The 72,089-nt window shown below is 43.9% G+C and overlaps 1 long non-coding RNA gene across 7 annotated transcripts; it reads right to left on the minus strand.

The window, feature by feature from the left end:
* Nucleotides 1–4,009: 4,009 nt before the first annotated feature.
* On the minus strand, nt 4,010–30,211 carry LOC134430615 (uncharacterized). 7 transcript variants are annotated; one of them, XR_010030858.1, is made up of 10 exons: nt 29,898–30,211; nt 25,560–25,656; nt 24,543–24,658; nt 18,067–18,236; nt 17,515–17,740; nt 14,714–14,798; nt 12,533–12,702; nt 8,580–11,127; nt 6,231–6,440; nt 4,010–4,823 (listed from the first exon to the last, which is right to left on the minus strand). It is a non-coding gene; the product is annotated as an uncharacterized LOC134430615 (long non-coding RNA). The 7 variants fall into 7 exon arrangements; XR_010030860.1 differs by having other exon boundaries at nt 4,011–5,524; XR_010030863.1 differs by having other exon boundaries at nt 4,010–6,440; nt 17,631–17,740.
* Between the last annotated feature and the right edge of the window lie 41,878 nt (nt 30,212–72,089).

Consider the following 72,089-nt stretch of genomic DNA (forward strand, 5'->3'; position numbering starts at 1 on the left):
GGCCTGTGTGCTCTCAGGCTTCGGATTGCGGCAAGCCTGGCATGTGGGCTCGTGAGGCAGATGGTCAGGGAAAAGCACCTTGGCACAGCCTTGCCTGGCATCTCTCAGACAGACAAAGGGCTGCACCAGGAGCGGGATTTGATCTGATTTTGTCTTTCATCGCCCTCTTGCAAAGGCTGCATCCAGCAGGGTGCTAAGCTCCTGTCAGTCTCTGTCAGCCCTTCTCTCCCAATGTCTTTCTCCCCGCAGTCTGGCTGCTGGGGCAGTGAGGTGTCCTGGCAGCAGCCAAGGCTGGGTTTGTTCCTGAGCCGTGTTTCCATCTCTGCCTGCACCCCCAGCCCCATGCTGCAGCTTTTCTCTGCCTCCATCCCAAGAGCAACCCCTTAAAACTCAAATGGGCACAAGTGTTCAACCCTGGCTGACTCTGATCCCAAATTCAGGGTTCCCCAAAGGAGCATTTCTCAGTTGTTGTTGGGGTCAGCTCTGCAGGGAAGGGCAATGCCCTGCCCAGGAATTCCAGATGTTTTCCACTCCCTGAACCTCCCAGCAATGAGCTGCTGCTGTTCTTCCACACCTCCCATGGACACAGAGGAACCAGGGTGTGACAGCGTTCACAGGGGTCTGAGGGTGAGGGGAGAGACGAGGATCTGACTCCATGTTTCAGAAGGCTGATTTATTATTTTATGATATATATTACATTGAAACTGTACTAAAGGGATAGAAGAAAGGATTTCATCAGAAGGGTAGCTAAGAATTGAAAAAGAAAGAATGATAACAAAGGTTTGTGGCTCGGGCTCTCTGTCTGTGATTGGCCATTAATTAGAAACAACCACATGAGACCAATCCCAGATGCACCTGTTGCATTCCACAGCAGCAGATAACCATTGTTTACATTTTGTTCCTGAGGCCTCCCAGCTTCTCAGGAGGAAAAATCCTAGGGAAAGGATTTTCCATAAAAGATGTCTGTGACACCAGAGGAGGGTTTGTCTCCCAGCCTGGAGCAGGAGCACTGCTGAGGATTTGAGGATTGGCTTCCTCTGGGCAGCCTGGCTCAGCACATGAACATTTTGTCTCTGTCTGAACTCTGTGAGGGATGAGTTGAGAAAAAAACCCAGATTCCTATGGGTGCAAGTGATATTCCTCCCTGTCCTCCCTCATAGCTGCTCACATAAACTCCAATCCAAAACGACACCAGCAACCTTTTTATGCCTCTTTATGGCCAGCATGGCCGATTTAGCCCATTTTATAGGAGATCCAGCATGGATGGCACAAGCACAGGCTGGTAAAATTCTAGCATTTAAAAATATTAATTTAGCCCGGCACATTAGGTCCACAAATCTTTCTGCCAATTATTTTGGATAATTGTGACTATCACCACAAACAGTTTGAGATGCACGGGATCTGCAATTATCTGTGTTTCCCCCCCACTGTAAATGAAAGGGATAAGGAGTAGAACCATCAGGGAACAACTTAAAGCTCCTGTTTGCTGCTGGGAACATCTGAACTGTTTCTCTGACGCCTCCAAAAAATTGATTTAAAGGGGAGGAAAGGGGATGGACGAAGGGAGATTTGTTTGCGAACAGAATGGAAAGGGAGCCTGGAAAGTGGGAAAATAAAAGGATGGAGAATGAGAAAAAAAGGGAAATAAATGAAAATTAAGTGAAGAACATGAATTCTCACAGGCCAGTTTGGGTTTTGGTGCCGAAAGGTGCTGGAGGAGGGTGCAGACAGTGATGGGCACCCAGGCTGGTGCCAGTGTCCCCGCAGCAGGGACATTGCCCACCCAGGAGGAGCCGGGCTGAGCAGATCCAGCCGGGAATGCCACTAGAGGGCCCCTGGGCCGGCGGAATGAGCCTTTCCCAGGGCTGGGACCTTCCACCATCCTTGGGGACACACAGGTGACCTTGCACAGGGTCCCCTTCCAGCAGCGCCATCACCCCGAGCTGGTGGAGACTGAGAGGGGAAAACGCTCCAGCGCTGCTCTGGAGGGCTCCATCCATCCCCACATCCAGCCCCAGCCTGTTTGACACCCAATAAGTCAAGCCCCAGCCTGCAGAAGTCTGATTCCCCAGCCAGAGCAGCATCTTGCACCCGTTGGAAACGTCCGTTTGGAAATTCAGCGTGAATAACACAAACGCGAGGCAGATGCTGCCACTTACCCTAATGTCTTGGAGGAACAAATGGGGAGGCGAGTTTGAAAGCAAATGAAGCAACCAGATTGTAGCTCTTAAGTGGACTCTGTGCTGCAGCGAGGGGGAAACTTGGCAGGGAGGGACTCAGTGCTCACCACTTTGCTTGATCTACATAAACCATGGGTGCACGTGGAGCTGTTCGCTCTGAGGCTGAGGACTTAATCAAAAACAGGTGAAAAATCCATTTTTTTGGGGGGGCTGTGGGGGAAAGCTCAGCCTAAAAAGCCACGAGAAGGGCTGTGCTGGGTCAGCACGGGTCCAGTGGCAGCTGCTGCAGGATGTGCAGCAGGTGCATGGGGGGGGGGGGGGATTTTGCCCACAAAAATCTCATTTCACCCAGCACTGCTGCTCGGGGACGCTCCCTGAGATGCTGCGGGGGGTTTGGGAAGAAGATGGTGCGGAGACAGGGTGGAAATGGGGAAGAAAAAGGTGGGAATGGTGGTTCTGTGTGCTCTCCCCGAGCCACCCAGACGCTGAGCATTCAGTGGGAGAGCACATTCCGTGCAGCTGGCGTCGTGTCAGACCAGACTGGCTCCGTGCAGGAAATGCTGAGCGCTCGCAGCGCGCCTGGGAAGGCGTCCAAGATTGTGCCTCACATCTGCTCCTGCCAAGGCACCGCGAGCCCCGCTGGAGCGTGTGGGGTAAACAACAGCAGCCCCAGCAGAACACAAGCACAAGCAAACGTGGGGCTGCTCGGGGGGCTCACAGCCAGGACCTTTGGGAAGGGCTCAGGAGCTTTGTCCTGGCACAGCCAAGCTGAGTGACCACAAAATATTGCCCCAGCACAGGCAAGGAAAGGTGCAACATAAAGTTCAAAAATCAGCAATTTAAGTCCTGACATCAGTGAAATGCTGGAGTTTGATCCATGTCCAGTACCTTGCACCCCATCTTCCTAAAAATGATATTTCCATTCAGCAATCTGAATTTATTCCTAAGAAAACCAATGCGAAAACCAAAGCCAATGCGATCCCTGTTTGAGCATGTGGGGTAAACAACAGCAGCCCCAGCAGAGTGCAAATGTGGGGGTGCTCCATCCAGAACCTTCGGGAAGAGCTCAGGGGCTTTGTCCTGGCACAGCCAAGCTGAGTGACCACAAAATATTGCCCCAGCACAGGCAAGGAAAGGTGCAATTTAAAGTTCAAAATTCAGTAATTTAAGTCCTGACATCAGTGAAATGCTGGAGTTTAATCCATGTCCAGTACCTTGCACCCCATCTTCCTAAAAATATTTTCTTTTAGCAATCTGAATTTATTTCTAAGGAAACAAACTAATTTGAGCTCTGTTTGAGCATATGGGATAAACAACAGCAGCCCCAGCAGAACACAAGCACAAGCAAATGTGGGGCTGCTCGGGGGGCTCACAGCCAGGACCTTTGGGAAGAGCTGAGGAGCTTTGTCCTGGCACAGGCCACAAAATATTGCCCCAGCAGAGGCAAAATTAAAGTTCAAAAATCAGCAATTTAAGTCCTGACATCAGTGAAATGCTAGAGTTTAATCCGTGTCCTTGCACCTTCCTAATAATCATATTTTCTTTTAGCAATCTGAATTTATTCCTAAGAAAAGAAATCATTAAAAAAGCCACTGCAAGCCCTGATTGAGACCCGATTGAGTGTGGGGTAAACAACAGCAGCCCCAGCCAAACACAAATTTGGGGGTGCTCCATCCAGAACCTTTGGGAAGAGCTGAGGAGCTTTGTCCTGGCACGGGCCACAAAATATTGCCCCAGCAGAGGCAAAATTAAAGTTCAAATATCAGGAATTTAAGTCCTGACATCAGTGAAATGCTGGAGTTTGATCCATGTCCAGTACCTTGCACTCATCTTCCTAAAAATGATATTTTCTTTTAGCAATCTGAATTTATTCCTAAGAAAACAAACCAAAAAAAGCCAATGTGAGCTCTGAGTGCGTGGGGCAAACAACAGCAGCCCCAGCCAAACACAAACATGGGGGCTCCCATTCCAGAATTTTTGGAAAAAGCAGAGGAGCTTTGTCCTGGAACAGCCAAGCTGAGTAACCACAAAATATTGCCCCAGAACAGGCAAAATTAAAGTTGAAAAATCAGTAATTTAAGTCCTGACATCAGTGAAATGCTGGAGTTTAATCCATGCCCACTATCTTGCACCCATCTTCCTAAAAATCATCATTTCATTCAGCAATCTGAGTTTATTCCTAAGAAACCAAAAAAAGCCATGGATGCACAATCCCATCCACCTTTCTGCTGCTTTTCCTCCTCACCTCCACAGAGCCCAAGCCTGTTAAATGTTTCCTTTGCTGGTGTTGGCACCAATAAATCTAAATTTCCAAGCTTGGCAAAGCCAGCTAAACAACTGGCACGGAGATAAATGATTCCTCTAAGGTAACGTGCAACTCTCATTACCTCAGGACTTCTTTTTATTTTGTTAATCAATCTCCCCCAATACTGATTTGAAAATCTTGGAAAAAACACAGTTTTCTCCCCCAGCAATAAAGGTAGCAATTTTCCCTGTGGATTCTCAGTGTTTTTCCCCATTAGAAAATTCCCTGTGATAATGGCAGCTTTCCTCCAAACTGGGAGCTGGGAAAATGCAGAGCTGCAAAGAGAAGAGACTCCTCCAACCATCCAATAAATTGCATTCAGCTCCAACTCTCCAACACTGCAAGGGAACAGGAGAACAAAGGGATTTGAAGCGTGGATTAGATCATTCCAAATGGTCTCAACATTGCTGGTTTGGGGGTTTTCTTTATTTTTTTTTTTTTTCTCTCCCTCAAGCCGTGTGGCAAAGGCTGGATTTGAACCTTTGAGGCCAATGTTTTGACACAAATATTTAAGCTATTTAAAATAAGTAATAACCTTCAGTTACCTTCAAGAGTATTATATTAGAAACAGAGAATGGGATTAAAGCAGATTAGCTCCCAACGTTCCTTAATGTGGCAAACAGCATCAATCAGATCATGTCAACGTGAGCTGACAGCTCAGGGAAATCCAGAGGAGCAGATTCCCTTGGAAAAAATGAGATATTTGATCAATTCCTGTAAATTCTTTTTTTCTGAGCTGTTAGAAACCGCATTGACTTCATGAAAATGTAATGACAGCTCAGCCTTTGCTTAGCATAACATCCTGAAGGTGCCTGAGAACATTGAATTAGGGCAGGGCTGCGGTGATCCAGGAGTAAATGCTGCTGTCAGTTTGCTCCAAACGCTGCTGCCCAACAATTGCTGGAGTTCAGGACGTCCCTCTGTCTGTCCTGGAGTGCCCAGACCCTGCCAGGGGGCTCAGAGACCCTGGCACAGAGCCCAAGACCCCTGCGCCTTTGATTGCGACCCATGGAAAAAATTACCAACCTTGTACGAAGATCTGCAAGACATAAAATATAAGTATAACAAGAATTAGTTTGTCATGGGGTGAAAAATAGATTTTTTTTGGGTTTTTAGAATGGGGGTTCAGGGGGCAAGATGGAGGGATCTGGACATGTCCAGCCTTTCTCCTTCTTCTTCTTCTTGGCCTCCATCTTCTGCTGTGATGGTGGCACTTTGGGATTGGTTTAGAAGAGAAGCTCACTGTCTAACATGGGTGAAATCCTGGGTGTGGGAACCCAGAACATCCCTCTGTCCAAGACCCTGCCAGGGGGCTCAGAGACCCTGGCACGGAGCCCAGAACACCTGTGGGTTTGATTCTGAGCAAATTACCAACCTTAGATGAAGATCAGCAAGCCACAACAGTTTAGATAGAGTAATAATGAAGTTATCACGGGGTGAAAAAGAAGATGTTGGGGTTTTTAGAATGGGGGTTCAGGAGGCAAGATGGAGGAATCTGGGCGTGTCCAACCTTTCTCCTTCTTCTTCTTGGCCTCCATCTTCTGCTGTGATGGTGGCACTTTGGGATTGGTTTAGAGTAGAAGCTCACTGTCTAACATAGGTGATAGGTATTGGGAAGTTATGGTAAATATTGTAGACCTAGTTTTTAGTGTAAAAAGATAACACCAGAGTGCCTCTGTCTGTCCTGCTGAGCAGACCTCAGCAGGCCAAAGAAAGAATTTCATAGATAAGAAACAATAAACAACCTTGAGAATGAGAGCTGAAGAGGTCTGACTCCTTTCTTCGACTGCTGGGCTGGGAAAAGAGACTTTCCAACACATCTGGGGTCACTGTGAGCAGCCAAAGCCCCGAGAATTGATTTCCTGAGCTTCAGGAGAAGGTTCATTGACTGGAGATGTTGATCTTTGACATCCCTGAAGGTCCTTCCTGCTCCTGAAGCAGAGAGCTGCTGAATCCTGAAACAGAGAACGGCTAGAGAAAGTTCATAACAACAATTAGAAACCCATCATATGTAATACTGTATAATTATTGAGAAAATTCCTGGAATGCCACGACCACCTTTAATTCAACCACTTGGGCTGAGGCTGCCTCGTGGCTTTCCTCAACTTTGAGCTGGCAGAAAACTGCAACTCCTGGGAATGTCCCAGGCAGGATTGGAGCACCCTGGGATGGTGGAAGGTGTCCTTGCCCATGGAATTGGATGGACTTTTCCATCTTTTTCAATCCCAACCAGCCTGTGATCCTGCACTTAGCACCAGAATGGATGTGGAGAGAGCAGAACGTTGGAATACCCTGGGATGGTGGAAGCTGTCCCTTCCCATGGAATTAAATGGACTTTTCCATCCTTTCCAACCCCAACCAGCCTCTGATCCTGCATTTAGCACCAGAAGGAATCAGTGAGAGCAGGCCTGGAGCACCCTGGGATGATGGAAGGTGTCCCTGTCCATGGAATTGGATGGACTTTTCCATCTCTTCACCAGTCTCTGATCCTGCATTTAGCACCAGAAGGGATCTGGTGAGAGCAGCAGGTTGAAGCATCCTGAGACAGTGGAAGCTGTCCCTGCCCATGGAATTGGATGGACTTTTCCATCTCTTTCAACTCAGCCTCTGATCCTGCATTTAGCACCAGAAGGAATTGGCAAGAGCAGCAGGTTGGAGCATCATGGGATGATGGAAGATGTCCCTGCCCATGGAATTAAATGGACTTTTCCATCCTTTCCAACCCAAACCAGCCTCTGATTCTGCATTTAGCACTAGAAGGAACCTGGTTGGAGCACCCTGGGATGGTTGGAGATGTCCCTGCCCATGGAATTGGATGGACTTTTCCATCTCTTTCAACTCAGCCTCTGATCCTGCATTTAGCACCAAAAGGAATATGGTGAGAGCAGCAGGTTGGAGCATCGTGGGATGATGGAAGATGTCCCTGCCCATGGAATTGGATGGGCTTTTCCATCTCTTTCAACTCAGCCTCTGATCCTGCATTTAGCACCAGAGGGAATATGGTGAGAGCAGAAGGTTGGAATACCCTGGGATGGTGGAAGCTGTCCCTGCCCATGGAATTGGATGGACTTTTCCATCTTTTCCCACCCAAACCAGCCTGTGATCCTGCATTTAGCACCAGAAGGGATCTGGTGAGAGCAGCAGGTTGGAGCATCATGGAATGATGGAAGATGTCCCTGCCCATGGAAGTGGATGGACTTTTCCCACCCAAACCAGCCTCTGATCCTGCATTTGGCTCCAGAAGGAACCCGGCGAGCGCAGCCACCAGAGCAGGGTGGCAGTGCCACCGTCCCACGAGGGACCTGGGCTCCGTTTGTGCTGCAGGTCCAGCCAAGCTCCTGCTCTCCAGCACAATCAAATGGAGCGTGAAGGAAGCAGAGCCTGGTGCTTTGGACGGCATTATCCGAGCGCTCCGTGGGAACCGCCGCCCAAATCCCCGCGCATTAACTCGCCCTAATCTTGGAGAAATCTCTTCCCGGCTGTTTTGAAATAAATCCTGTTAAATTCTGCAGGGAATTGGCCTTATCTCTCCACACCTGTGTGGGCTTTTTTTCCCCTACCTTTTCCCTGGACAAAAGGGAGTGGGTCTGTGTGTGACAGCGTGTGTGTGTGTGTGTGTCTGAGAGGAGCTAAAGAGACAATTATCCTCCGCTGAAAATAAACATCATGAAACTATAGATGCCTAATTTTTGCACCTGGAAGATCCTCTTACAGCTATTCACTGCTAATCACTCTTAGCTAATAAATGAATAGAATAACTAATGTGATTAGAGTAATTTGCCTATTCATCAGGAATATTAAATGAATTGAATATTTTGTATTTGACTCGTCTCTCTCAGCGTTTCCCTGATCCTGTAATTAGCCCCTTGTCTGTTCCTGTGGCAAAAACACCACGTGGCCTTTGGAACAGGACACTTGGGCTAGTCCTGCATCCCTGGACAGATGGACACCTGCTTTTATAGCCATATTTTCATGCTAGAATTAAATATCCCACTGGAAAAGGCTCTGGACAACTGGGGAAAGGAAATCAGGGCAGAAAATAAGGATAAAACTCTTGGTTTGGGGCAAAAAAGAGATTTTACACTCCTGGTCACCTCAGAGGTCACCCTGATACCTTCAGGGAGGTGGTGGTGGCAGAGGAGCTGCTCCGTGGCTCCCAGCATTGCTTAGGAAGTTGTCCAGAAAATTCTTGGCCACGGTGGCTCCTTTCCTTATTTTGCAGTTGGGAACGTGACAGCTCTCTGAAGACATCCAGGTGAACTCCCAGACCTGTTAATACACGCTGGGCTGGTGGCTGTTGTATTTAAATCTTGCTGAGGAGTCAGGAGGAAGCTGAGCTATGCAAATGACGGTATAAAATAACCAGTGGGCAGATATTCAAATAAGGATTTCACATATATACATAAAGGGGGGGAAAAAAATTGCAGATCTGGGCTGGAGTTTTCCATATCTCTACAAGGTTTTTGAGAGGGAAGACAGCAAAGATTTAGAAAATTAATGCTGGTCCTTGTCTGCTTCTAGAAACTAATGGGGATATGCAGAACAACACAGAAAAGATGCATTAATAAAATTGCCAAAGATCATCTGTCACTTCCTCTTGGTAAGAAGCCAAAGCATTTTTTAAAATGCATTTGCACTTAGCCAGAATGATATCATAATCTTCCTTAGTCATATCTTTTCCTGCCTTCCTGCTACTCCACAAAGCAGACAGCGAGGCTTGCAGGAGACAAACCCCAAACGCTGCATTAAAATTAAAAAGGGAAGAGAGGCAGCACGGAAAAAGCTGCACAAACAGAATCACCTTGAGCTAAACCTTGAGCGAGAAACGCGCGGGGCACGTTCGGAGCAGGGGAGGAAATTAGGAGGAGAAAACAATGAATTATTGAAGGCTTCAGGGTTCTCCAGGCTCTAAAATCAAGATGTCACACTGCCTTTGCAGGGTTTTGTTGGGGTGAGGCAGATGTGAGGTGGTTTTAATGTTTGGAAGGGCAGAATTAGGGGTTCATTTGGGTTTCACCTCCCTTCTTTCATAGCTAACCTCAGAAGTCCCTTCTTTACATTTATTTGGGGGTTTTTTTGGTTTTGTGTTTTTGGGTTTTGGGTTTTGTTTTGTTTTGGTTTGGTTTTGGTTTTGGGGCTTTTTTTGTGATTTTTTGGGTTTTTTTGTTTGTTTGTTTGGTTTGGGTTTTGTTCTGGTTTTGGGCTTTTTTTTTTTTTTTAATATAACTGCAAATAAAGCCCAGACCCGCAGAACCGAAAATGTGAGTATCACTGGAATTCTGCACCAGCCTCCATCCTCATTAATTATGCCATAAATCTCCACCTGAACTCCCAGATGTCCCCGTGCTGAAGCCAGCTCTGGATTCCTGCTTCAGAGCTGATCTATTGTGTATCACACACAGCTACCTGGAGAACACCCTTCGAGGCATGAGACGAGGCAAAACCTCTTCTAAATTCCCTTTCATACCTTGTTACACAACAAAATCCCTTTCCCAGCTACCCACAGCTCCTCACCATTATTTTTTCTGCCTCCCTACTCCGACCTGGAGTTTTCACCATGAACCTGCACCCAGTTTCACAGATTTATTTAGGTATTTTTAACACTCTCCCCCCCACCCCCCGCCCTTAATTTCTCCTTTCAGATTGCTTTCAGACAGCAAGAGTGTAAACCACTTTGATTCCTGGCTTGGTGGGAGAAAAATGCTATATGAATGAATAAGTAATAATAATAATAATACATTACAGTGATAATGATGGATGTGTTTTAAACAAAGCCTCTGGCTGCCAGTGTGGAGGAGCTATGGAAAAAAAAAAAAAAAAAATCAAAGATAATCTTGCATGAGGAGAATTGTAATGAGAAAGACCTGGAATATTTTATCTCTGAGCTGCTCCTATCAGGCTTGTCCCAGTTTGGCTTGAAGAGTGTGGCAGGTCTGGAGCTAAATTTAGGCCCAGGTGCTGTTGTGGTGGCAGGGAGGGAGGGCTGGGCTCCATCCTGGGATCCATCCTGCGTTCAGTGCCAGCCCCGTGGGCTCTGAGCCTCAGGTTCAGCTCAATTCAGCTCATTTTTGTGGGAAAATGGGGATTTTTGGTCAAACTGCGCTGGCAGCCCTGTCCCGCTGCTGGAAGGGCAGGTTCAGCTCAATTCATCTCATTTCTAGGGAAAAATGGGGATTTGGGGTCAAACTGCCCTGTCCCACTGCTGGGAGGGCAGGTTCACCTCAATTCATCTCATTTCTAGGGAAAAACGGGGATTTGGGGTCAAACTTGGTGCCTGCAGAAGGCAACAGATTAAACCAACAGGAATGCTCTGCGCAAAAACTCCTGATTCCCATAATTAACAAGATTTTTAGAGGAAGGGCTTCACCATTTATCCTAGTGGGGATAAATCCCTTTCAGTTTTCTCAGAATCCATTCATTTTGATTATTTATCAAAATATCACCTCTGCCACGAGCAGAAATTGGGCTGGAATTGTGACAACCCCTAAATTTCTTCCAGCACGTGCACCTGTACAGCTGTTGAGGAGAGCTCCTCAATCTCAGGGGTTTTGGAAGTACAACACAGGCACCGAATCCAAGACAGAAATCTTTTCTACTTCAGTTTCAACCCCAAGAGCTGCCAGACCTCGGGATGCTGAAGAGCTGAGGAATAGAAAATATAAAGCGGAATAATGTAATGTGTTAAAATATTGTCCAAATTGCAGCAGCATCCCCAGATCTGGGTGGCTGCAAAGCCCCTTCATCCACACCAAATTTGAGACACAAAAGCAGCAGAGCCTTGCAAGCTCCCTAAAATGCTTTGGAGGTTCCAAAATCCTCAGCCATGTGCAAATCCCTGGTGTGCAAGGCTCGGCCTTGGGGTCTCTGGGGTTTGGGGGGATTTGCTCCTGGCCACTGATTTGAGCCAAAATCCAAATTTCCTGTGCTCCCCAATCTCCCCACCCTCAGGACAGCTCCTAGGACAGAGCCTGAGAAAGTAATCTCATGATTTATGAGGTTTTGTAACAATGGCAATAAGCAAGGCAGCGTTTTAAGCAGCTAACTGAATTGGGATGTTGGCTGGATTTTTTGGGTTTCTTTTTCTTTTTTCCACAGCACAATGTGGATCTGTTTAGCCCTTGCAGCTTGAATTTCAGCCTTTCTTTGCCCATGAGGAAGGCTGGTAAATGGGATTTGGGCTAGGAGCTATAGGGGAGAATATCTTTTAATTAACCAGGAGGGCGGCTCAGGGAAGATGCAGCACTGCCTCTGAGCTGAGTTTCCAGCACACAGGTACAAATTAAGGCAAGAACACATCAAATTTCCAATGGTTCTGATTTTCCTGGTGTTGTAGAGGACAGGGATGACTCCAGCGCTGCTCTCACATGGCCATTCCCACCTGAGCAGCTCAGGTGATGCCAATCCACATGGATTTTCCCCATTTCCCACATGGATTTTTCCCCCATTTCCCACATGGATATTCCCCATTTCACACATGGATCTTCCCCCATTTCCCACATGGGTTTTCCCCCATTTCCCACATGGATTTTCCACCATTTCCCACATGGATTTTCCCCCATTTCCCACATGGATTTTCCCCCATGGATTTTTCCCTTGTTTCCCACATGGATTTTCCCCATTTCCCCCATGGATTTTTCCCTCTGTTTCCCACATGGATTTCTCCCGATTTCCCACATGGATTTTTCCCCATTTCCCACATGGATTTGTCCCCATTTCCCACATGGATTTTCCCCCATTTCCCACATGGATTTTTCCCTCTGTTTCCCACATGGATTTTCCCCATTTCCCACATGGATTTTCCCCCATGGATTTTTCCCTCTGTTTCCCACATGGATTTTCCCCATTTCCAACATGGATTTTCCCCATTTCCCACATGGATTTTTCCCTCTGTTTCCCACGTGGATTTTTCCCCATTTCCCACATGGATTTTTCTGATTTTTCCCCATTTCCCACATGGATTTCCCCCCCCCATTTCCCACATGGATTTCCCCTGTTTCCCACATGGATTTTCCCCCCTATTTCTCTTTTCAAGGTGAGGCAATCAAACCTCTCATTACGCGGCTGGTTGGGAAATATTTTTCCATGAGAACACAGCGAGTTTCTCTGCCCATGAAGCACAAACTGGGCACAGATCCTGCCCTTCGTGCCCCAGCAGCGTGGCTTGGGGCTCCTGCAGGGCAGGGGGGTCACAATGAGCACTGCTCAATCCTGGGTCACCTGCAAGACAAAGAGAGGTCACAGCCTGACCTAAGGCAGCGCAGGATTTATAATATTCAGTAATAAAAAACCCACAAAATATTCAATAATAAAACAACAATAAAAACCAAAATGTTCAAACTCTGTGGAGCTTGGAACAGAAGCAAACCTTTGAGGAACAGGTGGAATGGCCCAAGTTCAGGAAAAACCAGAGATGGGGCAGCATGGTGGGAAATCTCACCTCGTTAAAGGCTGAGTGAAGCAAAAATGAAGCACTGCTCCAAGAAAAAACCAAATTTCCCCGGCACTAGCACCCAGGGAAGGGCTGCGCCTGCTCCCAGGATGGATCAAAGGATGGAGCCTGGCCCAAAGCTTGGTTCCTGGTACCCTCACCAAAGGCAGAGCAGGATTTGTACCCACAAAACTGGTCAGTTTGGGGAGGATGGAGCAGAAGCAAACCTTTTCTGAAATAACACAAGCTCAGGAAAGGGCAGAGGTGGGACAGCATGGTGGGAACTCTCACCTTGTTAAAGGCTGAGTGAAGCGAAAAGGAGACACAGCTGCAAGAAACCCCAAATTTCCTCAGCATCAGCACCCAGGGAAGGGCTGTGCCTGCTCCCAGGATGGAGCCAGCCCAAATCCCGGATCCTGGTGCTCCCACCAAAGGCAGGGCAGCATTTACACCCACAAAAATATTCAACCTCTTCCTACAGAGCTGGCCCACACCCAGAGCATCCCTGCCCTGGCCCCTCTCCCTCTCCGAGTGTTTTACTGGACAAGGCTTGCGAGTTAAATTTACATTTTATTTGAACAATGTTTCATCTTGTTCCTGTGTGTCTCTGCTGGCGATGAGGCAGCGAGAAGCTGATGAAATTTATTCCTGCTCTCGCTGCCACGCTGTATAAATAAAGGGGAAGGAATAAAATACTTCTCCAACAGGAAGTGTGAAGGCTTTAATGCTTTGTTTAAATATGCAGTTGAGAGACTTTATTTATCACGCAGCATCTGTATGTGCCTACAGCTGAAATTTGCTCCCTAAAATTAAAATAATTCCGTTTTGCATGCATTTTTTTAACCTGTGTCACACCACCAAACCTGGTGGATTTACCCTTAAATATTTGCTGGGTGAGAATCCCCCAAAATGTTGCCCAGGAATATCATGGCCACTGTATTCATGTATCTCAGGTGCTGTGAACTCTGGCTGGCTGCATTTACCAAGAATAATTGGTGTATACCCACACCCTGGGAGATTTACATCCCCCTGCATCCTGGGCTATATACAATATGATTTAAATGGCACAGGCACTGCAGAAAGTGGACAGTAAAGCGTACAGTATTTGAAAATAAACATAAAGCAAAATGGTTTGACATCCTATTTCGCTTAAAATGTAAATGGTGAACATTCAGGGCGTGATTTACAACCTTTTTAAAAGCACAAATGTTTGGTTTTTTTTTTCTTTTTGGCCCCCTTTACTCAGATGCCACAAATCAGGAGAATTCTTTGCAACATCAAGAAATCCCCCGTGGTGGGTTGGCTCCTTTTTGTTGCTTTCCTAAGGAACAGACATGGATCCCCCAGATCAGTTTTCCTGCCTCTCCTTTTGTTTTTTCCCCTCTGGTGTCCTGACTTGAAATGTGGCTTTATTGTGAATTTTAGGCTGCAGGCTCTCAGAGGATGGGGATGCAACGTGTGAGGAGCTTGCTGCTCATTTTTGCAGCCTTTTGGCAAAGGTTAACACCTTGAGGTCAGGTTAAGGTTTCCATGCCTCCAATCCTGGCTGTGTCACTGCTCCCATCACAAGGGCAGCGTGGGAATCCCTAAATTCCCTCATTCCTGACCCAGGACATCACCCAGCTATGCTCACATTGTTTTTTGGATGTCCCTCCTAAGCTGTTTTTGCTGTATTCCAAAATATCATCACCCTATGCTGGCACCATCCCTGCGTCACCTTCCCAACCCTCCATTCCCCTCACCCAGCGCAGAAAAGGTGCAGAGAGAAAAGCACAAATCAGAAAAGCACAGGGGAGATACCTGAGATGTTTCCTGCAGGATTGAGCCACTTTTATTCCTGGATCGTGGAATATTCTGAGCTGGAGGTGATGTCTTGAGAGGCTGCCTGGAACAGAGTTAAAGGAATAAAGCAGGGATTTATTAAAAGGGTTTTAAAGGACACACCTTGGGCTGTACAAGGGCCTGGCCATGGCTACACCCAAGATGTACTCAGAGTCACGAGTTTTCACATTTTTATAAGGTTTGGTCCATTTCCATATTGGGTTGATTGTCCAATTCCACCTCCAGATTATGCAGCCCCAGTTTGCTCTCCGTTGTTCAGTTTTCTGTTGTTTGTTGCTCAGTTCTCTGTTGTTTGCACTTTTTGGGCTGGAGCTGCAGTGGGGTCCTTGGTTCTGGGGCTGGACAAGGATTGTTCTGTGGGATTGAGCTGTGAGGAGAACTTGGACAATTCATATGTCTTGAAGTTCAGAGCTCTACACCAATGCAGTGCAGAATGTGGAAAATATAAAAGCTCAACCTTTAGGCATCAGAAGGGTCCAACTCTAAAGGGAATGATCCACATCAGTTGTGTGAGAACTGACTGGAAATCAGGCTCCAAAGCATCAACAGGGTCATGTGCCTCAGAGGAATCATCTACTGAGCCCCTGAAGGCACAAATCTGTGAAATCTGCAGGAAATGTCCCTGAATAGAGAAGGAAGGAAAGGGAGGAAAAGAAGGAAGGAAGAAAAGGAAGAAAAGGAAGAAAAGGAAGGAAGGAAGGAAGGAAGGAAGGAAGGAAGGAAGGAAGGAAGGAAGGAAGGAAGGAAGGAAGGAAGGAAGGAAGGAAGGAAGGAAGGAAGGAAGGAAGGAAGGAAGGAAGGAAGGAAGGAAGGAAGGAAGGAAGGAAGGAAGGAAGGAAGGAAGGAAGGAAGGAAGGAAGGAAGGAAGGAAGGAAGGAAGGAAGGAAGGAAGGAAGGAAGGAAGGAAGGAAGGAAGGAAGGAAGGAAGGAAGGAAGGAAGGAAGGAAGGAAGGAAGGAAGGAAGGAAGGAAGGAAGGAAGGAAGGAAGGAAGGAAGGAAGGAAGGAAGGAAGGAAGGAAGGAAGGAAATCTCTTCTGCACAGAGGAGACCGCCCCACCAACGTGGTCCTTGTGCAGCCCCTTGGCACCAGCACATTCCAGTCTCAAACCACTTCCCAGCCCCTGCTGTCCCTTTCCCAAGGCTCGGGGATGCCGGATGTGCTCTGAGCATCTGTCCTGGCTCAGCAGGACCCTGCAGCACCTGAGCACACCCTGGAGCCTCCGCCCTCCTCCCCGAGCTCCCTCCGCACCATCCAGCCCTTAAATCTTTAATAACCTTCCTTCCCTTCGCTGGGAGCACACGAGGGTGAGCACAGCTCCCCAGATCAAACCGAATCCTTAATTGGAGCAGCCGTTAACAAGGGTTAAATCCGCAGGCTGCGCTGCTCTCACCATCAGCCAGCCTGAAGGGTGTCCATTTTGCAAAGCCATAATGAATCATTTTTCCTTAGCAAATCTGGCAAACTTCAATCCTGGTTCCTGCAGCCTCCTTTTTTCACATGTCCAAGCCCTCTGTGACACATCAAATTTAATGAGACTGCACAGACCTCAAATAAGGCACTGTAGCACTGCTGGGATACTTTATTAAGGAGGATCAGACAGAATGTGTTTGCTGTTTAAGAGCCTTTAAAGGCAAATTACACTTCTTTTTTGGGGGGATGAGAGCCTCCCATTTTTGTTCAGTCCCTGGCCCTCCTCAAACACGTCCTGCAGTCCAATTCAAACACAGAGTTAAGGTTTCTGCAAACAGGGAAAGCAGCAGAATTGGCAGCGAGGGCTGAGAGACCAGCGAGGCTGGATTGAAGGTTGTGGGGTAGGACACAGACAAAGGAACGTGTGATTTCACATAATAATAATAATAATAATAATAATAATAATAATAATAATAATAATAATAATAATAATAATTTGCCTCTGACAAGCTGTGCAAAGGAACACCCCACCCCTGCTAGCAGGTGCTGCCTGTCTAGGTCAAGGGAAAGGCCAAATTAACCCTCTCTGGCTGCTGGAGAGGTGGGAAAAACTTTCTAGAAAGATCCTAAAATCCCAGAGTGGTTTGGGTTGGAAGGGATCTTAAAGGCCATCCAGTCTCAGCCCTCAAAATGATGGTGTGAGATATGTGCTGAGCCATCCTTGGGGAAAAACTGGGGCAGACAATGAAAAACGGGGGAAATTAAATATTATTTTTATTTTAATGTCCATATAAATAAATATAATCAGGGAACAAGGAGTGGTTTAGTCTCAAACTTCAGATTTTGGGGCAAGGGGCTCTTTGCTTTTGCTGGTGGATGCTGTAAGAGATACAAGATGAAATCCTGGATGACTTCAGGAGTTTTGCCAGCCATAACCAGCTCAGGTTGTGTCCTTACAGACTTTTTTTTCCCTTGGAAAACCCCGTTTTGTGCAAGGACTCGGCGCTGTAACTTTGGTTGGAGACTGCAGCAGTCTGGTGGCTTAGCAACCTCCTGCTTAATTCAGAGCATCTCTTCTGAGATCATCGTGTTCAGCTCCTCTGTGTCCACCTCTGGCCACGTCCAGCTCCACAAAGAGCTGTGATTTATTTCAGCGAGTGCCAGGCTGCTGGGCAAGGCTGCAGAAAGCCAAAATGGCTCTCTCAGCATATGGAGTCCCACCTAGTTGGGGTTTATAGGGAAATATAAAATTGGACTGGCTTCTAGAGAGCTCTCAAGGGTGCCTGAAGAAGAAATTCTGTCTCAGAAGGTATTTATGTGACTAGAGAAAAAATGATAACGTTTTTACCTTGTTGGAGTAAGGATCCACCCTCCAAAAAGCACAGAGAAAAATGAAATAATCTACACATCACAAATGCTTTGGTTGCAGGATAAACCTAGAAATGTTTCCTGTGTCAGGACAACCTGTGGAAGGTTAAATTTGACTTTTCTTCTCCATCTTTGGCTGTCTGAGGAGGTTTGGGGCTCAGCTCTCAGTGGCCATTTGGATCCAGGTCGCATTTTCTGCGAGCCACCTGCATTTGGAGTGGAAGGAAGAGTGTGGTTAATGGATCACTTTAATGACATCAGTTCTGATCCATCTCTAATTAAGGGCTCTGCCAGGAATACAGTCAAGCAATTCTAATGGCCCAGAGGAAAAATTGTGAAGTCAGGTAATGAAATTTGCTTATTAGACAAAATGGGAAGAAGGAGTGCAGGGGCACAGAAATCAATAGGGAGGGAGAGCAGGGCAGCAGCATTTCCCCAGCCCTGCTCGTGTGGAGAGCCCGGCTAACGCAGCTCAGGGCTCACAGGTGGGACAGCAAAACCCTGCCCTGCTCCCAGCCCTGAGGATGCTCACCTGGAAAGTTTGTGTTCACCTGTTCCAGCTTGAACGTCCAAATAAGTTTGTTCCCCACTGTGGATTCCATCACCGCTGGCTTTTTGTGTCTCCCAGGGCTTTCAGAGACAGCTCCATGCCTCCTTCTGGAGGTGCCTGTGGTGGGACATCCCCAGGATGGTGCCACAACCCTCCAGGATGGAGAAAAGCAGGGTCACACCCGCAGCCTGGAATCTTCTTGGGTAAATTCCATAATGGCCCCCATTAGGTCCCAATAAATGTTATGACATCAATACCCCTGGAAAATTATTCACCTCTATGGCCTTGTCATCCCAGGAACTTTTCAATCTGTTCCCAGCTCCAGTGGAAGGTGTTCCTGGGATGCCTTTGAATCCCAGGAGCTTTTCAATCAATCTGTCCCCAGCTCCAGTGGAAGGTGAGGATCTTTGGAATGCAAGGATCTTTGGCGTCCTTCCCAACACCAAACCATTCTGGGATTCTGTGATTAGCACGGAGAAGATGCAGGTAAAAAATAAAAAATAAAAAATAAACCAAAAAAAAAAAAAAAAGCCAGAGAGAAGCGTGGATGCTGCCAAAAAATTAAAACCCATTTATCCTACAAAGTGCTGGGGAGGGAAATATTTATAGGTGGGATAGCTCCAGCTCCAAACCCTTCACTTGCAGGCTGGTAGGAGAAGAACGGTGTTTGGTGGTTTTTTTTTGTTTGGTTTGTTTTTTGAGGGGTTTTAAATTATTATTTTTTTTTTAAGGGGGAAAAAGTGAACTGAAGTTTATGAGCTGGAGCTGTGGAGCAGAGCCCTTTGTGTCTGGCTTGCCCACATAATTGCGCTCCCCCCTCCTCTCAGCCGGTGGCAAAGGAATGTAGGTGGAATGTCTCTGCACGGAGAGCAGCTCACACAGGGGCTGCACAATGAGGGCGAGAAACAGGAGCCAATCTAAGTAAAGGATCAGGCAAGGAAAATAATATTGGGCTGTCTGCTGCCGCGTCTAACCCCGCGGAATGCCTCCATGAATCCCCTGCTTCCTCCTGCCTTAAAATGTCCTCCTCCTTCCTCAGAGGTTCAGGGCACGGATCTCGTTTCATTCTCCTTTTTAACACTTTGCTTTTCCCCCCCATCCTCTCCTTTCATCCTGCTGCCGCAGATATATTTACTGGCAACGGAAAAAATCAATAAAGGAGAAGGAAATGACTTGGCAGCGTTCCCAAGTGTTAAAATAATTCTCATCTCGTCCAGCCCCCATTGTTTTTAAACAACATTGCCAGCTCAGGAGCTTGGCCTCGATTTTCAGAAGCAACTGGTGATTTTTGGGGAGATTCTGGGGTTTTTTGGGGGTGTCTTTAAAAGGAGAAATTTGGCACAACCACATGGGAAACACGGAGGCTTTTCCAATTTATCTGTCCCTCGAGGGATCCCACCCCATGAGTTTAATTTTTGGGGGCAAATTTAACTAAAACAGCCCTAAAAAAAAGCTGGACATCCCATAAACCATCCCAGATGCCTTTCAGCAGGGAAAACTGGGAATGATATTAGCGACCAAGAGCCTGAACCAGGTGCATTCCAACCTGTCAATCCCTCCCGTGAGTTATTGCTGCTTAAATACAGACTTTCTGTCCCAGCAGTGAAATATTCTGGCACGTGCTGTGCAGGAACATGGAGAGCTGACCTTCACACTGAGCTGCTCCTTGTAACCTGGAATCTCTCCTGCATTTCTGGTTTTTTTTTTTCCCCCACATTTTTTTTTGAGGTGGGTTTTGGAAAATCAGAAGAAGGAAGGCTCAAAAATGTTGAGGTCCTCTCAAAGATCCTCTCAGTTCCCACACAAAATATTTCTTCCCCCAGCTCCAACTAAAATCTGAACTCCATTTCTATTTTGTACTTTTTTTTTTTTTTTAAAAAAAAGGATTCATGCTATACAAAAATAGAAGTGAAAAGTAATTTCCAAATGGAAAATTGGAGTGTTTAATTTGGGAGAGGATGGGAAGCACACCTCCACCTCAGGAATGCTCCATCTTGAGTAGAAACAGAATCAATAAATTGGGGGATTTTACCCCCAGAACAATGGTTTTTCACAGGGAGGCAACAGCCTAAATGAAAAGCATTCCTTTATCAATATTTTGGTGGCTCAATATTTAGAAATTAGGTGTTCTCTGATTCCACTTCTTTGGAGGAGAACATGATCCCATTTTGCACACCTGGAAAATATCAGAATTTGCCTTTTTTGCCCCTTTTTGACCCAGACATTCCCTTTCAGACCTAGAGATCCCTTTTAGGCCTAGAAATCCCCTTTTGAACTTAGAGATCCCCTTTTAGACCCCGAGATCCCCTTTTAAACCTAGAATTCCCTTTTTAGACCCAGGGATCCCTTTCAGACCCAGAGATCCCCTTTTAGACCTAGACATCCCCTTTCCAACCTAACTGAACCCCTTTTAAACCTCAAATTCCTTTTCAACCTCAAATTCTCTTTTTTAAACCTCAAATTCTCTTTTTAGACCCAGAGATCCCCTTTCATACCCAGAGATCCCCTTTAGGCCTAGAAATCCCCTTTTAGGCCTAGAAATCCCCTTTTGGACTTAGAGATCCCCTTTTAGACCCAGGGATCCCATTTCAGACCTAGCCAAACCCATTTCCAACCTCAAATTCCCTTTTTCAAACCTCAAATTCTCTTTTTAGACCCTGAGATCCCCTTTTGCTTCCAGAGATCTCCTTTCAGACCTACTGAACCCCTTTTTGAACCCAGAATTCCCTTTTAGACCCTGAGATCCCTCTTTAACCACTCGCACGCCAATCCCATCCCCTCCAAGAGCGTTTCTTAACCAGCACCAGCAATCAGGAGATTATTTTAATGGAACAAAACCTCTCTCAAAGCCCAGGTGTGCCCAAGCCCAGAGCCCTGAGCAGGCTCCAGCTGAGAGCAGCCGCTCCTTTCCGCCATCCCAGCTTTCATTCTTGATGGGAACGTGAGCAAACCGCGCAAGGAGGGAATTCTCTGCCCCCGCAAATTTCCATAAACCCCAGAAACGTGCACCTTGGAGGTCCCCTGTGTGTGTCAGCCGGAGAGAAATGGAATTTTTGGGGTGGGAAACATCTGCCCTGCTCTGGGGTCGATAATGGGGCCCATTGTGCGCGCGTGGAGACACAAATAGGGGAATCCATAAACCAGGAAAGGCTCAGTTGTTGGATCAAATGCCAGCCATATCTAATGGCTCCAGGATGCCTCTGGAGCCCACCAGGTCCTGCTGGTTTGATGCCTTCACTTTTTGGCAATCCCAAAAGGAAAAAAAACCCAAGATATTAATTTCTTGTGCGGGAATTCCGTGTGGGAACGCGGAGCTGGGGAAAAGCTCAGCCTGGCCAAGCTCAGCGTGTCTGTGGGGTAAAGGAGAGGCCAGGACCACCCTGTGGGGTGGGATCCCAAATTCCCGCCCCAAAAGCACCACCAGAACACCATAAAGGGATGATGTTTCTATGCTGCATCACAGCAACGCTCAAACGGAAGGAAAATCCAAATTTCCACTGTGGAAAGCACATCCACCATCCCACAGCAAGGACAGAACAGGGATATTCCAAACCCATTGGAAAGCAGCCTCAGAGCTGCTTTGGGGATATTCCCTCAGAGCTGGGAATATCCCTGTTCAATTGGACTGAGAGGATTTTGGGAATCCTGGCATTTGCCACCCAGTGCCCAGGTCAGCCTTTCTCCCATGCAAACTGGCACCAGGGCAAGGAGCTGCATTTCAAACCAGCAGAGAGGTTCAGAGCACAAAAATTATGATGGGATTAGGGAGAAAAAAATTTTAAAATCATACAAAACTAGATTATTTTTCATTCAGTCATTGGAAATTTTTCATTTAGTAATTTTTCATTGGAAATTGGACTTGGCCACAGTGCAAGGACATCCTACAGCAAGGACAAAAAAGGGATATTAGCAACTCATTGAAAGCAGCCTCAGAGCAGGGATTGGACTGAAAGGATTTTGGGAATCCTGGCATTTGCCACCCAGTGCCCAGGTCAGCCTTTCTCCCATGCACGTTGGCATCAGGGCACGTTTGGCATCAGGGCACGTTTGCATTGCAAACCAGCAGAGCACAAAAATGATGATGGGATTAGGGGGGAAAAAAAAGAAAAAAATATACAAACCTAAATGATTTTTCATTTAATAATTTTTCATTTAGTAATTTCTCATTTTTCATTGGAAATTGGGCTCGGCCACTGCGCTGCATTTGGAGCAAACCTCTTTAACTGCAACCCATTGTGCAGGGAAATTCTCCTGGAATCTGGGTTTCCAGGCAGCTCCTGAAATCCCCTGGAAAAGTGAGGGGAAAGCAGCGTCCTGGCAGCTCTGGCTGTGGAATGTGGATTTTTTTGGGACAAGTCTCTGCAAGAGCTGCAGAGCTGCAGAGACAAAACCCCTGGCAGAGGGTGGCACAGGCAATCCCCTCCCAGCTACCCCTAAAATTGTGCCTGAAAAGGCAAAATCAGCTGTCTGGAGATAGATTTGGGTTTCTACAGGTTTGGGGGTTTTTTTCTGGGTTTTTTTTTTTCGTGTTTCCCTCCTTTCTCTTCATTTCCTCGTCCCAGTAGCAAAAAGGGGGAATTGAGGGGAAAGACACAACTGAGTTTGCACTGAAGGGGAAGCAATGAAACCTTCCTATGTGCAAGAACAACCTCTGCCACTCCTAAACATCCCCAAACCGTCTCCCAACACCTCCCAGCGCTGTCGGGCTGCAGCAGTGAGCTGGGAGGTGTGTGTGTGTTCACAGTTGCTGTGTGAAAATGCAGCGGTGAGGGGCGGGAGGCACAGCTGGACACAGCTGCACGCAGCTGGGGGCTGGCACTGGCGCTGCGCATCGCTGCAGGCAGCTCTGGCATGTGCACGGGGGGCCCTGCAAGGGGAATGCAGCTTGCTCTGGGTGAGCCGGGCCGTTCCACCTTCTGCCACAGCTCCTCGCTTCAGCCTCCTCCTTCCCCTTCCTTTCTCTGCTTTTTTTTCATGGATTTCATGGAAAAAAAAATCCCTCCCTTTTGACCCCTTGCTGCTGGCAAGGTTCCAAGTGCTTCAAGTATCTGATGGGACTCTGAGTGTCAGCACAGGCTGGGGGGGGATAAATCCTGCAGCTCCCAGAAATTCAGAGGGAGAAGCTGCTGCTCCCCAAACCTTTCCATGATCCCAAACTTTTCCCTGCTCTCAAACCATTTCCAAAAAAGGGGCAAAATGCTGCTGCTCCCCCAAATCTTTCCATGATCCCAAATGTTTCCCTGGTCTCAAACCAGTCCCAAAAAAAGGGAAAATGCTGCTGCTCCCCAAACCTTGCTCCCCAAACCTTTCCATACTTCCAAACCAGCTCCAGAAAGTGCAGAATGCTGCTGCTTCCCAAACCAGTTCCAAAAGGGGGAGAAGCTGCTGCTTTCCCAACCTTTCCATGCTCTCAAACCTTTCCATGATCCCCAACTTTTCCATGCTTCCAAATGCTTCCCTGCTCTCAAACCAGTTCCAAAAGGGGGAAAATGATGCTGTTCCCCAAACCTTGCTCCCCAAACTTTTCTATGCTCTCAAACCTTTCCATGCTCCCCAACCTTTCCATGCTTCCAAACCAGTTGCAAAAGGGGGAGAAGCTGCTGTTCCCCAAACCCTTCCATGATCCCAAACCTTGCCCTGCTCCCAAATAATCCAAATCCCAAAGCATCCAAACCTTTCCATGCTTCCAAAACTTTCCCTTCTCTCAAGCCAGTCCCAAAAGGGGGGAAATGCTGCTGCTCCCCAAACTTTGCTTTCCAAACCTTTCCATGCTTCCAAACATTTTCATGGTTCCAAACCAGTTCCAAAAGGGGGAGAAGCTGCTGCTTTCCCAACCTTTCCATGCTCCCCAACCTTTCCATGCTTCCAAACCTTTCCACGCTCCCAAATATTCCAAATCCCAAAGCATCCAAACCTTTCCATGTTCCTCAACCTTTCCATGCTTCCAAACCTTTCCATGCTCCCAAATATTCCAAATCCCAAAGCATCCAAACCTTTCCCTGCTCCCAAACCTTTCCCTGCTCCCAAACCTTTCCCTGCTCCCAAATCTTTCCCTGTTCTCCAACATTTCCCGTCTCCTAAACCAGTCCCAAAATGCTGCATCTGTTCTGCCTTCCTGATCTTTGTGATGCACCTGGACTCGCAGATATTTGGAATTGACAATGATTGGAAGGGTTTTTGTATTTCCACACAAGGCAAGGTCCAAGCAGAGCAGGGAAATAAGGGTGGAGGCAGATTAGGATCTGGCCCCCACGTGGAACAGGAATATTTGTGCAAAATATTCAGTTTTTGCCCCTGAGAAGCAGCAAACCCTCAGGAAGTGGCATCTTGTGGGTACTTAGTTATTTAGGAAGCACCTGAGATGCCCATTGGTCATTGGCATAGGTGACAAAGCCCAAAATAAATCAGCTTTCCTTCACTATGAGTGACCAACCAACACCAACCCATCACCAACATACCTGATGTCCAAGAGGTCTTTAACAAGCACCCAAAAAATCCTAATTTGCTCCAAAATGGCTCTGCTGGCCAAGAAAACCTCATTCAGCCACTTGCCAGGAGGGTAATGAAGGCTGACCTAGAACACAGATTAGACAGAGTAACAGAATAAAGCAGGGATTTATTAAAAGAATATTCTCAATGGATGCACCTTGGGCAGCACAAGAGCCCAGGCAGAGCTGCACCCAACATGAACCAAAATGGTCCCAAAATGCACCCAAGGTGAATCCAAAATGGTCCCAAAATGAACCAAAATGAACCCAAGAGGAACCAAAATGGTCCCAAAATGAACCCAAGATGACCCAAAATGGCCCCAAAATGAACCCAAGGTGAACCAAAATGGTCCCAAAATGAACCCAAGATGACCCAAAATGGCCCCAAAATGAACCCAAGATGACCCAAAATGGCCCCAAAATGCACGAGCGCTCCCGGGGTCTCTCCCTGGGATCAGTTCTGCTCCATTTGCACCTTGCAGTTCATTGTCCCATCCCAGCTTTAGCCCTGCAGTCCCACCCTGCTTGTTTTTCTCTCTCCAGCCCACGGTGTTTGTGCTCCTGGGCTGAGATTTGGATCATTTGTCCTTGGTGCCCAGCTGGAGCAGGAATTGTTTTGTCTCCCTGCTCTGTGCACAGAGCTCACCATGCCCTGATGTGAGCCCAGACCCACACACTAAAGCAGCACAGAACCTGAAAAATAGAAAACTAAACCTGTGGCACCACAGTGAACGGTAAAAACCAAAATAAATGTATTTGAGCGCTGGCTTGTGGCCAGATTTCAGAGTCAGTAAAGTTGAAGCAATGTGGGCTGGCTGAAGGGGCTGTTTGAACTCTGCCCACTTACAAGGTGCTGCTTCCGTGGAGATGCTGGTGGGGAAACGAGGAGGAGGAGGAGGAGGAGGAGGAGGAGGAAGAGCAGCAGCTCCAGCCCTGCTCCCTGCTGAAGGAGCACCAGAAGCTCAGAGGTGAAGGAGAGGAACTCACCAGGCTGACATTTGAAGGGTTAATGGGATTTTAGCTTTGATCTCCCAAGAAAACACGCTGCAAACGTAGCCCAAGGCGCGCTCACCATTCTGTTTGCCTGTAAAACAATGCAATTTGATTTTTGTTGGCTTGTTGTTTTTAAGTGGAACCTCATGGGTGTTCTGTTGAATTCAGCCCACAAAAGCAATTTGTGTCATTTTAATGCAGCTCCTGTGCTAGAAATGTTTGTTTTTAAATGCAAGTTTTATTGTTTTCGTTGTTGGCGCATTAAAAAGCTCGATCAATAAGAAAAGCAATTCGTGATGCTGCCCTTCAAAATTCCAGCCTTATCTACCCCATAAATTGGGGCAAATTTGAAAGGGAGGAATAACACGAGCTCATTCTTTTGGGATGTGAAAAGAATAATTCAAGATCTTCTCTGCTTTGACCTGTCCCTATCCATCATCTGTCTTAATATTTCCAGGAGAGTCAGGCTGAGGTGCAGCTCTGGGATAGAAGATGGAGCAGAGAATTCTTTGATTTGTCACTGTGGTAGTGATATTTTAGTGCAGGCATCACTTTTAAAATGGAAGAGAAGGAAACATCCTTCTCTTTCTGCATTTCTGCAGGAAACATCCAAATCTTGACCAGATATGAAGCGTTTGGGCACAGATTTAAAAAAAAATTCTGCCCAAAATGGGGACAAAACCCAAACCCTGCCCTCAGGCCTGTCTACTGGCTTTCCATTTAGCCTTGTGCAATTCCTTCCACCTCTCAGGGCCTCCTTTTCCCACCTTTACCCAGGGGACAGCACTACAATGGGTTTCTTGCTCTTTGATATTTGAAACACGCTCAGAGATTGCTCAGATGGAGGCGGGAGGAAGAAATCATTATTGTTATATTTTTATAGCCCGTTGCTCCCTGCAGGCTCCCGGAGGTATTTTAAAGTCTCCATAGTCTTGGGCAAGAAGAAGCAAAGAACAATCAGAGTAAATCTGCAAGAGCAGGACGTGGATGATCCTTGTGGATCCCTCCCAGCTCAGGATATTTTGTGATTTCCTGGCTGATCACTGGATGTGGAGCTGCCACTTCCATTTCCCCCCAGGCATCCCTTTCTGATTTCATTTTTTCCTTAAAGAGGTTGGCATCACAAGCAGGAGCAGGGTTAGTGTCAGGTAGGACTCTGCACGCCTTCACACCTCGTGAAATCCCATCCAGAATGGTCAAATTAATGAGGAAAACTGCCCGCTGCAGCAATTTCTGAAATAGCTGTAAACGTTTTATTGCCCAAGCATATGCAACAGCAACTTCAGCAAACGTGTGAGTGTGGTGGAGAAAGGACCCAACAGGATCTTTTGGAGAGGCACACAGCCATGGCCAAACTCTATTCCTAAATAAACTAGCATTAATCAGCACAGCTTCCTGCAGCACACCACGCTCAGCAAAGACATTCCTGCTGTATCTCCTCAGTTTGCTGATAATTCCACCAGACTGGCGTTTTTCAAAACAATAAATGAGCTGAAAACGTGCCACAAAATCCAACTGAGTTTGGGTTGACACCCCAATAAAGTCTTCAGGGAAATGGACACTTGCTTGAAGCTCCCACCAGCAGTGGAATTATTTCATTTGGGTCAAAGATTTTTCTTCTTGAGAAGTGACTGCCTCGTAAATTTGGGGGGTCTGGACCAGCCCAGACCCTCCAATAATCCCAAATAACCCAAATCCCAAAGCATCCAAACCTTTCCATGCTTCCAAACCTTTCCCTGCTCCAAAATGAATGCCAGAAGGAAGAGAATGCTGCTAGTTCCCAAACATTTCCATGCTTCCAAACCAGCTCCAAAAGGTGGAGAAGCTGCTGCTCTCCCAACTTTTCCCTGCTCCCAAACCTTTCCATGCTCTCCCAACCTTTCCATGCTCCCCAACCTTTCCATGCTTCCAAACCAATTCCAAAAGGTGGAGAAGCTGCTGCTCTCCCAACCTTTCCATGCTCCCAAACCTTTCCATGCTCCCAAACCTTTCCCTGTAAATAAGATTTCAGCCCAAGGGGTGCAGAGCACCAGGAATTCCTGCATTACCCAGCCCAGGGTGCTCAGAAATTTGGCATCTTGAGAGCTCAGCTCAGAGCTGCAGAACTCATTCCTTAGACCAGCAAGGAGCTGGGGATAACTCATCTGCATGCTGCAAGTGGCTCCCAGAAAACATTTGCTAAATAATTTAGGAACAAAACGTAGCGATGATAATAAAAAAAAAAAAAAAAAAAAAAAAAAAAAAACCAAGAAGTTTGCTCCCAGATGATGTGCAAATACAAAACAGCAATAATTCTATGAAATGAACTCACCTAGTGCTACTCTCATATTCCCCACCATCCTCCCAATCCTGATTCTCCTCTGATTCAGCAGCTTTCCTCCTTTTGGCATTTCTGGCTGGCAGGGCTGGATGTACTTGGTTAGAATTCAACACCATGAGGGGGTTTAGTAACTGAAAGCTGCCTTTTTTCTTTTTTTTCTTTTTTTTTCCCTTTTCTTCCCTTGTTCCCCTGCTCTCTTCAGCAGCTCACAGGAGGTAAACAAAAGTTTAGAAGGGTGCCCTGCACTATTGAGGTCTGTCAAGTTTAAACTGCTCCAGTCCTCCTCATGTTCCACCAGTAAAAGTCAAAAGCTCCTTTTACGTCCTCCAATTAAATTAAAAGAGGAAAAATGAAACTGCTGTTTGAAATCTCTGGGTCAGCTGGAAAAACACGAGAGCAGATCCCTTGGCAGGGTGCTGTGACATCCAGTGGGAGCCTGTCCCAGGCGCCGTGCAAAAGCAAAATGCTTGAGACAGCTCCGGGCTCTCGTTAAAATCCTTAAATGAAGTAAAGCAAGAAGAAGAGAATGAGAGGAAGAAAAAGAGCACCAAACTGGAATTCACTTCAAAACAAGTGAAGGAGAGAATGGGAGCAAAGCAAGTGAAGGAGAGAATGGGAGCAAGAAAAGGAGCACCAAGCTGGAATTCACTTCAAAACAAGTGAAGGAGAGAATGGGAGCAAAGCAAGGAAGAAGAGAATGAGAGCAGGAAAAGGAGCACCAAGAATGGGAGCAAAGCAAGGAAGAAGAGAATGAGAGCAGGAAAAGGAGCACCAAGAATGGGAACAAAGCAAGGAAGAAGAGAATGGGAGCAGGAAAAGGAGCACCAAGCTGGAATTCACTCGCTGGCCCTCCTCCAAGCCAAGGCTCGCTCTGTGTGTTACTTTTGGGATCAATGTCACACAGGACCCTGCTGTCCATGGAGGGACAGCCACAGCCATGGTCCCTTCTGGAACCATGCCTCCTCCAACATCATCCTCAAACCCAGTTCTCAGAATCACTGCAAAGAGGGGAGAGAAATATTAACAGCCAGGAGACAGATGGTGCCATAATAAAATCCTCTCTCTCTCTCTTTTCTTACTTTTTTCCATTGCTTTTGCTTTTCAGGACAGCTCCCCCCAAAGCAGATCGTGCTTGCACTCCACATGTTCATTCTGAGCCTGCTAGATGATCCAAAGGAAGGGCTGAGAACCTTTCAGAGCTGATGGCACTGATCTGCTGACCTGAGGAAGCTCAAATCAAGAACCAGTTACTAGGAAATAAAGACAAACCATGGCTGCTCTCCAAAAGAGCTCATAAATCTGAGCATCTCCTGCTTGCTCTCCTGTAACAGCTCTAATATTTCTTCTGCTTTCACCTTGTGAAGGCTGTTCATTATTGCTTTCACCTCTCAGCCTCTCTCAGGATGTCAGCTCCATCTGCCACCACCTACCTGGGGTGGATCTCAGCGAGCCCAGCTCAGGTGCTCCCTTCTCCCTCCTCCTGAATTCCCATACTCGACACGACCCTTCACAATGCACAGAATGCTTTATTTCAATCACCATGCTGCAGTCTCCTCACCTCTTGGCTTCTTTTTCCATCCCCAATCACTCCCTGCTCGCCCCTCACTCCATTCCTACCCCGGAATTACTGACAGTGATACAGAGGGTGATGATGATGCCTCGTTTTGCTTAGTAATGGCTTTGCTGAGCACCTCAGCCTCCACTTCAGCTGGCACGTTAGCAACCAGAGAACAAACTCTAATTGTTTTGACACTTTAGCACTTGCCAAGCCTGAGCACAGGTAGGGCTGAGGCTGCAGCACTGGAGGAGCACAGAATTCCAGCCTTTGTTGACTCGTGCTTGGCTTCTCCCGTACAAATGTTTTCTGAACTCCTTTCATCCTTCCCTCGCTGCTGCTGAGCATGTCGTTTCCCATTCCCTGTTATTCACCAGCCTTTATATTCACACGCAGCCCAATTTTCTGCCAACATCATCTTTTCATTTATGTCAACTGGATTACATGTTGCTCCTACCTGCCTCCGAGTCACCGCTCGTTTTCTGTGGCAGGTGAAGTTATCTCACGGCACACAGAGCGGGTTTTATTCCACGACTGCATTCCTTTATGCCTTCAAATTGCTCGCCACAGAGCAGGCTGTAATTCTCCTCTGGTGTAAAGCTCATCAGGACAAAACAGAGAGATGGGAGCTGGCACTGAGGGTTCTGGTCAGCTGTTCCTTTCTGCGGGAATTACAGGAGCAGGCAGCGCTGAGGAGGATCCTAGCACTTGTGGGATGAATAACCTGTCAGTAGGTGAGGCTTTCTCTCTTGTCACATAAATTAGCAGTCATCTCCTTCCTTTAAACATAATCCTTCCAACACTCCCAGCCTTATTTATTTATATTTTTTTTTTGCCCCCTGCAGTTGGGTGTTCTCCCTCCAGGCTCGGGGCTGGCGTCAGTAGATGGCACTGTGACATTCACTCTCCCAGCTTCCTTTTTTTGTTCAGCCCACGAGCAGGGCTTGCGAGTTTTTTACTAATTTTTTTTGTCTCTGTGTGTGTGTGTGTGTATTATAATTAGTTTTTGTTTATGCAAGGTTCTGGAGTCCTTCGGGAGCAAACTGTGGAAGCAGGGAGATAATTTGCTTTCCTGCTCTCTGATTGAGGTCAGTTCTTGAGCCAGGAGCAGTCTCTGGGTACCAGCCACCAGGGTGATGCTGAGATTCCTGCAGGAAGGGATTATCCTGCAGGTGATTCCTCCGTTCTGGCTCCGAGGCTGGCACACCAGGGCAATTAAAGCGGGCGAGCAGGGGCAGTGCCCTGCAGCAGCTCAGCCCCCTGTGCCCAGCTCTTGGTGCCTCCTGGCAGCAGCAGATCCGTGCTGCTGTCCTTGGGAGAGGACTCTGCGCTCCAGAGAATGGCACAGACAAATACAAACCCATCCTTTGGTTGAATTCCTGATGTTGGGAACCCACACGACAAACCCAGCCAACCCAAAATCTGATTATTTGCAGGGATCTAGGCCGGGGTTAGCCCAACACGTCCAAAACCTGTGGAATGTCAAGGCAAAAAGGACTCAAAAAAAAAGGAATAAAATTCAGTGCCAAAATATGAAATGAAAAGCCTCCCAATTGGCTTAGTCTACACCATCAGTGTCAGGTGCCTCAAGTTATTTGCTTTCTTTTTGGAGAGAGAAAATAACAAACATTGTTATGTTTTATCCGTGCTTAACTTAAGATTCTTGATCTGATGGTACCTGGAAACCTCAGTGAAGGCACAAAGCCCTGTTGAGCTAAGCGCTTTTCAAATAGGAGATAATAAATGGATTTAGATGAAGATGTTATCAACTGATTTCACAAAAACCCTTCTCTTAAAAAAAAAAAGCTGAATATTTACCAAGTTTTTTACTAAAGCACCTTTAAAATTTTCTTGTGTTTTCCCCTCTGTTTTGAGCAGCAAGTTCACCCCTCCCTTTTAAATTCTGGTGATGATTTAGCAATGAGCAACATATCATACATGCAAAAAGACAGCAGCAAATGAGGGAAAGGAAAATGATAAAAAATTTACCCCAAAAAAAGAGAAGTGTTAGCACAAACATCTCTTGTAAATATAAACACGTGCCCATGGATTCAGTCACACACAAGCACAGAGTGCATCTCAGTGTACAAAATGTCCTTTTGACCTCCTGGGATGAAGTGTCCTCAGCAAGAATTACAATTATCATCAAAGGTTGATTAGCAAGTGTCAGATTGACAAGGAGTCATCAGCAAATATAAATATAGGTCCTGGAAGGAATAGAAAGCCTTTGTGGGAGCTGATAGTGTCTTCCAGCACTGAACCTTGATGTTCTACTGCTCCATGACTTTATTTTCACTCCAAGGATGTCAGAGAGAGGAGAACAGCTCAGTGGGATTTAATATCTGCTGTAAAACATATTCCTCAGAGTGTGACTGACCAGTTGTAACACCCCTGAGACAAGGACAACTCAGGGAAAAAAAGTTGTGAGTTACTCCAGGGAGGATTTTTGGCATCAGAGAGACGCCCGAAATGTAGCAGGGGAATTATTTTCCTTTTAATGTGCTTACAGCTAAAGGATTGGCTTCCCTTCAACTAATAGAAGTGTTAGTGCTTCGAGCCTGCATGCCTGGCATTCCTGCAGTAATACAATTCTGTATTAAAATCTATTCCAGTTGCTTGATTTATGAAAATGGTTCAAATGTGCTGCACTCGTACCCAGCTCACTGGATCAAAAGGGGGGTGGAAAGCAAAAAAAAAAAAGGGAATTTTTAAACAGAAAGAAAAAGCAAGAGAAAAAGAGAGGACACACTGTTGTGCCTATCTCAGAAGTGGAGCTTTGGTCCTTATAAAAGTTGCCTGTATCCAAAATGTGACAATTTTATTTCAGAAGGTGACGACGTTTTAAGAATTTGTTGCAACTTGTGGACAAAGCCGCGGTTGATTCCCTCTCCAGCATTCCCTGGATTTTGTAATATGTCAATACATCATGTTAATGCAAGTTTTTAAAAAAGGGGAAGAGAAAGCAAAAGCTCCCTTCCTTTTTAAGTATGAGTAATCTATCCAAATCCTACTGAGACACACAAAGGAACGCCGGCAATTTTCCCTTTCATAAAATGCGGACTTTCTTTAAATACTTCCTCCCTACATTTTCAAAGCGGGGCTGTATGAAATGAAGGGGAAATGACACCCTTCCCCATTGAAAAGGAGATTATGTAAAACTGCCTGGAGAAGCCAGCCGTGTTAATGCAAATACAAGTATGATCTTATTCATAAGTTGCCATTGTGCTGGCAGAACATGCCTCGGCTCCGTGTGTCCACCTCCAGCTCTGGGTGAAGAGGAAAACCCTTTTCTTTCAGGAGCTGCGCTGCCCCCGGTTTGCAAATAAATATGAAACCCCAAAGATCACTTTAAAGGAGTGGAGGGCTCGGTTTGCCATTGTGCTGAGCACTCGACGGCACTTGAAGTTAATGAGAGCAGCCAGCAGCCCTGGCAATGAGGCAGGGAGAGGATTTTGTGTGCCCAAAGGTGCTGGGGACGCTCAGGGCTCCTTCCCTGCTCCTGTGCTGGCAGCCAGAGCACTGAGGGACAGCCCGGCTCCAGGAAGGGTTTGGGAAAGTCAAATCCCACAGATTGCATTGGGCAAAACACTGAGTGAGGCAGCCCAGCCCTGGGAAAGGTTTGGGAAAGTCAAACCCCACAGATTGCATTGGGCACAGCACTGAGTGGGGTTTGAAAAAGTCAAACCCACTGATTGCATTGGGCAAAGCACTGAGTGGGGATGGCAGGGCTCTAGGAAGAGTTTGGAAAAGTCAAATCCACTGATTGTGTTGGGCAAAGCAGTGAGTGGGGACAGCATGGCTCTAGGAGGTGTTTGGAAAAGTCAAACCCACTGATTGCATTGGGCAAAGCACTGAGTGGGGATAGCCCGGCTTCAGGAAGGGTTTGAAAAAGTCAAATCCACTGATTGTGTTGGGCAAAGCACTGAGTGGGGTTTGAAAAAGTCAAACTCACTGATTGCATTGCACAAAGCACTGAGTGGGGTTACCAGGGCTCTAGGACGGGTTTGAAGACATCAAACACCACTGATTGCATTGGGCACAGCCCTGAGTGGGGATAGCCTGGCTCTAGGAAGGGTTTGGAAAAGTCAACCCCACTGATTATGTTGGGCAAAGCACTGAGCAGGGACAGCCTGGCTCTAGGAAGGGTTTAGAAAAGTCAAACCCACTGATTGCATTGCACAAAGCACTGAGTGGGGATAGCCCGGCTTCAGGAAGGGTTTGAAAAAGTCAAACCCACTGATTGCATTGGGCACAGCCCTGAGTGGGGACAGCCTGGCTCTAGGAAGGGTTTAGAAAAGTCAAACCCACTGATTGCATTGCACAAAGCACTGAGTGGGGATGGCAGGGCCCTAGGAAGAGTTTGGAAAAGTCAAACACCACTGATTGCATTGGAAAAGCAGTGAGTGGGGACACCCTCACCCTAGGAATGGTTTTGAAAAAGTCAAACCCCGCTGATTTCGTTGGGGACAGCATTGAGTGGGGCAGCCCAGCCCCAGGAAGGGTTTGGAAAAGCCAACCCCACTGATTGCATTGGCACAGCCCCTCCTTCTGCGGCTGGAAGAGTGCAGGTGATTCCCAGCCTCTCCCCGCTGCAGGACACCCTGCATTGGTGCCTTACGAAAAAGATTAAAATCATGGACTCATTAATGTTGGACAAACCCCTGAGATCACCAAGCCCAGCCTTAATTCATATTCCAGGCCAGGAGTGTGGGATCAAAGCAGAAATCCACCCCAGACTGAGTCTGAGACCAAGTGATGCCTCATAGGAAAACAAAGAAGGAAAATTTCTCATTGCAAAGCTCTGAAGTCCAATCAGAGCCCAGCTTGTGGTTGAAAAATTCAAGATACAGGTACTTGAGTTTGGCCTTTTGGAAGGACAGAATATTGCATGGAATAAAGGAAGGTGGGAAGCCCTCAGCCAGCAAAAAGGACAATAAATGGAACATGGTTGGAGAAACTGCACTACTGCAAACAGACCAAAAATGTGACCCTGCTTTGCCCAAAGTGCCCCTTGAGGCATTTTATCCCTCTGCGTGAACCAAAAAAAGCCAACCCTGGTGCATTTCCAAATTTACTCCACACGGGAGCTGAGCCTCCTTCTCCTGTCCCCACTTTCCACTCTCCTCTGCTTTCCATGGAAACTTTGTGTGGTGTGAGGAAGCCCAAGGCCTTGGCTGTGTGTATTTAACTTTGGGCTGCTAAATGAGGGCTAATTAATCTTCATTATGAGTGGCTTTTGAAATGGATGCCTGCACTGAGCGCCCTTCCTGTGCAGCCCCAGTCCAGAGGAGTTTCTGGCTCAGCCTGGAGGACCCTGGGGTCTTATCATAGGGAAGGCTGCTCAGTATTTGATGGAGAAATGATTAAAAAACTCTTCCTACCCCCTTCCAGTAGTACATGGCAGCTGGCACCAGTCAAACTGTATTTATTTGTTTGCTGGCTAAAGGCGGAAAGCGACCAGGCTAACCAAAAATTCCCCATTTTAAAATTATCAATACTTCTTCAAAGCAGAAAAGTTTGATTTCCCCGAAAACTGCAGCACAGATAATGCCTTTATTTCAAAATAAGAATAATACCAGGTCATTTGATTGAAAAATCTCCCTGTTTTAATTCCTGGGGGGTTTGTTTTGATTATAAATAGCCAAAACTTGAGATATTAATTTAAAAAAATGGGTTTTTTAAAGTAATATATAAAAAAAAATATAACAGGAATTTACTGTTTGCATCCCAGCAATCTGAGTTAGTTTTAAGAAAACATTTAAACTAAAGGTTTTCTAAGCTACCAGAAACCAAAAATTAATGTATTTTAACAGTGGCAGTGCAAAGACCTTCAGGTCCTGCTTGGTTCAACAGTCAGGACACAAACCCAACCCTGTGGTTGAAGGTTTGGCTTTTTATAAATGTATAAAACATCACAAACCCCAAATGGTGGAAATTCTGATTTCCAGGCATTTAATTACTTTGCTTTTTAGCTCCATTCCCATTGGATAGAAGCACATTAGATCATTGCCCAAAATCTTTATCTGAGGGGCCACATTTCCAAATGTTTCTCCACTACAAACATGCCATGCATCAACACCCAAAAAAAAAAAGAGGTGATGTGGGGAGAAACCAACCAAATTTAGGGATTTTCTCTTTTTTATTTACTATTTTGACAGAATCAGGGGAGGGAAAAGGAAAGTTAACTTCCTCTCCTCCTCCTCCTCCCGAGCCAGTTTCATTCTTTAATCTCTCCAAAGAATTATTAAATCTTTTAAAAGATCAAACACCGGGATCCTTCACAAAGGTTGTCACAATGAATTCATTTGCAGAGCTTTCATCCCTCCCTCCCCACTGTGCTGAAATAATGTTGACGATTTTTCCCTGTCTCCCTGGCTTGCTGCAAAGATCCAGTGGCAGAGGTTGCTGCAAGGACTCAATTTCCCACTTTTTTTTTTATCCCACCTGACACTGAAATATCCTCAGGAATTCAAAAATGCAGGTGGTGGGACCTTGCTGCGGGTGTGCTGTCCAAAAATGAGCTCAGAAAAGGAGATTTTTTCAAAAAAGAGATTGGTGACAGTGCAGGGCAGGGGAAGGGAAGAGCAGGGATCCACAAAAAGAGAACGGGATCCCCAAAAAGGGAGCATAAACCCCAAAACCAGAGGGCAATCCCCCAAAAGGGAAGGAGATCCCCAAAAAGGGAAGGAGATCCCCAAAAAGGGAGCATAAACCCCAAAAACAGAGGTTAATTCCCAAAAAGGGAAGGAGATCCCCAAAACCAAAGGGTAATCCCAAAAAACTGAGGGTAATCCCCAAAAACTGAGGGTCATCCCCCAAAAAGGGAAGGGGATCCCCAAAAAGGGAGCATGATCCCCAAAACCAAAGGTTAATCCCCAAAACCAGAGGGTAATCCCCGAAAAGGGAAGGGGATCCCCAAATAGGGAACATAAACCCCAAAAGCAGAGGTTAAGCCCCAAAAAGGGGAGGGGATCCCCAAAAAGAGAGCATAAACCCCAAAAAGAGAGGTTAATTCCCAAAAAAGGGAAGGGGATCCCCAAAAAGTGAAGGAGATCCCCAAAAAAGGAGGTTAATCCCAAAAAAGGGAAAGGGATCCCCAAAAAGGGAACATAAACCCCAAAACCAGAGGGCAATCCCCCAAAAAGGGAAGGGGATCCCCAAAAAGGGGGGGGGATCCCCAAAACCAAAGGGTAATCCCTAAAAACTGAGGGCAATCCCCAAAATTTCCATTTTTTTAGGAGTGCTGCTCTTGGTTTAAGAGAGCAGATCAGATTTTATTGCTTGGGAGCCCAACTAGAACCAATCAGGGCTGTGCAGAACATCAAATTTCTTTGGCTTAATTGGAGATATCTCAATTAACAAACACACACGCCACAAAACACAGCCAAAGACCACAGATTTCTAGATATAACTAGAAAAATCCAAGGAAAAAAAAACTCCAAAGATTTCTAGAAATAACTAGAAAAATCCAAGAAACAAATCCAATAAAAAATCCACAGATTTCTAGAAATAACTAAAAAAAATCCAATTAAAAGTCCATAGATTTCTGGAAATTACAAAAATCCAAGAAAAAAATCCACAGATTTCTGGAAATTACTACAAAAATCCAGGAAAAAAAATCACCAATTTCTAGAAGTAACTACGAAATTCCAAGAAAAGGAACAACCTTGTTGTCTAATAACCACACCAACAAATTCATTCACTGCTGGCTTGATTATTGTTAAATTGCCACTTTAACAATGCTTATTATTAATTTCATTAATTTTTCATAGAAATCTTGATTTCTTGTGTCTCCACCCCCAGAAAATATTGATTTTATCACGACCCCAGAGGCTTTGCTTCCCCAGAGGTGAATTTGGTCAGGAACTGCCCCTCCATGGGGAGATTAAAAGTGATTTTTTCCTAAATTTTTCAGCTGATAGTGAAGAATGGAGTTGTGAGAGGCAACAGCTCCCACAAAATCCTGGAGCCACAGAAACACTGCTTGGGAACCAATTTCCATTGGCTGCTAAGCCAATTTTTCAGTCAAAATTTAGAGCACAACAGCTCCTAAATGATAATTTTTACTGATTTTCTAAGGGACCCAGAGCGGGAGGATCACAGAACCCACCAAGGTGATTTTCCAGCTCGTTGTCTTTGGCCCAAGCCGTGGAAATTGAGTTTTTTCCCAGCTCCTTTCCTGCCCAGACCCCAGCTCTCTGCTCTCCCTGTCCCAGAGCTGGATGGGGCTGGGGTTTGGCTGCTTTGCCCGGGATTTTTGCTGCTTTTCCCGGGATTTTTGCTGCTTTTCCCGGGATTTTTGCCGCTTTTCCCAGCAGCTGTGGGCACTGTTTGCTGCCCACCATCTGCCCAGGCTGGATCCGCTCCCTCTCACGCTGTGCCTGAGCAAAGACCGCGCTCCAAGCTGGGGAAATTTGGCATTTCCAGCCCAGGGACCTTGGGAGGACAGGCAGCTCCTGGTTCTGTCCGTGCAGGTCAAATCTCAATGCCGACAGCCAAAAGTTTCTGATTTTTTAATTTTTTTTTACAGCCTTGCTCCAGCTGAAGGTAAATAAAGGAGTTTTTGAGGGGTGTTGTGCTCACAGGGAGCTCAAATCTGGTTGTTTGTCGTCCACATCCCCCTGCTTCCCTGAAATTCCCATCTGCACTCAAAATATATACATCCAATAATCCAATATAAATATAAATATAATAAATTATTATAAAAATATATCTATAAAATAACCTTTTTTACTTCATTTTCACTTAAAAAATCACCGAGGGCACGAGCTGATATATAGCATTGGGATATATAAGAATTCATATTCTAAGACATTATATCATTGAATAATGAAAAAATATATATATATTCAATATTGACTATATATTCAATATGACATTATTATATAAGAATTCATTATATTATTGAGTATTGATTATATATTGAATATAAGACATTATATTATGATATAAGAATGTATTATAAGACATTATATCATTGAATATTGAATATATACCTCCAATATCAAATATAAATATTGAATATAAGACATTATATTATAATATAATATAAGAATGTATCATAAGACATTATATTATTGAATATATATATTCAATATCTATTGAATATAAGACATTATATTATTATATAATATAACAATTCATTATAAGACAATATATTACTGAATAATGAATATATATTCAATATCGAATATAAGACATATTATTAAATAATATAACAACTCATTATTAGATATCATATTGAATATTAACTACATATTCAATATTCAATATATATATTGAATATAAGACATTATGTTATTATAAAATAATTCATTATACGACCCTGTATTATTTAATATTGGATATGTATTCAATATTGAATATAAGATAAGAATTCATTATAAGACATTATATTACTGAATATTGAATATATATATTCAATAATAAATATATATTGAATATAAAATATTATTATATAATATGAGAATTCATTATAAGACACGTTATTTTATATATATATATATTGAATATGAGATATTTTATTATTATATATGAATTCATTATAAGACATTATTGAATATTGGATATATATTCAACATTGAATATTTATATATTCAATATTGAATATATATTGCATATAAGACATATTATTATAAAAGAACTCATTATAAGACATGTTGCTAAATATATATATTGAATATATATATTGAATATATATATTGAATACTGAAGGAGAGATCTGATCTAAAGCAGGAAGGAAGTGAACCAATCAAAGGTGGCAACAATAAAAATTGGAGAAAAGGGAAATCTAGGTGTTTTAAGGAAAGTTAAGGTGAATAAAACTCCCATTTCTTTTTCAAGAGCAATGAGAAGTTTTTCCCTCACAGGAAGATGAGCATGGATCTCATCATCACTTTTCTCCCTAAAACTCTTTAATTTTACACCTAACGCTGATTTTGGGAGCTGGAAGAGCTTTGCAGGCAGCAGAAGTTTAAGGAAATCTGAATTCGGCTCCAAACTCATCCTCAGAGAGCCCCAGCCACCAAAAGGAGCCTTGGGACTGATTTCCCTCCCTGCTCAAGCATCCCCAGAATCTGGGACCCTGACAGAAATCAGCTGCAGGCATCCAGCAAATTGGATGTGATGCTGCAGAACTGGAACTTCAGGTTGCAATTCCCATCCATTTAAGGGCTGGTTCCCATTTTGTTAAATTAATTTTAGCACTTTTTTTTTTCTCTCCCATTTTTTTCTCTCCTGCCTAATCCTGGTGCTGTAATGAGGCTGGGATGGGATATTTATGGATTATATAATATGTGCTGATATTTGAGGTTTCATACATTATCTGGCCAGGATTAAGGTTAATTAAGAGACTGCAAAAAGAGGAAAGAAAGGAAAGAGATGAGACTTTAAATGCCTTAAAAAATAAAATCACATTTTCACTGCTACATCCCACCCTCAATTCTGATTAAACAGTGATTTTACTGTTGATGAACGGTGGAATTAAAGCCCACAGATTGCTGTGCCCTCATTGCAGACAAAGGCAAAAAAATAAATAAATTAGGAAAGTTCTTTTCCCTGCCCTTCCCAGGTGCAGGCAGCAGCTGCAAACACGATGCCACAAAATCCAGGCCAGCTTTGCCTCCTCCAAGGTGCAGAATCGCCATCCATCATCCAGGCTGGGCAGAGCTGAGGCTCTGCAGGTACCCAAATCTCACCCAGAACTGCCTGGGGGAGCAGCCAGCTGCTCCAGAGGGGGAAGCCCAGCCCTTTCCAGCTGAAAATCCCAGTGCTTCGATCCCAGAGTGGACTCAAATGGTCCAGGATCAATAAATCTGATGTGTTGGTACCGATTTTCCTGGCTGCGTTTAGACTGGGCCAATCCTACAGGAATTAGCAACAGCAATAAGGTGATGAAGTCACCCTTTTTGGGGAAAAAACGTTCACAGAGAGGTGGGTGGTGACCCCAAAGGCTGACACAGTGACCTCTGCATCTGAAAATTCCAATTTCAATCCTAGAATTGACTCAAATGGTCCAAGAACAAGAATTTTGGTGTACTGGTACCAATTTCCCTGGCTGTCCTCAGACTGGACCACTGCTACAGGAATTATTAACAACAACAAGGTGATAAAATCACTCTTTTTGGGGAAAAAACACCACTCACACCCCGAAACCTGACACAGTCATCTCTCCAGCTGAAAATTCCAGTTTCAATCCCAGAATTGACTCAAATGGTCCAAGATTAAGAAATTTGATGTATTGGTAACAGTTTCCCTGGCTGTGCTCAGGCTGGACCAATCGTACAGAATTATTAGGGATTATCATCAACAACAACAAGGTGATAAAATCACAATTTTTGGGGAAAAAACACCCCCAGAAGGAAGGGTGGTCACCCCAAAAACCCAACACAGCGACACCATGGATGGAACATCCACCCTGAGGTTCATCTTGCTCAGTCCTGCCCCTTAAAAAGGCTTTAAAGAACCCCCTGAAATCATGGATTAAGCTTGGAAAAGATATCTAAAATCAAGTCCAACCATCTCCAAACCCTCTCCTCCGGTGCCACATCCACACATTTTTAACCCTTCCAGCGCTGGTGACTCCACCACTCCCATTCCAAAACTTCCCAACCCTTCCCATGAAAATATTTCTGAATATCCTAAAATATAATATACTACAAGATCCTAATATTTGTCCTAATATCTGCTCTAAACCTCTCCTGGGAGTTTTCCAGGCAAAGCTTTCATGCTGTGGGTGCCAGGAAGGAATTCAGGAGATGGAGAAAGGTGAATTTTGCCCAGGCCAGGGAAGGAGCAGCATCCTGGGCTCTGCTCCTGCTCTCTGGGCCTTTTATTTTTTTCCAGGGGCTGCTTAATGCAAAATGCAAAAAGCTGTCCCAAATCCATGCATTTATTGTTAATGGCACTTGAAGTCAAAAGCAGCCTGATTCATTTAGTGGGGAATGATCATTTAGTGTATTAGCTAATCTATTTATCAATATCAAGTCAATTATTGCGAGGCATGGAGAGGGGCTGGTAATTACACAATGTAAACAGAAAGGATGGGCTGGGGGAGTAATTCTATTTACTCATCATTCCAAATATTGGAAAACAGTGGCTGCAGAGCACAGGGCCCACCTTAAAGAAACAGGAGCATAAAATTCTCTCCAAATGTGGATTTTTTGATAATTTTAACCATTAAAAAAATCAATATTTTTAACCATTAAAATACTTAGAGTTGTAATAATTTTAATATTGCTACCTGTATGAGACTGAAAAAAAAAATAAGAAGTAGTTATAAATATCAACTAGGATTCTGAATATCCCATCGTTTACATCCTTGAATTCAAAATTCATCCCCATTTTTATAATCTATAATAGAAATTATCCCCAGATATTTTCATCTGTGTGTTCACAAGGATGACCAAGCAAAAATCATCTTTGTGGAGAAGCAGAGATAAAACCACCAAAATAATACATGGGTAGGCTAAAAATTCACAAGAATATAGATTATAATTCTCACCAGCCAAGAGAAGAAGTAGAAAAAATCTAATCAGTTTTCATGATTCTTTTAATTTAATAACTTATATTTAATAATTTCCCTTAGAGTTGTGGCGTGAAATATTTTTGTGTTGTAAAAATTAAAGCGTCAGTAATTGCTGCAGTCCCTGAAGGGCCCTGCCCTTGATGTCTGACACAGAATAAACCCAAAAAAATTTGATATTTCCATATTTTTGTCTAAGACCCAATCCACCAAACTGAGCAGGGTTGCTTGGTTGGTTTAGATTTTTTTAAAAATATCTGAATCTGATAATTTCACTTCTTAATCCAGTGCCACGTCTACCTTCCTGATAGCTATTTACAGAGTAAATCAATACGTGATAAATGAATATATATATGATTTATTTCATCAATATTTATCAATATTAACAAATAATTTATTTAATCAATATTAAAGCTCCCAACAACTGCAATTTTCTGATTTCCAATAATTTGTAGCATCATATTGAGGCTTCCAAATTCCAAACAGAGAGGGAATTTGGCCTTAACCTTTTAAAAAGTGATTTGCACTAAGAATAGCCCAACATTAGAGTGCACTCAATTTTTAATGGAGTTACAACTAAAAAAACCCCAATTTATTAATAATTTTTATGGCTTCAGCACTCCAATTTCTCTTGCCTTCTCCTCCCTTGCCATACATAATAAATTATTATGGGATATAATGAAATATATTATATATTGTTTGTAAAATATAAATTATATATGTAATCATAAAATATATTGTATATTATATATAAAAATATAAATAATATATGTAAGCATAAAATATATAATCTATATTATATATAAAATCTAAATAGTATATATAATCTATGTCACAGTCTATGTGATGTCACAGATGAATTTAGCTTGGTGGATATAATCAAATATGGAGAAAAGAATCACCAAGCCACCTGAACAAATCAATAATTAATTGATTTAATCAATTTAAATCAATATTTGATTTAATCAATTTGGGACAAACCATAACTGGCTAATCCTCGAATAATGTGAGGATCTGACTCTTGCATTGTTATTTTTTTTCCTTTCTGGATGTTTTTTTAATTGAAAAAAATTTTGGGAGTAAACCTGCACAGAGCAGCATTTTACACACAGTGGAACAGAGCAAGGGAAGCTTTGGCACAGAGTTCCTAAATCCCTCCACCCTTATTTATTTTTTATTATATTAAAGTTGGTAATATCTAGGAAAAAAAAAAAATTCTCTTTCTAGCTCAGCATCATCCAGAGGTAGAAAGGGGAAAATTTCACAGCAGGCAGAGAAATCACCTCAAAATTGACGTGGGAATGAAGCAGTGGCTGCTGTCACCCCTCCTGCCCCAATGTCACCAGAACAAATTTCCAGCAATACCAGAACACACCCGAGGGCGCCAAGGGATGAATCTTGAAGATTTAATTTCATTATTTTAACTTTGTCCTTTCCAATGGTCACAAAAGTGGAATTGAGGTGATTTTCAAAGAAAGAAAAAATGAGAGTCTGTGCAAAAAAGGTGGAAAAAAAGAGATTTTTTTTTTGGCCTCAATTCTCCCTTAAATCCTCATCACCCTCCTGGCAGGGCTGAGGTGAAATGGGGATTTCATCAAAAATCCCAATCCATGGAGGGATTTTGTCCAAAAAATCCTAATCCCTGGGTGGATTTCGTCAAAAATCCCAATCCTGTGGGAATTTCATCAAAAAATCCCAATCCATGGGGGGATTTTGTCCAAAAATCCAGATTCACATGGGGATTTTGTCCAAGAATCCCAATCCTGTGGGGATTTCATCCCAAAATCCCAATCCCTGTGGGGATTTTGTCCAAAAATCCAGATTCACGTGGGGATTTTGTCCAAGAATCCCAATCCTGTGGGGATTTCATCCCAAAATCCCAATTCACATGGGGATTTCATCAAAAAATCCCAATCCCTGTGGGGATTTTGTCCAAAAATCTCAATCCATGGGGGGATTTCGTCCAAAAATCCCAATCCCTGTGGGGATTTCGTTCAAAAATCCCAATCCATGGGGGGATTTTGTCCAAAAATCCCAATCCTGTGGGGATTTAATAAAAAATCTGAGAGCAGGAGATGTTGAAAGGCCCAAGTCTGCCCCTCCTGCAGCCCCTGCACGGAGGGGAAATGGTGGGGTTAAGAAAATAAAGTTCTCTCCCAGCAAGGCAGGCCCATAATGAACGCAGCATTATTATGCAGGAGGCCCCTTGAGACAGGGCCTAAAAAATTCCACTGAAAAAGGAAACACCTGTTGGAATATTAACCAGGGCAAAGTCAGGCAAGGAGAAAGAGGAGAGGTGGCCAAGAGGTTGGAAAATCCAGGAGGAAATGTTGGAGGTGTTTTTCTTTATTTTTTTAAAAAGTGTGACATTGGTAAAAATTGAGTTTTTTAACATATAAAACTGCCTTTTCTTTATGCAAGGATCTAGAGGTGATAGAAAAGACAAAAAAGCCAATATTGAGCAAATTTTTTTGGTTTCTAAGAGCAGAATTTTGGGCAGCCTTAAATTAAAATAATCAGGTACCTCCAGAAGCTGACGGGTTCCAGATATTGGAAACCACTTATAGCTCCTGTTTAAGAAAGAATAAAAAAATAATAGTATTAAATAAAGAATATTATGAAATATTTTAAAGAAAAATTTTAAAATCTATTTTGAAGCGGAAGTTTCCTATTGAGCTGAGCTCATTGTCAGGTTCTACAGGTTTGCAAAGATTTAATGTAAAGAATAAATTCCATTTTCCGTTTGCACAATCTCCACACTCCTTGGAGAATTCCAGCATCTTCCCTTCCCCGTGGCACAGCGAGAGCAGAGAGCCCTGCATCACTCTGGGCAAGGACAATTTCACAATTTCACTGTGGAAAACCCTCACGAAGAAAACAGAATTTAGAAAGGTCCAGCACAGTTTTGACACCAAGGCTGAACCCTAAAAAAAAGAAAATGAAAATATTAAAATTAAAAAACCCCACAGTTCTGCCCTAAAAGAAAACCAAAAATCCCCACTGTGACCTCTGTTGCACATCCCACTGTCAGGGCCATAAAACCCCAAAATCCAAATAATTTAAGGGCATTTTTTGTTTTCTTTTTCCCTTTAGGAAGGTGAGCAAAGCTCCTATTTTGCAATAACTGGAAGATGTATCACCAGCCAGCCCTGTCTTCAGCTGAACACCCAATTCAGGAGGATTTAACACAGGTTTGAGAGCTCTATAAAGCAAATGAGCACTTATACCATGCTAGGAAACACGATCCTTGCTTGTAGTGCACTTGTAAGCATTTTATTTTTTTCCCCTCCAATACTTTTATTTTAAAGGGAATAACCTTTCTTTCCCTATAATAGCTCAAACCTCTTGTAAAAGTCCCCGCAGAGCATGAAAATGAGGTGTTGCAAAGGTTTAAATTCGAGATGTTGAGGAGGGGCTGAGCTCTGCAGGGCTGAGCTGGAGAGCTGCAGACACGGAGGGAAGGCTGGGATGCAAAACCTTGAGCTTGGGATGCCCAATCCCAGAATTTCAGATGCAGAAATACAGAAAAAAATCGCAGAATAATGAGGTGGAAGAGACCTCTAAGACTGAGTCCAACCTATGCCCTGAAACTTCAACTACAGCACCAAGTGCCATGTCCAGTCTGTTTTTAAACACATCCAGAGATGGCGATTCTACCACCTACCTGGGAAGAGCATTATTATTATTATTATTATTATTATTATTATTATTATTATTATTATTATTATTATTATTATTATTATTATTATTATTAAGCTTTGTGATTTATTATTCTTTCCATGAAAAATTCCATCCCCAATATCCAACCTACACCTTCCCTAATCACAAAAGATGCAAAGCACAAAGCTCTTCCAGCCAGGCAGCCATTTGAAGGAGGAGGAGGAGAAGAGAAAGGAAAGGGGGAAAATAAATAAATAAATAAATAAAATAATAAATCCCAGCCACTTACAAGGATCAGCTTAGCAAAAAAACCACAACTCCACCACACCCAGGATGTCTGAGCAGCCGGATCGATTCTGCACAGGCAGCCTGTGCTGACAGCAAGAGAATCGCAAATCCTCTGCGAGGTACCACACTCAAAAAGAACTTTGGAGCTGCTGTTACATAACAACTGCTACGGGTTTGTTGTTGGTACCAATAAAAACCAAAATAAACCCCCCCCGGCTCTGCTCTCCAAGAAACCACCCCCTGCTCGAGGTATTTTACACCCGGCTCAACCCTTGAATAATGAGCTTGGCTTTATCCTGATTACCTGGAAAGCACATCAGAGCCAGCCCGGTAATCCTTAACCCTTCCCACGCCGCCTCCAGCCCCAGCCTGCTCAGGGCTCTTTTCTCCCTGGAAAATCTCGGTGGATGCTCACAGAGAGCTGGGGATGCTCCAGAACACGCCAAGGTGTTTTTTTTTCTGCTGTTTTCACAGAATTGCCAGGGAGAATTTTAGCAGGCACGTTGTGCTCAGGAGAGAGCAGGAGTGGGGATGAAGGGGTGAGGCACCAGCAGCAAGGGCAGCCCCAAAAGTGGTTTTAACACATCCTTAAATATCAAAGATATCCCTGGCCATGGCAGCAGGTTGGAAATCAATGATTTTTGAGGTAACTTTCACCCCAAACCAGTGTGGATTCTGTGATCACAAAATTCCTGTGGTCCTCAAAGCCCGGCAATGCTGTGACAGGACCTGTTCCCCTCCTGAGATTTATTTATTTATTCAGGTAACAAATTCTCTAGCAGGAATCATCTCCCCACCATGTATTTATCAGGAATACACTCAGAAATGGTGGGGAATTATCTCAACTGCTGCCTACAAGTCTCTGTTTTCACATTTAAAAAAGCCCAAACCTGGATAAAACACAATTTCATATTTTTGTAAGTAGTTGAAATCACTAAAACTCCAATTGGAAGTTACGTGGGGAAAAAAAAATTAATAATCCTCTGCAAGGTACCAGACTCCAAAAGAACTTTGGAGGTGCTATTACATAACAATTGCAAAAGGGTTTATTATTGGTACCAATAATAACAAAAATAAAATTAACAAGGACAAGACATGGCTTGGTGGCATTTCCACAGCCCCCTACCATCTCAGACTCTCCCATCCAGATTTAAAATAGGAATCTAAAACTTTGCAAAGCAAACCTTCGGCTGGTGGAACCATCCAGAGCCTTTTAAAACCCAGAACGTTCCACATGAACTTGAACCTGGCAGGGAGGAAGAGTCGTGCGCAGCCAGAGCGTAATTTTAGAAAAATCCAAAATACCTTGGCAAATTGAAATTTAGCCAGGACATGAGCACAGCTCGCTGCAAGGGAGCTGTGGGCTCTCAAAGGAGGCCCAGATCTTTCCCTTTTTGCAAAATACAGAGAGACAGACCTTTAGATTCCCCATTCCATGGTGAGAAAGCAGGAGAGGAACAAGAAAATCACGTGGCTCAGCTGAGGAACACTGTGTTCTTCTCCATGTGACTAAAAGCAAATTATTTAGTCACTTGGTGACTGTTTTCTCCATCTGTGGAAGGGAATAATATTGAATGCTCACTTTGCCCACACAGCATTACTAAAACCCTTTAAAAGGTGCATTTTTGAGCATGGCAGCACCATCAGGAGCTTCCTCCTGGCCAGACCTTCATGCAGAGCAACACCTTTGGAGGAGTCAGGGGTTCCTTTCCCCAGCTTTGGCAAATTTGCATTATGGGTTAATTAGTTTTTATTTCCAGAATGCCACAGGAAAAGGCACTGCAGAGATGGAAAGTCATTTTTACAGCGCTGAGATAAGGCCAAGGGAAACAGATTTGGATCAGAACATAGAAAGCTCTGAGCTTGGATCTCTCATAATGGTAATTAATGAATGAGACTGCAAACATTTGTTTTTCGGGCCAAACTATATTACCTTGATATGAAATGCCTGAAGTCATTTCAAAGCACAACATTTAAGCTGTAAATCTGTCAGTGCACCCCTAAAAACGTTTGAATTTAATCTCCTGAGTTGTGCTGGGCACTGGGCTCTTCCTGCACGGCTTTTACTGCTACAGTCTTGGTAAAGGCACTTGGAGGTGAGAACTTGAGATCGATAATTCACAGCCCAACACGAGGCAGTGCTGAGCCCAAACTCTGGCTGTGAGTGGCACCTGAAGCCACCAAACCTCACCTGAGGCTGCAGGGAAGGGAAGGGAAAGGAAAGGAAAGGGAAAAAGGAAAGGGAAAAAGGAAAGGGAAAAAGGAAAGGGAAAAAGGAAAGGGAAAAAGGAAAGGGAAAAAGGAAAGGGAAAAAGGAAAGGGAAAAAGGAAAGGGAAGGATGGGGTTTTGTTTCCTTGGCCTGTCAGGGCCAGGTGTGTGTAAGGATTGTTGGGTGATAATCACGAGATTCTGGGCACTTGAGTCTGGGCAGATTCAGTTTTAGATGTAATGCAATATAGTGCAATATATTATACATAAAGTGTACATATATATTATATATCTATAGTATAGAATAAAACAGTGTAATAAAGTAATTAATAGTTTTAGCTGTGATGTGATACCGTGTAATATAGTATACAAATAGTATTCATATATAGTATATATCTATAGAATAGAATTATATAGTATAATAAAGTAATTATTGTTTAGATGACATGGAATGTGATATTAGTTTCAGATATAATGTAATATGGTATATGTATAGTATTCATATATAGTATAGAATAATACAGTATAAGAAAGTAATTGATAGTTTGAGATGTGATATAGTGTAATATAGTATACATAAAGTATACATACATAGTATATATCTATAGTATAGTAAATAGTATAATAAAGTAAATAATATAATAGTTAATTCATTATTTAAATAAAGGTAATTATTAGAATAAAAGTAAATAAAAAATATAATAAATTAAATATCATAATAAATAAATATAGTATACTATAGTAAATAGTATAATAAAGTAATTAATTTGCGTATTAGTATAGTATATATTTACTATAGTATATATTTATTATAGTAAATAGTATAATAAGGTAAACAGTGTAATAATATAAATTATTATTAATTAATTATTAAAATAAAAGTAAATTAATTATTAAAATAAAAGTAAATAATAAAATAATATAATAAAGTTAATAGTATAATAAATAAATATGCTATTGTAAATAGTATATTAAAGTAATTAATTAGCATATAAGTATAGTAAATAGTATAATAAAGTAATTAATAGTATAGTATAATAAAATAATTAATTAGCATATTAGTATAGTAAATAGTATAATAAAGTAATTAATTACCCTTCTAATATCAATGGGGCCAGATGCATCACTCCTTCCTGCCACGGAGCACCCCACAAATACAGGGTGAGGAAGAGCATGGGGATCCACCCCAGCCAACAACCTGAGCCTGCTCAGGTGCCCTTGGGGCAGGTGAGGGAGGATCCAGCATCAAACCTGGCCATTGTTGATGAGCACCTGACAGACAGCACTTGGCAACTGCAATCAAGGGAAAAAAAAACCCAAAACCCAAGAAACTGGAAACCTGCGACTGTTCTGTTACATATTTCATGTTCTGTGTGCAGCACAGGAGTCCCTGTCCTAGAAAATTCTTGCTTTGAATTAGGAAAGAAATCCTTGTAAAGGCCACACCTGGTTCTCACGGTGAATTTGGGGAGCTCAGTGGCACCAGAGGTTTCAAAAGGAATTTTAAGTTCACATACATGAATAAATAGAAGAAAGGCCCACTTGAGCTGGCAAACATGAGAGCTCAGGTCACCAGAAGTCAATGCCACGTTCTGGAGAGCTGTGAAGGCACTGCTGATATTTTTCATCAGCTTCCAACCCTGAGCTGATGCTCAGAGTTCTAGAAAACGACCTTGAACCAAACACAGCCCTGCTGATCTTGTACACAAACCCTGGAGGGTTTCATCCCACTCCTGCAAAGCTTAGAACTGAATCTGGGTAAAATCCATCCCCACCCTTAAATCCTGACTCAACTTTGCCCTTCCCCTTTCTCCTCCCCTTTTTCTACCCCGCTGGGATTGATTTCAAACATGCAAACACCTGAATCTTTTAATCTTTTATTCTTTTTGAGGGGCCAAGGTGGGTCCAGAGTGAGAAACAAACCTTAAATAAATGAACCTTGGTGCTGAGGGAGCCAAGATCAATGACAGGAATTTATGGGGTTTTTTTCCATACCCTTCAAACACTGCACAGCACCATCCAGGCCTGCCTTGGAACCATCCAAAAGCCAAACCCCGACCTCAGGAACCCCCAGGAATCCTCAGGAATCCTCAGCTTCTGCCATGGAATCAGAACCCTGATCCCTTAAACCCCTTCCCCTCTCCCATGGATAGGAGGGAGGATCACTAATAGGCCTGTGGAGTAATTAGTCATTAAGCCCCATATCCCATTAAGAGCTGCCAGCAGCAGATGCCAAGGGCAGGGTGGAAGAGGAGACTCAGGGCACGTTGATATTGATCTTGATATCCCCCAATATTCCCCTCTGGCTCTCAGTGACGAGGAAATGCCTCCAAGGGGTGCCAGAGGATGGGACCAGGCTCTGCTCAGTGTGACAGGATGAGGAGCCGTGACATAAAATAAAACACAACGGGTTCTGTGACCGTGTTCACAGGGGTCTGAGGATGAGGGAAGAGACAAGGATCTGATTCCACGTGTCACAAGGCTTGATTTGTTATTTTATGATATATATTACATTAAAACTATACTAAAAGAATAGAAGAAAGGATTTCATCACAAGCTGGCTAAGAATAGAAAAAGAAAGAATGATAACAAAGGTTTGTGTCTCAGAGAGTCGGAGCCAGCTGACTGTGATTGGCCATTAATTAATTAGAAACAACCCCATGAGACCAATCCCAGATGCACCTGTTGCATTCCACAGCAGCAGATAACCATTGTTTACATTTTGTTCCCGAGGCCTCCCAGCTTCTCAGGAGGAAAAATCCTAAGGAAAGGATTTTCCATAAACTATGTCTGTGACAGAGTTCCACCTCATCACCATCCCTGGGTGTGTTTAACAAAGCCTGGATGTGGCACTGGGTGCCAGGGTTGAATTGAGGTGTTGGGGCTGGGTTGGAGTTGATGATCTTGAAGGTCTCTTCCAACCTGGTCATTCTGTGATTCTATAAATTCTGTAAATTCTGTAAATTCTGTGAATTTTGTTATTCTGTGAATTCTGTGAACACCAGGAAGGAGCTCTTCCCATGGAGGTGGCGGAGCCCTGGAACAGCTACCTGGGGAGGTTTGGAGTGTCCCCCTCTGGTGACATCCCCACATCACATGGACACGTTCCTGGGTCCCCTGCCTGGCCATGGAGGTTGTTCTGAGTGATGTCCAGAGGTCCCTTCCCACCCCAGCTGTTCTCTAATCCAAGGATTTTGGGACAGCAATGGGATCTTTGTCCCTTCCTTCCCATCAAACCTTTAACCCCCCATGCACCTCCCCTGCCTTAAAGTGAATAATGAGGTGGATGAGCCAAACAACCCCTTGCCCATATATATCCCCTAAAAAAAAACCCCTTTATTTCCTGCAGAGATAAGAATATCTCCCATCTTTATAAGTTCCACATTGCAATCAATGTGGTCTGCATTTAAAAAGCACACACAAACGTGCATCCATCCATCCATAGGCTGTTCATGCTCCCTTCCACACCATCCAGACAGAATATTTTTGCCACACTCTGCAGGATTAAGTGCACATTGCCACGGAGAAATAAATAAATAAACAACCAGCAATTTCTCAATTTCTCCCTGCTGCGTGGCAGTGGTGAAAATTGCTTGGAAAATAAGGAACTATTATAAATATTCTATATATAACCACACATTGTGGAGGGAAAGGGGTGGAGGGGGGAGAAAGGGGAGAAGGTTGGTGTGTTTGAGAAATGGGAACACACAAAGGAGGGCATAGAAACCTACCCAGCCATTTCCACCTCGCTGCTATTCATGGCTGCAGCGTTGGGAGGTGTTTGTTTAAAGGGGCACTGGAGGGGCACGGAGGGACCAAGCCCTCCTTGAAGGAGGCTTGCAAACAATATTCCCCTGGCAAAGGGCAGGAGAACTCGTCTGGCCTGAAAAATCGTGGCTGTTCTTGCTTTTTTTTTTTTAATTTTTTTTTTTCCTCTTTTCCAGAATTGAAGTTTTAAATTGTGTTTGCTTCCTCGTTAACACTTTTGTTCCTCTAGCCTGGGGAGGTGGCTCGCTGGTTTTGGGGTCTCTTCAAGAGAAGAAAGAGGGGAAATTAACAATAATTTCTGCCACCACCCTCCCCAAATTTCCCTTCTTTACAGCAGGCATTGGCAGGGGGAATCAAATTTCAAAACGTTCTGGTTAGCTCCACAGTTGGTCGAAAGTAAAAATGAAAAATATTCGCCTGAGCGCTGCCAATTCTGCTGAGAATGTATTTCGTTTTGAAATCCAGTAGAAACATTTAAATGATTGGGATGAAGAATCCACCCAGCTCCTCGGAGAATCCTCTGCTTCTGAAGGGTTATGGCAGGAGCCCCTGAAGAGCTCCCCATTGTTCCCCAGTGAGATGCCACACGGAGCAGGAGGGGTGGGAACTCGAGGGAAGGGTTATGACAATGAAAACAGAAACATAAATAAAAGCGAGGAAGTTCTGCGTTCTCTGCAGGGACGTGTTCTCTGAGGGCTCGGCAGCCCAGCCACAAGGCGTTTCTGCTGCTCCAGCAGGGCAGGGGCAGGATGGCAGCAGCACGGGAGGGCTCTCTCAGGGCTGCTGCTCACAGCATCTGCGACTGGAGGAGCATCCCCAGAGCCTCCCTGGGCTTCGCCGTGCTCCAGTCAGCACCTCCAGCCCAGCCCTGCTGGCCAGACAAGTTCTGGATGTTGTGATTCATCACAGGCAGCTGTGAGGAGAAGATGTTGTCCCTCAGTGCTGCTCTGGGGAGATGTTGGATGGGGATCGGGGTTGTGTGCGTGGCTGTGAAATCCTGCAAGGAGTGGGTTGGGTGGGACCTTAAAATCCATTTAATTAATGGATTCTCTTCCTGCTGTGGGAAGAGACACCTTAATGGCCTTGAGCACCCAGCCTGGCCTTGGGATGGGAATATTAGAGCAGAATAAAGGGAATATCTGCTCCTTGCTCTGCTGGAGAGATTGTTGCTCTGGGGAGATGTTGGATGGGGATCGGGGTTGTGTGCGTGGCTGTGAAATCCTTCAGTGGGTTGGGTTTGGTTGGGTTGGGTTGGGTGGGACCTTAAAATCCATTTCATTCGAACCCTGCCGTGGGCAGAGACACCTTCATGGCCTTGAGCACCCAGCCTGGCCTTGGGGTGGGAATATTGGGGCTGAATCATGGGAATATTGGGGCTGAATGAAGGGAATATCTGCTCCTTGGTCTGCTGGAGAGAGTGCTGCTCTGGGGAGATGTTGGATGGGGATCGGGGTTTGTGTGCGTGGCTTTGAAATCCTTCAGTGGGTTGGGTTTGGTTGGGTTGGGTGGGACCTTAAAATCAATTTATTGCCAACCCTGCCATGGGCAGAGACACCTTCATGGCCTTGAGCACCCAGCCTGGCCTTGGGGTGGGAATATTGGGGCTGAATCATGGGAATATTGGGGCTGAATAAAGGGAATATTGGGGCTGAATGAAGGGAATATCTGCTCCTTGCTCTGCTGAATTCTGTAGGGACAGCAGCCACCGAGGTGTTCCCTGCCAAGGCCACTCTGTGGAGCCCATCACACACTCCCAGCTGTGGCTGCTGCAGTGCAGGTCCAGCCCAGCAACTCCTCCAAGTGTGCTCCCAGTGCTCCTGGCTCTGCAGGACCCACACCAGCCATGGAAACACTCTGCAGAGCTATTCACATTCTCTGAGCAGAGAGAGACATCATTCCCTCTCTCCCCCAGGATTTTTCCTGGGGAAGGCAGTGAGAAACTTCAGAGAAGAGAAGACAATTCTTATCTCTGTTCGTTGCTGTTTGGCACCTGTGGAATGTGTTATGGGGATTGTTCACCCAAAGCGATTTGGTTAATTGGACACAGGTGAAAGTGGTTTTGAGGGATTGGCCAATCACTCAAGGCTGTGTCCTGACTGTCCCAGACAGCCACGGGTTTCTCTTTAGTGTCTTTGTAGTATTAGCATAGTATAGTATAGTATATTATAGTATTAGTATTGTATAGTATAGCATTAGTATTAGTATTAGTATTAGTATTAGTATTAGTATTAGTATTAGTATTAGTATTAGTATTAGTATTAGTATTAGTATTAGTATAGTATTAGTATTAGTATTAGTATAGTATTAGTATTAGTATAGTATAGTATTAGTATAGTATAGTATTAGTATAGTATAGTATTGTATTAGTATTAGTATTAGTATTAGTACAGTATAGTATTAGTATTAGTATTAGTATAGTTTAGTATAGTATAGTATAGTATTAGTATTAGTATAGTATAGTTTAGTATAGTACAGTATCTCTTTAGCATAGTTTTAATACAGTATTACAATATTTGAATACAGTATTAGTGTAATGCAGTATAGTTTTAATAAAGCAATTATTCAGCATTCTGAATCCTGGGGTCAGAGCACATTATTCCCTGAGCCACAACACGGCCACCCCATCTCCCTGGGAGGAGCCTTTCTGCTGGAAATGCCACTGGTGGCTGCTCTAGCAAGCCCAGAAACCTTTCTGGGGGCTCAGCCTGGCTGCATCCCCAGCACAGAGGGAGGGGACACTCTGAGAGCCTCCCCAGGGCTGTCTATTGAGGCCGCTGGGCTGCTCGTCCCAGCAGCCTCGCTGGCCGCGTCCCCAAGGGGCTGGTGACACACAAAGCTCTGTCCTGCTCTGGCTCCCAGGTCTGGAAACGCAGCAAAGTCATGCCCATGGCCAGGGGAAGGAGTCACAGCCGCCTGAAGGGCTTTCACAGCTCGCTGCCCTGGCACAAACAATGCTCATGTCTATATAAAAGCCGGACAGAAACAGCGGCTATCAGATTCTGTGCTTAATTATAGGTTTTAATTGTTTAGCTGCGGGGGCATTTGGCAGTCGTTAATACACGCTCACCAAAAAAAAAAAAAAAAAAAAAAAAAAGAAAAGGAAAAAAAAAAATAAACTTGAAAGAAGTTGAATCGACCTGAGAAAATAAAATATCATCCTACGAAATGCTTGATATATTGTTACTTTGATAAGTTCAAACAAGTGTGACTCACTATACAACCATTCTATCAATTCTGAACAAAAAACTGCATGGGATTATTATGCTTTTAATCCAAAGAGCTGGGTATTTGGAATTCCTCAAGCCCTTTGTGGTGTCATATTAGCTAGGCCAGTCTCTCATGAAAAGAATGTATTGTTGAATAGAGTTGAGTCCGGATCTCTGCTCCATTGGGTTGATAAAATGGCAGTTGATTTAAAAAGAACCAGCTTGTCTGGAGAAAGGATTAGCAGATTAAGAGACTGCATGTAATTTTTTTTTATGTAATGTAAAGTTACATTTCATAACTAAAAGGGATTAATTAAAACGTTAATAGAAGAAGAGATGTTATTTTTCCAGGGACAAATGCCTCACCACACATATGAACATTCACTTTAGTTGCTGCTGCCTCGACAGTAGGGAACGAAATGCTTTTCTCTGGGAGCAAGAGTTGACACAGAAAAGAGAGACAAGAGGTTTGTGTGGTGGCTCAGCATTTTTATTTTCCTGTTGCACTGATCTGGGTTTCAAAACAGAACAAAATTTCCCTGTGCAGCCAGCTATATATAAATAAATATATATAAATATCCACACACACACATGCTTATTTATCCCACTTGAAGAATGCAGCAAAACTCTTTTGCCTGATGTATTTTCTGCTTTTCTTCCCTTCTTTCTGTGTTTTGTGCCTGCTTTTGAGTCAGGCATCAGATTCTGCTCCCTGCATGTGCATTTTCAGGGATTTAACAACAATTTTGCACCAGGGGAAGGTGGCCAGGACTGTCCCTGTGCCCTGCCCTGTGCTTTGCAGGAAAATTGGCCATAAAATCCCTACCTGAGCCCAGTTTTAGCCCCGTTTGCATAGAAAAGTTCAAAGCAAATCCCACCAGGAGGAGGTGGCAAGAAGCTGTCAAATTCACTGCCCGTGTCACCGAGTCCCAGCTTGTCTGAAACCCCTGGCCTGGGGCTTTGCTGTTTTGTTCTGCTTTCTTTTCTTCCCTGGGGATGGATTTTTTTTTTTTTTTTTTTTTGGCCGCTGAATTTTGGGCTCCCCAGGTTTTCTTTGAGGCTTTTGTGAAGGGATCCAGGGATACTGGGGGGGAGCTGGGATGAGGCACCTGCCAGGGCTGAGGGGGTTTAGGGGCAAAGCACCACAGGTGCCCTGCCCTGGGACCCCCATCCCAGCTGAAGATGGATTTAAATTAAAATTAATATTTTTAATTATTTAATTTATTTTTTTTATAATAAATATAGATAATTAAATAATTAAATAATTAAATAATTAAGTAATTAAATAATTAAATAATAATAATAATAATAATTTTAAAATTGATAACTTTTAAAGAAACTCCCTCCATAAATCAAAACCCTCAGCCCTTCCCCACCCATGCAAACTGCACAGGAGTCTCACCCTCCCTATTAAGGAACACCACAAATAGTAATCTTCATTATTTCAGTTCTAGCACCTAAATCTACCTGTGCAATAAATTTTAATTGAGTGTAATAAACTCGTTTCATTACTGCCCCCCAGCACCTGTGTACAGCTGTGCGTTGATGATGCCGTATTTGCAAAAGGAAGGAATTTCATTTCACTCCTAAATTCCCTTTCCTTTCACAAAAAAAATTCGGGTGACTTGGCAATAAACCACCATAAAAAAACTACAGGCTGTAATAAAAACTAGGTGTTGAAATATTTATTTAAGGCAATGCCAAACCTGTTTTGAAATGATAACAAAGTTTGGGGTTTGTGTTTTGGTTTTTTTGGGTTTTTTTTTGTTTGGTTGGTTTCCGGGGGGAGAAGTTTGGTTTTTTGGGTTTTTTTTTGTTGTTGTTGTTTGTTTGGTGGGGTTTTTTGGGGTTTTTTTGGGGTTTTTTTTTTTGTGCCTGTCTCTTCCTGGATCACAAGGGAAAACCTTTAATGAGGAATTTTCTTCCCTCCCCTTTCCCCAGCCGCTATTTAAACCATGCCCTGAAGTGGGAGGGTTGCTGCTGGTTCTTTGCTAAGAATAGCATCCCACCCATTTCACTGCAGATGTTTCCATTCACTGTACAAATGTTCAATGAAATTTTTCAATCCCACCGGATTCCTGGCCTCAGCCCCGTCAAGAGACAAAGAGCTCCACAGGTTTTTTTGTCGACTGTACAAAACCCTCTCCTTTCTGGGCTTTTTCAATGTACTGCAATTCACCTTCCCTGCTCCTTTTATTATTTACTCCCGTGTTCTCTCATCTGAACAATCTCTTTCAAGGAATTATTCTTTGGGGCACTTTTGCAGGCCTCTAATTATTCCTGTTGTCCATCTCCCAGCTGTTTCTATTTATTCCCTGGCCCCCCTTGCTCGGGAGTGACCCGTATCACAGGACACTGATATAATATCTGATATTTTCAATATCATGTTCCACAGGACTCGGTGGGCTTTTCCTGCCCCTTCCCTGGTGTTTTTAGCCACTGATACCATTGAACTGCTCACTCACAGACCTCTTTTTTCCCCCCTCTTTGGCAATAACTTACATAGATATGGGCTGTCCAAATATTCTTTTGAAGAGTTCCCTTGGTGTTGCCAGCTGGGAATTTCCACCCAGCCCATCAAGATTTCCCTCTGACTCTGCAGGGTTCCATTAAAATCATCCAGCCACCTCCAGCTTAGCCCCAAAATCACTTTTCCTACCTTATTTTCCACTTTTCTCACTTTATTTTTCCTTTTCCTGCCTTACTTTTCCCCCTTTCCCCTTTCCTGCCTTGTTTTTCACTTTTTCCGCCTTATTTTTCCTTTTCCTGCCCTATTTTTCCCCTTTTCCCTTTTCCTGTCTTATTTTTCTATTTTCCTGCCTTATGTTTCCTTTTCCTGCCTTACTTTTCACTTTTCCTGCCTTACTTTTCAATTTTCCTGCCTTATTTTTCCTTTTCCTTCATTTGTCACTTTTCCTGCCTTACTTATCCCCTTTTCCTGCCTTATTTTTCCTTTTCCTGCCTTATTTTTCCCCTTTTTCCCTTTTCCTCCTTATTTTTCCCTTTTCCTGCCTTACTTTTCCCCTTTTCCTGCCTTATTTTCCCCCTTTTCCCCTTTTCCTGTCTTATTTTTCACTTTTCCTGCCTTATTTTTCCCCTTTTCCCTTTTCCTGCCTTATTTTTCTTTTTCCTGCCCTATTTTTCCTTTTCCTGCCTTATTTTCCCCTTTTCCCGCCTTATTTTTCACTTTTCCTGCCTTTTTCCTTTCCTCTTTCCCAACTCAGCAGCAAATACATCCAAGCAACAACAAACCCCTGGGCATTACAGTGATTTTTGAGTGGACAAAGGAATATTTCCTCCCATCTTGGGGTGCTGTAGGGATGGGAAGGGATTTTTCCTCCCACCCAAACCACATCAGGGCTTCTCCCCTCACCCCTTGGCTCCTGGGCTTCCTCAGCACCCCTTGCCAGGGAATTTACCCCAAAACTTTTCTGGTGCCCATATAAATTCTGTCCCCCATTCCTGCTTTGCTGATTTGCTCCCAGAAATGTGATTTATTATTCTGTTGTCAATAACCTGTTCATTCAGCTTTGCCCAGTGTTTAATTAAGCCTTGCTGATTTGCAGGGTGCAGGGGGACATCTCCAGAGGGGCAGGTTTCCTGTGGAGCAGCTGATTTGAGCAGGATTATCACTTTTATTTTTCCAATAGCTCAGCCATGCCCTTCACAACCTCAGGTGAGTGCTCAGAGCTCCACCAGCGCTTCCCTGAAAGAGTTAACAGGGAAATTTATTGACATTTATTTATTTCTCTGCGACGTTGTGCTTTTCCTGAAGTGTTCTTCAAGCCTCCCTCAAGTGTAACAACTCTTTTTCCCTCCCAGGCCCACTGTTCTGGCAAATCTAGAAATTCTCTGGGAGCTGTTTGCATCTCTTCAAATCCCCCCCTCACCCTTCCTAATTTCCAGCTTGTGCTTCAGCCAGTATTGTTTATATCCCACTCTGCTGGGGCTGGGTTTTTTCCCACTTTCTGGCGATTTTTTTTGTCCCACGAAAAGCACAGCCTGATGGATTTTCCCCCTTTTTTTTAAAAGGCAGGGGTGGCCGAGGGGGATCAACACCGCGCTCAAACTGCCCGGCACAAGCCACGTTGGAGCAGCAACAGCACAAATTGGTGGCTTATTATTAATTAGATTGGCCCTGCCTTTATCACATCACCTGTAGGAGTCAGATTTCTCCCATCTTGGAGCTGGAATAACTGCAGTAACCTCAGGGTTAAAGCTCTCTGCAGCTCCACAGAGCCCCCACGATAAGAATTCAGCATATCCTTGTATCATTTTATGCAAGCCAGACAAGGTGATTTATAAGTTATTCTCCCCAAGCTTCAATTAATTTCACTTAGGACATTTTCACAGTTGTACAATAAATGTTTAAATTAAGACATTTCCCTGCTCCCCCACCCTGCTGTGGAATGGAACTGAATATTAACTGGTTATTGGGTGCCATTCATGGCCTGTGCAATTACAGATAAGAACATCGATCTGGCAGAAAAACAAATTGGCTCTTAAAAGAGGGTGGTTGGGATCTGACAGGTTAAGATGATTAGGCATTCCCTCTAATGGATTCTGGGTATTACTCCTGGCTACAGGCAGGAAGCAGACATCCCACCCCACTGCTGGGTACCAGGCGGCTCACCCAGCAAACCCAGCTGGAAAATTACCTGCAGTCATTTTAAATAAAATTAAAAATTACCTGCGCTCGTTTGCTGCCTGAATTGACCTGCTTGGTTTGGCCAGAGTTTATGGCTCTGGGTGGGTAAAGCGATATATAAAGGGAAAAAAGTTGGGGTTTTTTGGTGGTATGACCCTCTGATATTGGGTTTTTTATGGTATAATCTTCTGATATCAGGTTTTTGTGGTATAACCATCTGATATTGGGGGGTTTTTGTGGTATAGCCCTCTGATATTGGGGTTTTTGTGGTATAACCCTCTGATACTGAGGTTTTTGTGGTATAACTCTCTGATATTGGGTTTTTTGTGACATAACCCTCTGATATTGGGGTTTTTGTGATATAACCCTCTAAAATTGGGGTTTTTGTGGTATAACCCTCTAAAATTGGGTTTTTTTGTGGTATAACCCTCTGATATTGGGGTTTTTCTGGTATAAAACTCTGATATTGGGTTTTTGTGGTATAACCCTCTGATATTGGGGGGTTTTTGTGATATAACCTTCGGATATTTGGGTTTCTGAGATATAACTCTCTGATATTGGGTTTTTTGTGGTATAACTCTCTGATATTGGGGTTTTTTTGTGGTATAACTCTCTGCTATTGGGGTTTTTGTGGTATAGCCCTCTGATATCAGCTTTTTGTGATACAAGCCCTACTGATTTCCATGTAAAACTGAGGAAAACTCCAACTCTCAGGCTGGAGAAACCCACCAAGAGTTTGCCTCAGATTTGGGACCTCCAGGTTGTCGCAATCACGGAGATACCCTGGGGATTAATTCTAAATAAGGAGGGCATTGGACTCTGTGATTTTTATTCCCTGGTAAAGCCTGGACTAACCAAAATACTAAAAATTTCTGGGGGGGGGTTTGAATTATCGTTGTTCTGCCAGCTCATAACAAAAAACAAAAAAAAATCACAGGGGTATAAATATAACTATAAATTCTAAATCTAATTATATATATAATCCATACATATAAACATAGAAATACATTAAATGTATATATAATTATCTATAAATCTATATGAAGATATATAAATGTGTATATAAATATATGATTATATATCTATATATCTATATATCTATATATCTATATATCTATATATCTATATATCTATATATCTATATAGATATATAGATATATAGATATATAGATATATAGATATAGAAGTGTATAAATATATAAATATATAAATATATAAATATATAAATATATAAATATATAAATACATAAATATATAAATATATAAATAAATATATAAATATATAAATATATAAATAATGGGAATCTGCAGCTTTAAGGACAGCAGAGACTTTACAAACTCCTCTTTAGGAGCAGCTCTGCAATGTAGAAGCCCCAGCATGGCCACCAGCAGCTGCACCTTTGGCAGCCACACCAAGGCATTGTTCTCGTTCCTCGGCTCTGTTTGGATTTAACCAGACTAAACTATACCCACACTGAGCCTGCACTGGCCAAAGATGTGACCACAACAAAGATTGGGCTGAAAATAACTGATCTATAGCTCTGCCCAGCTCCTGGGTAGGACAATCAATTCCACGCATTTCTTGTCTCCAGAAAGGTCACTCGTCATGTTATTAATGTGCTCCAAACACAGGCTGCAGATTTCCTCTGCAGTCGCTGGCTGGGCTGATTTTTCATTTTCCCACAATGAGGAGATGTTTTCTAAATGTTTCTGTCATGGAGCTGTGAGGCTTTTACAGGAAAGGGCTTGAAAAATGAAATGAGGATGGCGTCAGTAATGTCACTGGGGAGAGCTGGGGACGGTGATTCCATCAGCACTGAGAGCTCCACTCCAACCTGGACAGGCTCACCCCCTCACAGGGCTCCAAATCCAAGAGAAAATGGGTCCAAATTGGGAATTCTGGCACATGGAGCACTGCCTTTCTTGGGATTTGATTTAATGAGTTAATCTCACACAGGAGGATGTTCTGTCCCCAGCTCGGTGTCCCCTGTTGTCCCCAGTCAGCAAAAAAAGGTCTGATTTGGGTTTTGGTGATTCCATCAGCACTGAGAGCTCCAACCTGGACAGGCTCACCCCCTCACAAGGCTCCAAATCCAAAAGAAAATTGGTCCAAATTGGGAATTCTGGCACATGGATTGCTGGCTTTCTTGATCACGGCACTGGAAATTGATAAATTAATCTCATGTTCTGTCCCCAGCTCGGTGTCCCCTGCTGTCCCCTCATACCCAGCCCAGTCAGCAAAAAGTTCTGATTTGGGTTTTGGTGATTCCATCAGCACTGAGAGCTCCACTCCAACCTGGAGAGGCTCACCCCCACATAGGGCTTCTGTGGTAGGGCTGGGCAATTTTAGTGGCAATTTTACAAGAGAAAATTGCTCCAAATTGGGAATTCCGGCACATGGAGCGCTGGCTTTCTTGATCACAGCACTGAGTTCTGGTTTTGGTGAGAGCCCCAATGAAACCCGAGCTGTCTTCGTGTCCCTGGGACAGCAGGGACTCACCAGCCCCACCCCAGCACGTCAGGAATCCAATTCCTCGCAGGGAGAACCTCATGGAGAAAACCCAAACAAGGCAGAATTATCATCAAATTGCTGCTTTCCACTGCCTCAGCTTCAGAACTGGGTCTAAAATATTTTCATTTTCTTTTCCAGCTAGATCTTCAAGTATCAGCATCTTGTATGGATGGAAAAAAGCACAAAAGGCTTGCAGTTTTTCCCCCCACATTCATATTTTTTAAAATGAGAAATGCATTTAATGCTTTCTGTTAGGGAAAGGAGGAGATGAAAACAAATGAGGGAGTATGAAAACTAATAATTCTCCATCTCTCCTCTCATTTCATGAACAATCTTGCTCAGAGCTTTGGAAAACCTAATGAAGTTGAAAAGACAAAGAGGTTCTGATTTTTTCCTCCAGATTCCTCCCCTGTGTTGTGAGCCATCTGTAGCTCCAGTGAAAGACATTTTCCACTCAGTTAATCCAGAGACTAAACCTTCCCAAACTCTCTCCATGTTTTGTGTTAAGAATCCATTGTGAGATCCTGTTATCGGTGCAGCTTGAGATACTGCAGTGACATAAAATCTTGTAGATAATACAGGCTGAGCTGCATTCAGAAAGCACCTGATAAAACCAGCAGAAATGCAAAAAAAAAAATCCACTTTTTTTCACCCAATGACCTCCCCAAATCTGTGTCTTGCTCTTGACTTTTTATGAGCAGCTTGGCTTTAGATTTGATCCCAAGACCTTGAAATAATTTGAGAGATTCCTGTTGACCCCACCAAGGCTGACATCAATCCTGGGGACTACAAAGGAGCTGCTGCATCTTTCAGAAACAAAGATGAAAATTTGTGCCAAACCCATTTCTTTTCTCACAGGTACAGCTGCCACTTGTACCTTAATTTTTTTTTGTGGTAAATGAGTACAGGGTTTGACCACAAATTCCCATCTTTTCCTCTGTGTTTGATCAGAACCTGGCTCTGCTCTGGGAAAACCAGAGAGGTGATGGGAGCAGGATCAAACCCTAATGAACACCATTTTTTAAGTCTTTTGGCTTCCCAGTGTGTGCCACCCTAAATAAACGGCTGCTGGTGCTGTAGCAAAACACCCAGAGTGTGGTTTTAGTGCAGAATAATCACGAGGAAAGGCAGATTATAAATCTTAGCAGTGAAACATGACCGTGATAAAAACCACAAATAGACCCAGAAGGGCTCGTGGCGATTTAAGGCAGATCTGTTAAAACGCGTGCACGACATTACAAGTTTGGGATTTTGCTGTGCTGGCCTTTAAAGAGTTCAAACCCCACCCCAGAGGGCTCCACCAGCTCGTGTGTCACCTGAATTCCCCGTGGCATCAGCCAGGGACCTTTTTGAGGGGCAGCACCGTTCCCACTGCCAGCACCTCGCTCATCCCTGCTTTATTTCACCCCTAAACGAAGCCTGGTAGCTCCCCACCTTATTCATTCCTTTTAATTGAGCTGCTTCGTTTCTGCAAAGTGGACGCAGCCCTCCTGAAAGCAGCTCTGTATTGATCAAACCTGACCTATTTTTCTTGGTGCAGCAGCAGCAGCAGCAGCAGCACAAACCTGCTCCATCAATATCCTCCATTTGCTGCGGCAGGGAGGAGCTGCTGCAGGCTGTGAGACCTGCTCGCTCATCAATCTGATTAATAAAATCACCAGTGGGGGAGTTGTTAGCAATTGCAGGGACAGGTTTTGGGGCACACGCGCATGGAATGGGCTGTGCTCTCAGCCACTCGTTTTTCAAAGGGTGGGGACAGCCAGGATTCACCCTCCCTTTGGCTGGAGTTCTGCATATTCAGGTGAAAACTGGAGAAATTCAACTTAATAATTGTGTTTGCCTGTAGAGAATTCTGCGCTGCTTAACCCCATGATACTTGAGTATTTTAACCCCGTGGCACTCAAGGGTTTCGAGAGTTTTAAACCAAAACTTTCCCCAGCATCTTGATGCAGAAGAAAATGATGAAGTTTAACAGAACTGAGCACAAACACACCAAGAGACTCAAAATTCAGGCTCAGAGTTCAGACCTTTTAAAACATAAGCTTGAGATTTAATGTTTTGCTCCTTATTTCATCAAATATCCTTTTTTTCTGAAGGAAAATGTACTTTTCCTCCTTGGGAAAGAGCAAGGAGGAAGCTGTACAGTTTCACAGCCCTGCTGCAGGCCCCGTGGTCATCCCAGCCCTCTTTAATATATTTATTTATTGAAATCCAGCACCCCTATTCTGAGCAACTGAAGCCACCATTCTGTGAGCCACTCTTCCCCCCCCTCAGAAAGGCTCTTGCAGAAATTTGGAATTTATCAGCAGAGATTAATTGAATCCCACCAGTACTGTACATCAAATGGAGGAACAGGGCCCCTATTTATCTCTTAAAGTTCTGAAAATGAAAAACATCTAATCACTGCTTGCCTTTGATGAATGCCTCATTGTTCTCCTCGCCAGAGAAGCATTTCATATGGCACTGGCAGTACAGTGCTGCTGGGGAGGGGGCTGCAGCAGGGCTTGGAAAACTAAAATTCCATTTACATCCAACAGAAATATAAAGTTTCCATGATATTGGATTTTTTTCTCTCTCTCTCCGTTTTTTTGGGTTTTTTTCCTCCCATGGCAAAAAAAAAAAAAAAAAAAATGTTCTTAAGGCGGAGCAAGCAACTAATACAATTAAATACTTTGCTTTGCCTGCCAAGGACATTTGACTGCTACTGTGCTACATCAGGTATGTAATGAAAGGCAAATGACAACGAATCTTAATGTGGTGGGGAGCTTGGGTAACTGTAGTTTTATGTCAGGGATAGCCTGGCAGAGAAAAGCTGCATTGTGCCCAGGATTAGCAGAACTGCAGGATTTCATTAATGACCGAACAGCTCCGGAGCAAAACAAAGATAGTTAGGGAGTAAAAAGAGAACATGACCAGAATGTGTGGCACTAATTGGAAATGTATATTATCTTCCCGTGCTGGGGGAGCAGCTCTGGGTGCTGGCCATTGTCATCTGGGCGCTGGCGTGGGGACAAAGCTGTTCCCAGGTTGGGGCAAAGCTGGAGGGGCAGCCAGCAACACTTGGGGTGACGATGGGGTTTAGGAAAAAGAAACAAACCAGGTGGGGCAGGATCCCGTCTCCAGCTCCTCGCCTCCTCCAGAAGGGGCAGCTCCTCACCCAGATGGGTTTTCTGCCTTTAAACACCCGTCCCTCCCTCCTGCCCAGACTAGGAATGACAAAACAGAGCGGCCTTTCAGAGCAGAAAAATGAAATTTGCTCCTGGACGGCTTCGTTTTTTCTCCAGAGTCAGCATCAGCAACACTTTCTCCCAGGCAGAGTCACTTCCAGAAGATCGTCACTTTCATTTGCAAAGCTGGAAACTGGAAAATGACAACTCTGCCCATGCAGAGATGGTGCAAAGTCCATTAAAAGCAGCAGGAATTGCTGCACTGCTCATTCTGTACCCAGCTTTGTGTTGGTCACATTGCTCAGCCCTCATTTCTCATAATTCTTCATTCTTCTCCCAAAAAATCAGTGGTTTTTTTATATTTTTTCAAATATACAAGTTGTCTGCAGTCATATCCAGCAACTTTTTGCTCAGGACAGTGAGAAAAACAAAAGTGGAAGGATAAAAATCCCCCGTTTTCATGCAAATCCTGCAATTCTTAATGGGCCAGACCCTCCCTGCACACTCAGCTCCTGTTGCAGGGCTTGGGGCTGTGATATTTACACCCACTCAGATGCTTTTTTTTTTTTTTTTAACATGGTCAAAGTGGTGTAAAACAGCTCAAGTCAAATGACAATTAAGCTTATTACTTGAGACAGCTTTTTTTTTTTTTTTTTTTAAGGGAAAAAAACCCCAAACTGCTTGCCCTTGACCACTAGGCAGCAGGGAGGGGGAAGGGAGAGAGGGAGGGAGGGAAGGGGAGACTCCTTAAGACAATTTTGAAACAGTCCAGCACTTCCCTGATCACTTTGCAAAGTTGAAATATGATTACAACCTTTTTGCATACAGAAAGGAGCCATTTAAATGAAAAATTAGCTGCCTTAACAGGTCAAGCACACAGTTACATTAATGTTGTGTAGAACAATAAATCAACTTCGATCCCCAATTGAAAAAATGCTAATTTAGCCGGGCGATTCACTGATTGTACTTCCCCCCGTGGATGGAAATCTTTTCTTTTATATTTTTTTTCCCCCTTTTTATTCCTTTCTTTTTTTTTTTTTTTTTTTTATTTTTATTCAACGCCAGGCAGCGATTCGCCCGGGCCCTCCTAATGGCGCTCTCGCAGACTATCAGCATTTCAGTGGAATTCTGATCATGGTTTTAATATTCCATGCAGCTTTGCCCCCTCTGATTTCATGCTGAAACATTAACAAGAGCTGACACTGGAGATTAGAAGCAGACAGCTGGAATGCCAGGTCTTTGTTGCAGCATGGACATGAGCCAACATCGTTCAACCGCAGCCAAGAGGGACCTGGGAAAGTCTTCTTAAGAAGGGGAGGTGGGAGAGGGGCAGACAAGGTAGTTTACTGAAGGGCATATACAAGTAGATAATTGCAGGGCCCTTTCATCTCTTAAAGCCAAATTCTAATCAATCCCGGTTTATTAAGAGGGTCATTAAAGGTAAAATTAAAGGGGGAAAAAAAACACAAAAAAAAAAAAAAAAAAAAAGAAAAATCGCCATTAAGCTCGGCGAGCATAAAAGTTTTTGAGTAGAAAGCGAGTGCACGGCCACAGGCACCTCTAATTTGTCTGCTTGTTGTTTGCAGTGGTGCTGGTTGGAAATGCAGTGCTGGTCTCCTTTAAAAAAAAAAAATAGATATTTAATCCACTTAGTTCCAGGTGAATAAATTGAGAAATAAAACTGGATTTATGTGCTGGTGCAGTGTGTGAACTGTAAATTCCCAGGCAAAAAGGAGGAGGTAGTATAACACAACATTCCTGTGGCTAATAAATTGTTTCCCGAGAAGAGAGACCTAATAAAGAGACATAATTTCATCCAAGCCATGGGGCAACTCTTGCTCTTCCTCCTTTCTTCAGGGAGGAACCTGGGGAGGGGACAGAGGATGCTCCATGGCGGTGCTGGGTGGGGTTTGGGGTTTGGGGGCTGTTTTGGGTTGGTTCTTTTGAAAAGGGACTTGTGAAGTTCCAATTATGTGGTGCATATATGGATATAGTGTGCATTGACATACATGTAGAGTGTGTATATATATATATATATATATATATATATATATACTATATAGAAAGAGTGTAAAAATGATACATATATAAATAAGTAATGCAGCTACTCAGACAAACCTGGGGTAAATCAATCAAGAAAGGAATTTCAGATGAAGGCAGCACTGGGGGAAGCAGCTTAGCACTGAAAATGATACCTGGGAAAGCCCAAGGATCACGGTGTTTATCCCATCACACACAACCCTGCAGCTTAAAAATCAGCATCAGCCACAAATCCAGACCCCAATCCCACTGTCCCCTCCAAGGAAAGGGGTTCCCCAGCTCAGGGACCTTTCCAGGCTGGATCTGGAGTGATTCATGTGCTGACTGCCTTTTATTTACCTATTTAATAATTCCCATCTGCCCCTCTCGCCAGCCCTTCCTCCTTCCCTGCCTCTCCCATCTTAGAGATGTGCGGAATAATAAACAAAGAGCAAATATTTGCACTAATAATCAGAAGGTGATCTAAATATTGGACTCAAGAATCTCAGCAAAGAGGGGATGAATGGAAACCATTTAATACTTTCCCCTTCTACACATCTTTCCACCAAAGGCATGAAACAACTTCCTGAAAATGATTTACAATTACCTCGTGCCTCCTTTGATTTCTGCAGCAGCCCGGAACAAGGCTCTGAACTCGGCCCAGATTTTAAAATCTCATTGTTAATTATTAATCCTCACAGCAGGCAGGGCAGGAACCCAGGCAGGATTGGGGAAACTGAGGCACAGGGAGCAAGGATGCAGTTTGTGCTCCAGTGATGGAGAAAGTCCAGGATTAACCTGGAAAAAGCAATCTGCAGGTGAGGAAGAGCAGGGCAGTGCCCACAGCAAAGCCTAAGTGAATTTCAGTTTAAATCAAGCTCTAATCTGAGTTTAAATTGAGCCGTGGGGGCAGTGAGGAGCCCTCAGGTGAGGCCAGGGAGAGGCAATTATTGATCCTCTGAGGAGATTCTTCCCATGGGTGATCACCTTCACTTGAAGGGAAAAAAGAAAAAAAAGGAAAAGTGCTCTTTATTTCTATTTGGAGTTTGCCTGGCTCGGTAATTGGCTTTAATGCTTATCTCCAGTAGATTAAATGGCTTTTTGGTATCTCTGAGTGTGCCAGGACAGTGCCAGCATGGAGTGATGGAGCCATCTCTGCCCATCCTATTTCCTAAATAAACTCTTCTTTCAGCCTGCCACTGAGGCACCTTCACTTCACCCCTCAAACCCCTTCAAAAAGCATGGTTGGTATCAGAATTACAGCCTGGCACGGGGTGGAAATGCCCTTCCTCTGCCCACACTCTTCCTCCTCCAAGGGCTCCAGCCAAAGCCTTGTGTGCCACCTGCCCTGAGCTGGGTCTGCTCTGATCCCCCCAACATCTCCAAGCTTACTTCCAGGATTTTGTGCCCCTGGTTTGCACTCCTGGGCTGTGGGTTAGGGCTGGGATTTATTGGTTTGGGTTTATCCCACCAGGGTTTGCCTGCAGGGATTATCTGCAGGTAGATATTCCTGCCCCATTTGTATATATATGTACAATATCTGCCCCATTTATATACATGTATGTGTATATATATATATATATATATATATACACACACACACAATATATATATATATTGTATGTATATATGTATATATATATATACATACAATATCTGCCCCATAAGTGTATATATATATATATACACAATATCTGCCCCATTTTTATATATAAATATATATAAGCAATATCTGCCCCATTTATATATATTTATATATTTATATGTATATATATTTATACGTATAAAATATTGGTTATATATATTTACATATATTTATAGATATACAAATATTTTTCATATATATATATACAATATCTGCCCCATTTATATATATACACATAATATCTGCCCCATTTATATATATATATATATATACACAATAGCTGCACCATATATATATATATATATCTATATCTCCAATATCTGCACAATTTTTATATATATATATATACAATATCTGAACCATTTATATATATTTACAAATATATATGTGTGTATGTATGTATGTATGTATGTATATATACACATTAAAACACAGGGACAAGGACAAACCAGAAATCTGTCAGCACAGACACATTGGTGATACTCCATACCAGAAAATACCTACTTGATAACAACATCAAGATTTAAAATTTGCTTAAAAGTGAATAAAAAGCTCAGGTATAACCTCTCCAGATCTCTCTGTCACACCTGAACTTCCCAGCCCAGCTCTGCCAAAGCTGCTCCATTTCTTTCCCCCCTCCAGGACCCTTTTTTCTCTCTCTTTTTGATCTCCCTTCCCTCTGGCATTATCCTCTCCCCAGGCTGGTTTTTGGTGGTGCAGCCCCCTGTTTTGGGATGCTCGGGGGGAATGTTTTGCTATGTAAATGCAAACACTGTCCCTGCGTGGTGCCTCCTGTTGTTCCTGCTTTCCTTTGCCTAATTGATTTGTTCTTGTCTAGACTTGAGCTCATTACAAGGAGCACTAAAGGCTCAGCATCATTTATTTCATGGCTAAGTCAATCTGTGCTCGAGTGCTGGGGCTCTAGATTGGATAAGGAACAGGTTCCTGCAGATGGAAATGGGAAGAGAAAATAAAAGCTGAACCAGGTAATGAACGGAAATGGAATGGCCATCATCGGATCCACGGATACCATTGACCTTTCTCAGATTTACATCATTATCTAAAGTTCACCAGAGACCTTCCATGCTTGTTATCATTATCCCTCATTAGAAGTCACTCTAGAAGCATTAACAAGCTTCTGAAATGCTCGGCTAATTGCTTTAATAAGGCAATATCAATACTAAGCCATAGTTCCCATGATTAGATAGAGGCGGGGACCCTTCAGGCTTTGCCTCCTTGGCTTTAAATGCTGGGCTGGGGGCCTGAGGGAGGAAAGAGAAAGGATTTCCTTGGAGAATGGAGCCCTTGGAGTGGACATAAAATGCTCTGATGTTGCAGAGTGCAGCTGGATTTTAAACAAGTGGGGCTGCACTGCTCCAGTCAGCAGAGGAGGTGAGCAGGGTTTGGGCTTGTGGGAGCTCTCCAAATTTAGGCAGGTGAGCTTCCAAAACAATCCCTTCCTCAGAGAATTGCACAAAACAGGGAAACCACATCCACACACTTGTCTGGGCTTGGTGCTCAGCCAGCACAAGGCAGCTGAGCTTCACTCCAGCAGCAGCTGATTTATTCCAGGGCAGCAGTGGGACGCAGGGACATTTTTGGGACATGGGCACACTCAGTAACCCCTACACCAATGGGGCATCCCATGGAACTGCAAAAAAGCCATCAAAACTTTGGCTTTGCAGTCACGTCTCCTGCTTTCTGTGGTGAAAATAGGAGCACACACAATCAGCTCATGTCCCTCTCCTGCCAGATGAATCATTTTATTAAATTTCCTGGCCTGACCTTGTCTGCTGGGAGAGAAAGGAGGGCAGAACCAGGCCACGAGAGAGCAGCCCCTCCTCTTTAATGGCAGCAGTGAGTCAGCCCCATTATGGGGACAAACCCTCCCTATTTCAGCAAATTCAAGAGTTCCACCAGCTGGACATTTCCTGGTTCATCTCCTCCTTCAGGGACTGGTGAGAAATCAGAAATTTCTCTGAGGAGCATCGAAGAGAGTGAGAAAGCTCCAGGATAGACATTGGTACTTGCAGAAATGATTGCAGAAGGATGAGGAGGAATCATGAGGGTTGAGGGACCCTTCTCCCTTCTCAGAGGGCCCAAACCTTCATTTTTCCAGCAGATTCTGCAATGAATCCCACATTTCCCGAGACAAATCTGCAGCCCACATAAACCAGGAACAATGGGGCCCTCCCAAAATAGCCTGGGTTTCATAACAAGCACTGAGCCATTGTCAGGCAGGGCTATTGTACAGGGCCATGGCAGAACATTTGGCTCCAAACCTCAGGAGTGAGGGCCTGGTGCATTCTCAAAAATGCCACAGCATCAGTTTTCACTCAGGGATGGTGTTTGCTCGGCAGATAATAGCAGATAATTCCTCCAGCCCTCCTGACAGCTTCAGCTAACCAACAGATCTCAGTTCAGCTTCTGCTCCAATGAAAAGAGGAATTTCTATTATAATTTTTAATTTTTTTTACCCCCCATTTGTTTGTATTTGTCAAATCTCTGTTAGCAATTGTAGGGAAGAAGAAGAAGCAGTAAATAAGATGATGGGCTGAGGGTCATGTTTGGGAATAATGAACTTGAAATAAATGGAGGTGGCTTTTAAAAATGAAATAATAAAAATCAAATCATTTGGGATTCGTTTATTTTTTTAGGAGGTTACCAGTTTGTTTGAGATGATTTTCTATTAATACATTTTATTTCAGTTTCTACAACTTGTAGCAGCATTTTTGTGGCCATGACCCCACGATGAATTAGCAATTCCTTCCTAGGCAGCAGATCTGGAATTGAGGCTGGCAGCGTTTTAAAGGTGCACAGGGAGGAATTGCATCACCTTTGGGGGAATTTGGCTGCCATGGGATGGGCTCAGAGGATAAGGTGCTGCTGAATGTGATTTATGCACAAACCCAGTGTGTGTGCGCCTAAAAACAGGAGCCTGGAACTGAAGCCCATCAAAAGGCTCAGAGCCCACAGATTTCCGTGACTTTGGATTAACCCCCAC

The sequence above is a fragment of the Melospiza melodia genome, chromosome 29, assembly GCF_035770615.1.
Source record: "Melospiza melodia melodia isolate bMelMel2 chromosome 29, bMelMel2.pri, whole genome shotgun sequence".
Lineage (NCBI taxonomy): Eukaryota > Metazoa > Chordata > Aves > Passeriformes > Passerellidae > Melospiza > Melospiza melodia.